The sequence below is a fragment of the Mirounga leonina genome, unplaced genomic scaffold (genome assembly GCF_011800145.1).
Source record: "Mirounga leonina isolate KUSES-001 unplaced genomic scaffold, KU_Mleo_1.0 Mir_114, whole genome shotgun sequence".
Lineage (NCBI taxonomy): Eukaryota > Metazoa > Chordata > Mammalia > Carnivora > Phocidae > Mirounga > Mirounga leonina.
The window spans coordinates 35,554,076-35,626,048 of NW_023270265.1; the positions used below are offsets into that span (position 1 = coordinate 35,554,076).

Here is a 71,973-nt window from a genome sequence, read left to right on the forward strand (position 1 = left end):
GCAGGACTTGAGAGAGTCTATCAATTTAATTTCCCCTGGAAAAATAGTCCTGCTTGGTTGAGCAACAGTCAGCCTTGAAGAGAATGGACACAGATCGAGAGAAGGGTAAGATCCCCCAGCTACACATTTTGAACTGTAAAACAAGTGCACTGAAAAGAAAATAGAGAGCCTGCACTGGGAACCAGACATATTGACTCATCAGTGTGGTATAAAAAAAAAAAGAAAGAAAATTTTGAAAAGTTCCCATTTTCTCCTTTGTCTCATGGTGATTACCCTGCCCAGGGATAGGCAGAAGGATATTCAGACTATAGGAAAATTCTCTCCTTTCCCCTCTCTGTTCTTTTACAGAAATTCAGAAAATGTCCATAATCTACTTTGCTGGGCTTTTCTTCTACCCCTCCTTGCACTGAAGCCCACAATTTAGTCACACTGACTCCCTGAAGTGTTCCCCCAAATTGTGCTGCAGTCTCTGCATGGAGCATCCTTCCCTGCTTCTCACCTGGCCAATACCTCCTCATCCTTTAGGTCCCTGCTCAGACATCACCCCCTCTGGGGAGATTTCCTCTCTGGACTGGATTGGCTCTTCTTCCAGTCTGTTTAGGAGTCCACCACCTCTCAAGACCAAAGGCTCCTAAGGATAGGCAAGGTCAAGTTTGATGCTCTATACCCCAATGCCAAATCCTGCACCTGGATCATAGGAAGTGTTTATTTAGTTCCATTTGTTGAATGAAAGATGTTTTATGAGAGAATGAGTATGTCAGTTGTAAAGGCTTCTCTGAAAACAAACAACGATGACTATGACTTAGCCCTTTGCCTATTGTCTTTTATACAATTCAATTTTATACAAATCAATCAAGTAAGAACTTCCAGGCTGGGACTTGATGCTGTCTGGCAAAGAGAGGGTCCAGTTGGGTTCTACCTGCCTCGAACCAGCACCCATAATGATCTTCCTAGTGCAATCATCTGGCCATGTCTTGCCCCAGGTTAGCATCCTCCCATCACTGCCAACTTATTCATGTCTCAGTGACTTAGTGAAGCATCCAGGTCTCTTTGTAGTTATAACTCAAGTGGTCTTCCCACCCCTATTTTGTGCCTCAGCTTCTCCTTTTTCCCAGAAATGCTTCTTTGACTCTAGTCATAGGTATTAAGCTGTTTACTTTGCTAGAAAGCTCTAATCTTCTCTGCCTAGACAATTCCAATTCTTCCTTTATGAACCAGTGCAAATGTCACTCTCTCTGAGAAGTCTTCGCATATTTCTTCAGAGAGCTCTTCAGTTACTTTTTTGTGCAGCCATAACAGTTTGTCATGTTGACCCCAGTCTAGCTGGGAAGGTAGAAGTTTTAGAAGGGAAACCCTGCACAGTGTAATTAGTGATGCTTTTGCACATTCTGTGCTTTAGCCATTGCAGTACTATTCCTTCCCTACAAATCATTTATGATAGGTCCCCTGTCAATGCTTGTTGAAAAAGAATGACAAGCAAACACAACAGTCTAGACAGTGTTATTCCACAGGGTCTGTTGTTCCTCTAGGAGAAGTGAGGAACATGGCTGCAAGTCAATAAGGTGGCAAGTCTCCTTGTCATCGCTCTGGTTTCTACTTATAAGGCATCTCGTTCAAGAGGTCTTGGTGAGCACCCTTCAGGGTCATCCATTGCCCTGCCTTGTTTCTTTGTGACACATTGTACCATCTGAACTCATCTTCTGTGTGCGATTGTTTACATGGGTGTGCATCCTAATTCTCCCCAGAATGTGGCTCTGTGAAGGCGAGGATTTACTCTTCCTTATTTACTGCTGTGTCGCCAGACATGGAGGCAGTGCATGCTGTGTGTTCCCATATTTACCAATTGGTAAATATTTCTTGGACAACAAAACAAAAAGTCAAGGAGGAACACACTTCAGGAATTATTAGGGCCAGTTAGATAAGCAGCCCCCTCTCTTAGGGAAACTTGTGGGAATCGGGCTCTACACAGGACTTGAAAGTGACTGTAAGTACACACTTGGGCTAACTTTCTACCAAACCAGATGCATCTCAGGGTAAAATCTGAGATGCTTAGACTAGCATCCAACCATCTGACTGATAAGTACATCTGCCATCTAAAAGAGAAGACCACCACCATAACTTGTAGGCTTCTGTAACCTGCAGATATTCCCATTTTTGTGATATTTTTTTCTTTCTCATCAAATTCCCCAAACACATTAACCTTAAACTCCTTAAAATGAAAAATAGGAGTAGGATGGAAAGCAAGGGAAGGAAGAAGGGAAAGAAGGATAGCTATTTAAAACAAATATGGTTGCTCCTTTTCATGACTTTATAGCTGATGTTGCAGGATGGTCAGGTTGGGTGCATTTTACCAAGAATAAGTGTGTAAGCTTCTAGAGAGATAGAGAAAAAAATATTTTTCTTACCTAGCCACCAAAGCCTAGCTCAAATGGGACCTCCTTCACAGCCATTTCTGATTATTGTAGTCTTTGTTTTGCCTTTTTTCTAATCTGAATTCCCTATGGAATTGGCACTGCTAGCTTGATCCCTTAATTGAAGACTGTCTTTCATTAGTACCATTTTTTTTTTCCATGTCTCTGCAGTGGGTTCTTTGCTCACTATAGATAGCTGTGCCTTAGGATCAATATATTTCCATAGCATTAACACCAAGCTGAACTTTCACTTTAGCAGTGATGGTTGACTGATGCCAAAGCACACAGATGGCCCTGACCAGAATACTGTATATATATTATTTCTTGCAACAACTGTCTAGGGGTAGATATTATTTTATAGAAAGGATATTGAGGGTCAAAGAGGTTGAACCATCTGCCCAAAGCCACACGGTTCATAACAGGCAGAACTAGGATTCTACCAGGGTTCATCCGGGCGCCCTTTCTCCTGCACCTGACTTGGAGAACGTGCTTCTGGCAGAAGAATACTCAAAGCCAGGCTTAGTGGCCATTGATGATGGAAATGGAATCTTGTCTCTGAAATGATTTCCATTCTCAGTCCTGTAAATGTGTCACTGCTTCAGGCTGGCTTCCAAGTACTAGCAACAGATGGCGTTCTACCTCCGGGCCCATTAGGGGTCACAAGTAAGGGAACTCTGGGTCCCCGCGATTGTGCCAAAATTCACCGGCGAGGAACAGGACAAGGGCTGTTGTGCTCTGCTGTGTTCTGTCTTGGGACTCAGAGCAGCTGGGGGAGGGAACAGGAAGAGAAGCCTGGCAAGGAGTTTGAAGTTCCTGCCAACGGTAGACCTGATATAGCCCGTCCCTTGAGCTCATCAGATACAGCAGATTATCATCCTGGGGGAAAAAGACGTATGTCCTCCTAATTTTAGGAAAAACTCTTTATTTTTAGATATTTCCATTCAAAAGTCCTTTCTTGGTCAGAAAGATCAGGTTTGAAGGTGTTTATTCTTTTTCAACGAAAAATTGTAAAGAAGAAAATGAATATATTGTATAAAAAAGTCACTTGTACAACAAATGTTACTAATGGTTACCTCTGTTAGATTATTTCTTAAACATAGCTGGGATCATGCTTTATTTATATACAGCTTTGAATCCTGATTTATTAATTTAACATATCAGAAGCTTTCTTCTCCTGTCCTTAAATATTCCTCATGAGCAGAATTTTCATTGACAGCGTCATAATTACTTTATGGACATATCGTAATTTGCTACCATTTGTTTAACATTGGACATCTAAATTTTTTCCAGTGTTGTTTCCCTGAGTGCCTAGTAGTTGTGGTGGTGCTTTTGTTTTTATGGTGGTCCCTGGGAGGTCACCAACTTGCTTATCATCCTAAGGCCATCTTGAATAGCCATCCTAAATTTCCATGTATTTGTCATATAATGATACCATGTGAGCTTGGAAAACTCCCCCAGGAGGTCATTATGGTTGAACAATGGTCCACAAGGACTTTAAACATAGTCTTTGCACACTTATGCTTTCCAGGAAAGAGTTGCCCTCCCCCAACTAAGTTTTCTGAATTAATGCAGTTCTCCAGGGAAGCCTATGGGGAAACAAGATTTCTTATTTAATGATGTGCCATCAGCTCACTTAATGCTGATTTCCACATCACCCCACAGAGGTTTGGACACAATATTCCCTTGCTTTTGTGTGTTTTCCTGTGGAATAATGATGTTAACACCTCCAGGAGAGTTGACATCCAAGCCCGAAGTGGGGACTGTCATTATTTAAAGCATCATGATTATGCAAATATAATCAAACTTTTCTTTCTGACAAAGTTGTTACCATCCTTTTTAATTCATTCAGTGCCTCATTCTTACCACCATCTGAATAGAATAGGCTGGTAAAGTCACTGCAGTCTTTTCAAAAAAATGACATTGAGACAGGGTGTAGAGGCAAGTAGATTTTTAAGGAGACAGCTATGAGATGGGACAGATTCAGTTGACGTGCCCATTGGCCTGGTTCTTTGGCCTTGCTGGTGGCATGCCTCTGTCCCCTCATATTCCTCTGGTCTCCTGGGCCTGCCTTCCATGGAGAAGCACCACATTCTTTGGATCTTCTCTCTACCTTACAATTCCAAATGGAAATTATGGAGCATTCTGAGATTTTAGAGCCAAGAATTGACCTGGGGTGCTTTGGCCTCTCCTTCACCCCCAAAGTCATTGTAAGCAGCAATGACACTCTTGGTAAGAAAGTAACATCACCACCAGCATGGACAAATAAATACTAATTTCTTAGCTTGATGTAATGTATCTTTAGAAGATTCTGCCGTTCCTATTGATCTGTGTCATATGGTGTAAATAAAACGATTGTGCTCGCTGTACAAACACAGCTTCTAGACATCGTTTGCCAACCAGCATGCTGCCACCAAGCCCCTCCTGTGTACAGATTCTGGATTTGCTTAAAGAAGTGGTTTTTAATCGACGTTTGGATTAGGGATCCCTTTGAGACTCTGATGAAAGCTGTGGGTCCTCTGTAAGAAAAACATGCACAGACACCCACATCTATCACACGATTTCATGGAGTCTGGTTAAAGTAAAACAAAATAAAATAAAACAACAAAATCCTTCTAAACAGGCCCAAACCCTCTCTAGAAAAGAAAACCAAGGTCTAGAGAAGTAAGTAGTCCATTTGGGTCCATTTTGCAAGTGTGTGACAGAGCTGGGACTAGAATTTAAGTTAGTAAATATCACATCCTCCGCATTTTAGTGGCTTGTTTTTTTTTTTTAGTGACACGTAGCCAGGGGTTATAGTCAAAATACTGACCCACCACTATAGCTTGCGAACACAGCTGATTTGATGGATCAGTTGGTTCTCGCTGTCACCTGGGGTCTTCGTTCAAAGGTGCATGTTCTCTGAGATGGGATGAGGCCTGGGAACCAGCGAAAAGACTTTAGCCACAGGGGAATTTCTAATTAGGACAGCGGGCTGATGGGGCAGGCGGGGCATGACCCTGCCCAGGGCAGCAGCTTTGTTTCCTGCCCACAGAAGGAGCCAGCTTCCAAGAATGAACGTGAATGAGGCCACCCAGTGCTGACAGCTTGACCATCAACAACTTGAGCTCAGGGACGATTCCCCGAGCAATGTGTAGTTTGAGCTTTGCTGGGAGACAGAGCAATTGATTCTGGCTTCCTGGGCAAGTGCTTCAAATTAGACGACTGAGTGTTGGGTGTGGTTAAACCATAGCATACAGATGGCGCTCTGCAATCTTAACTCTGCATCAGCGATGTGGACAGTGCTACTGGGGGCCAGTTTGTGTGGTTCGCATAATCTCTTTCTCTGCAAGGTGCTTCCCTCTACCCCAAGCAAGATTTCTCTCATCCTCCTCTCCTTCGGGTCAGTGAATATTAACCCTCTAATGGGATGCAGAACTCACCGAATGCAACCCCTGCCCGCACTCCAACCCGGCTGTCCACCCTCCTGCCTCCACTTTATAGTCACAGAAACAGAGTCTCGGGGAGGAAAAGCCTTGAAAGGTTCACGTTTAGTGCGGAAGCTCAGTGTTAACTGCCCCACGCCCGCTGTCATTCACAGTATTACTTATTGGGACTTTAAAACAAAATCTCATCTTCTTTGTCAAATTTTTTTTCTTTAGCAACTTCCTAAAATGTATTCTCTTCTATCGTCCTATATATTTTCTGGTAAAACAGATTATCAAGTCTCAAGTCAGAGCAGATTCCATGGGACAGCAGTCTTGCAGGGAAGTCAAAACTGAGGTGGGAAAGACGTTAGGGTTCGAAGCTGATGGCCAAGAAGGAATTCGTGAGATGTCTTTGCTGCAAAAAGGTGGTTTTGTTAAAGCACAGGGACAGGACCCTTGGGCAGAAAGAGCTGCACTGGGGTCAAGGAGTGGCAATTATATACTTTGAAATTGGGAGGGGGTTAGGGATAGCGTAAGCCTCCCAGGTATTTTAGAAACAAGATTTCCAGGATCCTGAGGGGGCTAGCCATTGTTTAGGAAAAGGTCATTTATTACTGTTTAGTAAACCCTCAGTCATGAGACCCTTCAGATGTATATCGGTGGGTCATACGCTTGGGGGATGTTGGCAACAGGTATCTTGGGTGGGGCGGGTTGAGATAAAGGAAGTTTCCAAAGGAATTTTTTTTAAAGGTTTTATTTATTTGCCAGAGTGAGAGCGAGCACAAGCGGGGGAGAAGCAGGCTCCCCGCTGAGCAAGGAGCCCGATGTCAGGACTCGATCCCAGGACCAAAGGAATTTTTGTATGTTAAAGTAGACTCACAGGATCCTGGGGGTTGGGCAAAGTAGTACCATTGAGGCAGCTGAGTTCCTAGAGGTATGTCACTCTGCCTGTTTCAAGGGCTTGTCAACGGGCTGGAGATAGTAAGGTAATTTAATAATTTTTCTTCAGCCTTTGTTTCCCACATCAAAAACTGACTCCTGCAAACTAGCCTAAAGGGAATTCTCCGGAATCTGTTACGTGCAAGATTGTTTGGGGTTGGAGGTGAACAAAGCTCCTGCGCCGTGGGGTCTCATCTCAGCGATGTTGCAGAGGATCATTCCACGGCCAGAGCCATAATTTGTCCTGTGATACATGCCACTCTGTGGGATTCCAAAGCATTTTATTGTAGCTTTTCATTGCCCTAACCTTTGCAGAATGGCAAAGGAAACAATTCCTGCCCCTTATGGTTTCTCAAAGGAATTATTAGCTTGCAGGGTTTTATTCTCGCTTACCCTCCAAAGAAATCTATTATTGAAACTTTGGAAATGGAGATAAATGAGCCCATCCTCCAATCTGTTTACTGCAATTCCCTTAATTGCTAAATTACCCCATGCTGTTTGTCTTTCTATGATATTTTTGTGCTCCAGCTGAGCTCTGGAATAGGTAAGGTTCTTTGGGTTGTGTCAACAGGATTACCACAAATCCTCTTTCTAATAGCTCTGCATGCATTGGCATACATCAAAGTCCTAGTTTCAGCTGGCTTAGTCTCCATATTCATGAATATCTGCATATAAAGATGAGGGTTTCATTTGCATATGGATTAAAACAGGATGTGGGCTTTCCCACAGTTTCTGTTCCCTGGAGTAGAGGTCTAAATGGGCTACCTTTTCCTTACACTTTCATTCTTACATTTTTACTTATGTTTCAAAACATAGTTTCTCTTTTAATTACATTTCTTCTGATTATGAAAATAGTACGTGCTTGTTGTGAAAATTGGAAAATGCAAAATAAGTATGAAGATATCTTCCACCATCTGACCTTCCAATTGCATTTTGATGTGCCTGCATTATTGCAAGGCTTCTCCCCCAGAATTTGTCAGCATACTGTGTATACAACTTTATCCTTTCCTTTAAACGTAACGTGACAATATTTACATTTTACAATGTCTTCAGGTGTTTTAAGATGGTGTTTATATACTGTTTTTTAAGGACTGCCTAATATGGGGCGCCTGGGTGGCTCAGTCGCTTAAGCAACTGCCTTCGGCTCGGGTCGTGATCTCAGGGTCCTGGGATCGAGCCCCGCATCGAGCCCCGCATCGAGCCCCGCAACGGGCTCCCTGCTCCGCGGGAAGCCTCCTTCTCACTCTCCCACTCCCCTGCTTGTGTTCCCTCTCTCTCTGTTAAATAAATAAAATCTTTAAAAAAAAAAAAAGGACTGCCTAATATTCCGTCATGTGGGTGTGCCATAGTCTTCTAGGGGCTAGTTAGAAGGCTTCCTTTTATTATTTTTATTGTTTTGGCTCCTGTAGGTAATACTGCTTTGAAGATTTTGTGCAGGGCGCCTGGGTGGCTCAGTTGGTTAAGCGACTGCCTTCGGCTCAGGTCATGATCCTGGAGTCCCGGGATCGGGTCCCGCATCGGGCTCCCTGCTCTGCAGGGAGTCTGCTCCTCCCTCTGACCCTCTCCCCTCTCATGTGCTCTCTGTCTCTCATTCTCTCTGTCTCAAATAAATAAAAAAAATAAATAAAATAAATAAATAAAAGATTTTGTGCAGTAAGTGTTGGGTAATTACCTTCAACTACTTTTCAGAAGTGGTAGGATTAGTTCAGAGGGTTCTTTTTAAAATTCTTGTATAAATGACCGGTTTTCTTTCTAAAACGGTGTCCCCAGCATGCTATGAGAATATTTATTACATCCCAACTTCACCGGCTCTGATACCCATCTATATCTCTCTATATACATATACATATATATGTGTACATATCTGATATATATGTACAAATCTTTTATATATATGTACATATCCTACATATCTTCTCATATCTTGCAAACAAGAGTGGTTTCTCATTGTTATGTAAATTTAAACATCTTTGATTACAATGCAGATCAAACTTTTTCCCTATGGTTGTTAACCTATATTTCTTTGTCTATGAACTTTCTCCTCTAGTCATTTCATGGGTTGTAGTTTCGGACCGAAGCTGAGCACCAGGAGAATGCCCTTGTATGAGGCTTGTCTGTACAGAACAGAACTAGAAAGCCACAAGTGCCTTTCTTCATATCAGGTGGACTCTGCCAGTCCTCCTTAGAGATGCATGAGCTTGGGGCATTTCCTTGTATTTAAGTTGATATAAATTTTTCTGCCTAGAACTGTGGGGAACAAGTCTTTTTTTTTATTGTTATGTTAATCACCATATATTACATCATTAGTTTTTGATGTAGTGTTCCATGATTCATTGTTTGCGTGTAACACCCAGTGCTCCATGCAGAACGTGCCCTCTTTAATACCCATCACCAAGCTAACCCATCCTCCCACCCCCCTCCCCTCTAGAACCCTCAGTTTGTTTTTCAGAGTCCATCGTCTCTCATGGTTCGTCTTCCCCTCTGATTCCCCCCCTTCATTCTTCCCCTCCTGCTATCTTCTTCTTTTTTTTTTTCTTAACATATATTGCATTATGTGTTTCAGAGGTACAGATCTGTGATTCAACAGTCTTGCACAATTCACAGCACTCACCAAAGCACATACCCTCCGCAATGTCTATCACCCAGCCACCCCATCCCTCCCACCCCACCCCCCACTCCAGCAACCCTCAGTTTGTTTCCTGAGATTAAGAATTCCTCATATCAGTGAGGTCATATGATACACGTCTCTCTCTGATCGACTTATTTCGCTCAGCATAACACCCTCCAGTTCCATCACATGGTTGCAAATGGCAAGATCTCATTTCTTTGGATGGCTGCATAATATTCCATTGTATATATATACCACATCTTCTTTATCCATTAATCTGTCAATGGACATCTTGGCTCTTTCCACAGTTCAGCTATTGTGGACATTGCTGCTATAAACATCAGGGTGCACGTACCCCTTTGGATCCCCACATTTGTATCTTTGGGGTAAATACCCAGTAGTGCAATTGCTGGATCATATGGTAGCTCTATTTTCAACTTTTTGAGGAACTTCCATACTATTTTCCAGAGTGGTTGCACCAGCTTGCATTCTGTGGGGAGCAAGTCTTAAATGAACCCCTCCAGAAAAGCCAAATGTTGGTTACAACAGTGGGGTCTCATTTGGAATGACTGAAGTCATGTTCTGTCATTAGCCCGTGGGTCATTCTGAGAGGTAGGCAGTCACTGGAGATGGGGTCCACACAGTGGAGGTGGTCCCGAGCAGTTTCCACTCGGCAGATGCCTATAATGAGACGTCTGTGCCTGAGGGTTCGGTTTAATTGGTATCTTCCTCCTCCTCCTCTGCTCCTGACATCTTAAGGCCAATCAATTTGGGACATTTATTTTTTTTAATTTTTTTTAAAGATTTTATTTATTTATTTGACAGAGACACAGCGAAAGAGGGAACACAAGCAGGGGGAGTGGGAGAGGGAGAAGCAGGCTTCCCGCTGAGCAGGGAGCCTGATGCGGGGCTCGATCCCAGGACCCTGGGATCATGACCTGAGCTGAAGGCAGACGCTCAACGACTGAGCCACCCAGGTGCCCCAATTTGGGACATTTAAATGGTGCCTTCTCTGAAGTCTCCTGCTTAGTGTTATCTCCAAGAAATAAAAGCTCCATCTCGCAGGGCTTAGGTAACTGGAAATATTTGACACTTGGCATTTCCCAGCTTCATGGAATGGAATCAAAGAGGGATGAGGGTGAAAAGTGCTGATTGTTCCACAATCGTTGTCACCTCAGTGGAGCAACTCTCTTCCCAGCTGGGTGTGTGTGTGTGTTTCCGGCTGGGTGAATTCAATCATTTTGTAGAGACCCAAAAAAGGGAAATTATTCAATATTAATATCTAGAAAGTTGATGTGATCATTTCACCATTTCATTGCCTTCTGACTTATCCTGAGTTAAAAACAAATGTGCCTTTCTTTTTTTCCTGAAGATTTATTTATTTATTTGAGAGAGAGCGAGCGTGCACCTGAGTGGGGGGAGGGGCAGAGAGCAAGGGAGAGAGAGAGAATCCAGGGCAGACTCTGTGCTGACCACGGAGACGGACACGGGGATTGATCCCCAGGACCTGCGACCATGACCTGAGACAAAACCAAGAGTCGGGCACTCACTGACTGCGCCACCCAGGCGCCCATGAATGTGCCTGCCTTGTTGTATTGATGCTGCCAAGACTCGACCCCGCCATTTGCTGTCTGTGTGGTCAAACCAAGGTCTGAGAGGAGAAGTAACTGGCCTGGCTCGAAAGAAAAGCTGAACTACTGGTCTTTACATTTCTTTTCAATGCGTTTTCCTATACTCCTGGACTCTATGACCCACCCTCGGAAGGAGACATCCTTTGAGTGGGTTTTTCACCTTGGAATCTCATCTGCTTACAGTTTGTCGCCTAGTCCCTTGGGACGTAGGACATTGCATATCTGAGGTAGATGGCTGAGTTGGGGTAAAATCTGCGACTTGAGAGTGTTTTCCTCTTTATGAACCCAACAGGCCTATGCAGCTCCCAGATGTTCTTTATGATTTTCACATGCTAACCATTGTGCTAGCTCAGATGCAGTCACTGTCTCTTTTTGACCCCACCCCACAGCTGTATATTCTGGGGCTCCATAGAGCTTCCATATGATTCTAGTTTAGATTGGTGCTCCACATAAAAAGAAGTTGAGATGGAATTTACCAGCAGGAAGTCCCGGGAAGAGGAGCCCCATAAAGAGCTCAGAAGATGGGGGCAGGTCAAAACCAAAAAGAAAAAAAAAAAAAAAGAATCCATGTGTACTTCCAGCTAGAAGCCACCATGAGTGGGTGGTTTCTTATGGGATTGAGGGTAGATTAAAGCAAACAGCACAGCTGAAAACAAAATACTAAAAAACAAAAAAACCCCCACATCATCCTTTTAAACATGGAATGACTTTGGAAAGCAACATTCATTCATTCATTTAGCAAATTCTCTCTGAGCATCCTCATCTGTCAGCCAGCAATTGTGCCAGACTAAGAACAGAGAGGCAAGATGGTGGCATGTGTTCTGTTTGGGCTTGGCCCGGGAACTACGGATTGAAGATAAGAGCTAAAAGAACAGAATAGGCAGAAGAGACACCTGGGTAATTTGATGGTACAGAGAGAGCAGAATCCCAGGTAGAAGGTACATATATTAGTTTCCTACGGTGTCACAAATTGCTGCCACAAATTACCACAAACTTAGTGGTTTTTTTTATTCTCTTATAGTTTGAGAAGTCAGAAATCCTAAAATGGGTCAGGAGAGCTGCATTCCTTCTGGATGCTTTAGGGAAGAACCAGTTTCCTTGCCTTTCTCAGCTTTTAGAGGCTCTCTGCCTTCCTTGGCACTTGGCCCATCCTCCATCTTCAAAGCCAGCAGCGTCATACCTTCTAATCTCTCTCTGTGTCCCTCAGCTTCCTTCACATTGCTTTCTGTTTTATAAGGACCCTTGTGACTACACTGAGTCGAACTGGATAATCCAGGATAATCTCTCATCTCAGGATCCTTACCTTGATCACATCTGCAAAGTCCCTTTTGCCATATCTGGAACATATTCCCAGGTTCTGCGGATTAGGATGTAGTCATCTTTAGGGCACCATCATTCAGCCTATTGGCTGGGATATTTTGGGACATGAAAGATGATCTTTTAGTTATTTGTCTTTGGGGTAGGGACAGGGAGAGGCAGTGACTCTTCTCATGCCCCATCTTGGTGTCTTTCTCCAGCCCCAAAATAGAACACACATGGTTATTTCCAATAAGATTGCAGAGAGGAGATTTGTATGGGAAGGGATGAAAGACAGGGATGACCACTGATTTATAATTCTTCTCTTTGGAAATGTCTCCAGTCAGGGAAAGCGGAGTTTTCGGCAGGTCCACAATATGCTCCAAGTTAGTGACCTAGCAGAGGAGGGTAGCATGCTGACTGAAGAAAGATGGGCATTTCCTCCACAGGATTACCTTTGGTCTTGCTCTGCCAGGCTTAGGGTACCGGGGTAGGGGAGTCAATCAGGTCTCCTGCCATCAGGTCTGTGAGGTTCCTCCTATCACAAGCACACACACACATACCCATGTGTACACATTCACATTTACACACATACACATGTTGTTGATTTTTTTCTCAGTAACTTTTTTTTAATTAATAGACTATTTTTTAAAGCACTTTTGGGTTTACAAAAAAAAAAAAAAATGAATGGAAAGTACAGAGAGTTCCAACATACTCCCTGATACCCCTTCCCTCAACTTCCCCTCTTATTGACATATGCATTAGTGTGGTATGTTTGTTATAATTAATAAGCCAATATAGATATTATTAACTAAAGTCCATAATTTACATTAGGATTCACTCTTCCTGTTGGACATTCTATGGAATTTTCACAAGTGTATAATGGCATGTATCCACCATTACAGTATCCTTCAGAATAGTTTTATTGCTATAAGAATCCCACATACTTATATCTATCGTTTAAAAATGTCCTTTTCTGTGAATATTAGTAAAATTTTGGATGCTTTTGCACTAATCAATGTGTGGCTTCCCCCAAACCCTGTGGGTGTGCTATAACTTGTTATGATCCCAGGTGGGACTAGCTCATAGTAGAAGCTTTGCCCTGGGGCCAGTGGTATGCCAGAGTCAACCTATCAGGACCTATGAAACTCCATTGTATGCGTCTCTTTCTTTTTTTTTTATTATTATGTTATGTTAATCACCATACATGCCATAATTAGTTTTTGATGTAGTGTTCCATGATTCATTGTGCATAACACCCAGTGCTCCATGCAGAACGTGCCCTCCTTAATACCCACCACCAGGCCAACCCATCCCCTCACCCCCCTTCCCTCTAGAACCCTCAGTTTGTTTTTCAGAGACCATAGTCTCTCATGGTTTGTCTCCCCCCTCCAATTCCCCCCCTTTATTCTTCCCCTCCTGCGATGCATCTCTTTCTAACTGAATTCAGTGAGGTCAAGTAGATAGCTTGAAATCAGCTATGGTGGAAGTGTTGACACTGTGGAAATCAGCAAATGCTACAAATCCGGTCCCCTCCCCTCCACCCCCCACCCTTCACCCCCAAGAGAGCCAGTTATTAAACATTGATCAGCACACCACTCCCTATAGTTCTCCCTTTGCCCCTTTTTCATGTCTGTGGGATGGCAAAACTAAAGCATTTACCTGGGATCCAGAGATGGAAGCCATAGGTTGGGCATGGCTGGGTCACTTTAGTGGCTTATGTCCTTGATAACTTTTCAGGGCCAAGAGCTATCCTGCAAACCCTAGACTGTTCAACTGTGGACTTACACAAGAGAGAGATAAACTTGTATCTTTTTTGAGCTACTGTATTATGGGATCTTTTTGATATAGCAGCTTATCTTATGTTCAATTAATACAACCTCTTTACTTCTTGTGTCTTTACTCTTACTCAACAGTTCCTCACCTAACCCCCACCCCAGATTTAGAATGAGAATATACATCTTAGATGCATCCATTCTTACCCTCTATAATCCATTTTGCAAATAAAAGCCAGAGTGAACCATTATCAGATCATGTCATTCTCTCACTCAAAAACCTTCCAGTGGCTTCTCATTGGACTTAGAATAGAACCCTGACTCTACCATGACCTAGTCCCTTTCTGTTCCACCAGCCTCCTCTTACGTCTTTCTCCCTCTCATTTACCAGGTTCCAGTTATGCTGGTCTGCCTTCTGTCCTTGGAACATGCCCAGATTGCCCACCTGTGGCACCTTTGCACACCTTTGCCCCTGCTAGGACTGATGGCTGACTCCCTATCATTTACTTCTCAGTTCTTGGATGTCTTCCCCTTGCGTTGCTTTTTATTTTCATACCTTGTTTTATTTCTTTATAGTACAATATAATGTTTGTCACACCTGAAAGGATCTCGTTTATTGATTGGGTTACTTGTTTATAATCTGTCTCTCCCCAGCTGGAATGTAACATCCATGAAGTTAGGCAGCCATCTCTGTTTTATTCACTTTTAGGTCCCATGGATGTGCTGATGTACAACCACTGCGGATGCTCTATAAATATTTATCAAGTGATCACATATTTATCTAACAGAGCAATATCAGCCTTGTCTCTGTCCTCAGAGAGCTTACAATCCATCTGCCGGTGCCCTGGAAGCCAGGCTGCCAGCCAGGTTAGAGCAATTGCACATGGCGCACTCTGGGACATGGTCTGCAGGGACAAACTCCACTTTACAAACCAAGAATTAATTACAATACCAAAGCAACCCAATGCATTTATGCAAATTAATTGAGTTTAACTTAATTTTCAACTAGACTGTAGTCCCTTTTTTTCCCCCCTTCGGGGATTTTCCACTTCATAAGGTAAAACAGAAAACATTGTTCAGATTTTCATCAAGAAGTTTGTTAGAAACCAGGGCTGATTCTGCAGTTATTGATGTCAGAGTGGGGAGGGAAAGGAGGACAGTGACTTTTCTGAGCCAGTATCTAGTCCCACTCTGTTGCCTTTTTCCAGATACCTTTCTTGGTATTGCCGAAGAGGTCTTCTTGCTTCCATCAGCCAGAAAGGGGAGCCGATCAGCCAGAATGTGGAACTTGCTGGCAGTTGTGTCTCACAGAAAAGCCCTCTTCCATCCCTTCCATCTCAAACTTCCACTGAAAACTTAGAGGGCTGAACTCTGAGAAGAGTGAAATGTCTTTAGAAATATTCTCACTGTCTCTATTCCTGAGTTACCGCTGGTCTCTGGCCCTGCAGTCTCAGATGCACACGGAAACCCTTCCCTTGTCCTGAATCCATGATGCCTTTTCCATGAGACTGCAGATCCCCCCAAAATGTGCAAAGAAGTTGTTTCTTGCTCTGTTGACTTCTCTCAAGAAAGGGAAACTCTCCCCAGCCCTCTCTCAAGCTGTCACTGAGATCAGTACTGGAGGGGTGGATTTGCCAAATGGCTGTCAGAGCCTACGTCGGGGGCAGTGTCAGCAGGGAGGCTGAAGTGCCTTTGGTGACATGATCTTTTCTCCTGCATAGCCCCTCCTGTTCCCTTTGACTGTTCTGAACCAATGATGCAGATCTCAAGTCAAGTGCCAGGGAACAAGGAAGTTACTCACCAGCTGGTTCTTCCAGTAATTGGTGAGAATGAGCAAGACCTCTCTCTTTTAAGGGCCGTCCTGCACCCGCTATGGAAATGGGGGTGGGTGTATGAAACTTGCTTCAAGGCTAGTCTTCCTCAGGGAGTTGTTTGCCCTGAGCCACACTGGCATCTACATTTTTCTTCTTTATTACCATAAAACAGATCCTCAGCGTAGGCCTGTTTCTCTCGCTGGCAGACCTGTCACAATGGCTCTCGAGAAAAGGAAACAGGCACTGGGAGAGCCCACTGATTAGAAACTTTGAAAGAAGTGCTCTAACTTTGGATATTCATATTTATGATTTATGCTACCATTTGCAATGAAAAACAGTAATGAAATGAAAAATAATAATGCAACAGAGCTTGTATGGGTATTTCTACACTTGCCTCATAAATCCATCCTGCCCCCACTATTCCAAGTCGAGGATGGCAAGTCCTTAGTGCATGGGTTTCACTTCCTCTGCCACAGCAGACATTATTGAATGGTTCCAGCATTCTCTTACTGAGCTGAAATGTAACAGGAGAATCCTTTTGGATACTGTGTTCTCAGCAGCCACTATAATTATCAGAAATGTTATGCACAATGACACTCATTTGCCAGCCCTGTTCTATGTTAATGAGATCTACTGTATGCGTGTGAGTGGCAGGTGCCACTTGGAATGGCCACAAGCGAAATGCTTTCATGTTTTTAATTCCATTCCAGACTCATCTTTTGGCAAAAATAGTTTCCCGCCCAAAGTAAATCAGCTTTCTTCTTTTCTACTGTTATCAGTATTTCTGTTTGGTTTCACTTGAGTGTGGATCAAAGAGAAATCTTGTTGGGACCACCTCTTCCCATTGCCTTTAGAAGTCAAGTCTTGATAAAAAAAATAAGTCCTCCCAGGGGCGCCTGGGTGGTTCAGTTGGTTGAGTGTCCGACTCTTAGTTTTGGCTCAGGTCATGATCTCAGGCTCATTAGATGGGTCCCCACATCAGGCTCTGCGTTCAATGGGGAGTCTGCTTGAGATTCTCTCTCTCCCTTTCCCTCTGCCCCTCGCCCCACTTGCACTCTCTCTCTAAAAATAAATAAATAAATCTTAAAAAAAATAAAAAGAAAGAAATGAGTCCTCCCAAAGACAAGTGCATTGGAGGTTGGGTCTGGTCCTAGCTTCGTAATGAAACTGTAGTGCACGGATCTGTCCTTGAGCTATTTTCTATGATGTTCTCACTGCAGTGTCCCATGACTGATTTTCTTATTTCAGAGAATTGTATGAGTTTTGCAGCAAATTACAAGGAAGGTCTGGTTCCTAAAATCAGCTGAAGGTCAATTAAGATTTCTTGGGGCCCTTTCCTCAGCTACAATGTCATCATTAATGACTCTCCAGTGCAGTGGAGGGCTGACATTTTGTAAGCTAATACTATATTTTGGGAGTGATTAAAATCTTCATCTCGGTCACCTGCCTAACCAACTGCCAGTAGCCACAAAACAAAAGGATTACAGTCAATTCATATCCATTAGGAAAATGACTTGAAACGCTTTTGGTTTAGGCTCAGTGGGGCTTAATCTGATTTCAGGAAGAAAGAAGAGATGTACAATTAAAGAAGAGAGGAAAGGCAGAAAAGAAAATCAAATGAGAATTTTCCTCAAAGCCCAAGGCCTTTTTGGTTTGTTCATTTCCATAAGGATTTATTAAGTACCTGTCTAGTTCTTCCTACTATGGTAGACCCTGAAAGGGAGGAAAGAGAAAACACTAGCAATGCCTGTCCTTGGGATTTGCAGTGTGGTAGGCAAGAAATACTGCATACTGAGAAAATAGCCAGAGAATTAGTGTATTCAAATTAGTATGAATTTTAAAGTATTTTTTAGGTACCTGGCACTGTTGGAGAACAAAAAGAAGAAAAGTGAAAAGTGACAGTTGACATCTACATGGCTGTCACTATGTGCTTTGCATTAAGTTTTACACATATTAGCTAGGCCTTCACAGCAACCCTACATACCACTGTTATTCCCATTCTACAGATGAGGAAACTGAGGCCCATAGACGGGAAGAAACTCACCCGAGATCACACCATCCACAAGAGGAGAAGCTGGGATTTGCACACAGGTCGTCTGGTCCTGGAATCTGAGGTTTTAACCATTATTCTATGTTGCCTCCCAAGGTGATGGAGTATTCCTGACCCTTGAGTCTTTTCAATCTCTCAGGGGAGATGAGGTCTGAGTGTGGGAATAATTAAGCTAGAGGCAGAGGGTGAAACAATGGAGGTAGGGAATAGAGCGATGACTTCAGAAAAGCGGGTGTCCTAAGTGAACTCTGGACATGGATGTGTATATGTGAGGGGAGGCTCTGCACAGAGAGGTAGAGAGGGTTCTGACCCAGGAAAAGAGCAGGAGCAGAGGGGACTGAATGAATGGCTCCAGTTTGCAGTTAAGTGTGTGCAGCCACCCAAGAAGAGAAATCATTAAATCAAAGGCTGTCTTCTCCTAGGGACAGGATGGAGCAAGGATGAGGAATCTGACAGACTAGGTTTAAAGTTTCATTGTGTCATATGCTCCTCAAATGACCTTGAGAAGGTTACTTAACCTCTATCAGCCAGTTTCCCCAAATGCACAATAGGAAGAATGGCTATAGAAGCATTGGGAGAATCTCTCACCTTGTAAAGGAGTTCATTTCTTTCTTTCTTTCTTCAAAAATATTCATTGAGTACCAATTACGTGCCATGTGCTATGCTAGGTGTTGGGACAATGAACAAGAACAATGCTTTCTTAGAGCTTGTGTTCTAACCGGGGAGGCAACATAATAAATAAGCAGACAAGTAATTTTAGATTATGAGAGGGATTTTGATGAGAACACAGGGTTGGGGCCAAGTGGAATTAATGGCTTTTACTGTGCCAAGGACAGTGTTTGTCAAGTAGGAGGCAATCAATACACAGGAGCTTTCAGTCTACATAATATCATATAGTACCTTCTTGAAATTCAACATATGAGAGGAAGACAAGGTGTCTTCACTGCCCACCAGGCATTTCTCCTTTCCCCTCATTTGCAGACCCCCATTTAATCCAAGATTCATCTTCCAGCATAGAGAAGTATCCTAGCCAATCATGGCAATCCTGCTCACTTTGCCAGGGACTGTTGTGGCTGAGATGTGATGGGACTTCAGGGTAGGTTCCTTGCTCTAAAAACAATGAACCAAACCAAAGCACATACAGAAAACAAGCTGTACTCTCTCCTCTGGATACTTGCATGTAAAAGTTGAAAATGCAGTAGTCTTCCTTGGGCCATGAAGGAACTGGACCTGGAGGGCAAGCCAGCATGTTGGGTGTGGCAGAGAAGAAAGGGCAAAGAATATGGGTTCATGATGCTTGTCGGGACCCTGAATTGGCCACCCCATCACACATCCCTTCCTAGGTGAGAAAATGAATGTGTTATTATCTTATTGTTCAAGCTGTTTGGGGTTGGATTTTCTGTTACTGGCAATCATCACTGACTGATAGAGGGATAGCATGGCAACAATGAGAGATCATAGGATCAGGGTTCTTTTTCTTCCTAAGAGTGTTGATAATAGGTGAGGAAGAGAGATTCTGTTACTGATATGTGGCTTTGGAAGATCCACCCCTAGATTTTCCAGAACAATCCTTAAAGTAAAGTAGGGAAGTCCTATCTGTTTCCATGGCTTGCCAGAGTCTCTCCCGAGAACTCTGCTTCTCAAATGTGGGCATGCATGCCCACAGGCGAGGTGTTGGGGGTATAGAAAGCTCAGGGGGTATAGGAACCCCCACAGGCGAGGTGTTGGGGGTATGGGAAGCTCAGGATGGATGTGCCACATCTCCAAGGAACTACCGTTTTCTACCAAAATGTGAAAAGAAACTCTAGAATGCAACTTCATGAGAATGAGACTGTCATTTATGTTCACTGCTTTTCCTCAGGTGCCCAGAACAGTTCCCAGCACAGATCAGGGGCTCAACACATATCTGTGGAATTATTAAGTAAGTGAATTGAAATGAACATGGATATATTTTAGAATTATACAAGTGTGGCATGAATTTTAAAAATCCAAACAGGTAAACATACTGGGAGTGTGCCTTTATGTTTTCTACCGCTAGTGACATTTGCTGAAAATGTTTAAGCAGCTGCCTTTTAGAAATATCAAACTTGACTTTAATTTGAGCCTTATCACATTTCACGAAGACCTTTCCTTAGTGCTCTTTCCTGGTACATGTTTCTATGCAGACAGCCCTGGTTCTCCAGGCCAGCGGTAGCTCCGAATGAGAGGGAACACCCCAGCATTTGCTTCCAGACTCCTTTTCCATGATCCAAATCAGCATCCTCAGTCCAAGATAACTAGAAGGAAATGGGATCTTGAATGGCACAGTTGGGTGGTCTTTGCTAGTGTGCTTTTTCTCACCTGATCTGGTCTCCTTTTGCTTAGAGCATCCCTCTCTATCCTGCAAAGCTTGCCTGAAAACCCATTCAGCTTTCCCCACTTCTCTAGGCCCCAGTGAGTGGACTCTCATATCTCATAATCTGCATAGTATATTATCTTATCTATCAAAGGCACAGTAGATTATCTTATCTGTCAAATGGCAGCACAGGACAAAGCCAGGCAGAGCCCACATCCTGTTTCTCCAACAGGATATGCACTCTATGAGACAGAGGTGAAGCCTTCTGCTGTTTTTTATTTCCTATTGTAATGTCTCTGGGTCAAGCCCTGGTGATGTTCTTAAAGCTTTTTGAGCCTCAGTGTCTCCAGTCATGAAATGCACATCATACTAGTAGCTCTTTCATAAGGTTATCGTAAATTTTAAAGAGATAAGAAGTATAAAGAGTCTGTACAATATCGAGAACCAGTTCACATTCAAAGGTTCCTCTACTGTTATTAATACATGGTAGGTGCTCCATCCTTGTTAGAGGGTTTGTTGAATGATGCACTCTCTGATAGATGAGAACAGACTTAGGCCTCTTGCCTTATCTAGCTGGCAGTGCTCCTGTTGTATTTGAAACATGGTGTTTCTCAGATCCTGTTCTGAAACTGCTATGGAGGAGAAATGTGGTTTTAAGGAACAGAAGTGCAGGGGAAGCTGGGGCAGCCTCTTCTCTCCAGGGGTGCTCATCAGCTCTGGGATTGACAAGGGCCACAGAACAAGAAAGAGACAAAGTGCCGAGTTGCGAGAGGCTGTCGGGGGTGGCAAGGCCCATACCATGAGCAGTGTCCCCTGGGAGGTGGGATTACCAGAGCCCAGGCTCTACTGGAGCCCTCAGAGGGTCGGTCACACAAGGAAGAAGTCTGAGAATCAGCAGCCCTTTGGAGGGAAGTGACTGATCCACTTTGCTTGGTCGTTGTTATTGGCCTCACTGTAAGAGCTCCGCAGTAAGGATCAGTCAGGAGACTCATGCTCAGTATGATCCCCCTGCACCTGCTGAGACACAGACCAAACTACTGAGATACCAACAACCAAAAAATCATGACTGTTCACTGCTCTAGCCAGAGTCCTGGGCTGGTGGCGATCCCCAGGGTATTGCCTGCTGCTGAAAGTTGAGCCTACCTAGAGGACCAGGGTGGTAAATGGACTGTGGGTGATGCTGGGTGATTCTTTAGAGGCCATCGGTGCCACCTCTTCATTGTACAGATGGAGAAACTGAAGCCACGTGGGGAAGGGGCTTGAACAAATCACAGGGCCCACTGACATGAAATTTGGACTTGAGTCTCCATCGTATGCTCTTTCCAACCCACTTCTGCTCTGAAGACAGAAAATGGCCCCTGACAATAAAAGCTGATTTCAAACAACCAACCCAAGAAAAACAGAATGCTTCAGCAAGTCTTTGGCCTGGGTCCAGAGAGATCCTGGACTGTGAGGGGATGGCTGGATTAACTCTTCCTACCCTCCCATCCTGAGCCTTTGGAGCTTTTCTTTTTGTCACCTATGAGGTATGTAAAGTACACATTTGATGCTCTCCTGTGATGTGGTCTTCACAGGAACATGGGCCAGCAAGAGGTTCACACGGCAGGTTTCATTAATGCTATGAATAATGGTAACAGTATGATAGTTCACAAGTGTGCTGACTGCACCAGATGCCGTTCTAGGTCCTTTGCACGTATTAACTCATTTAATCTTCACGACTCCTATCAAATCAGTTTATAAATGAGAAACCAGGGGCATAGGAAGGCTAACTAGCCCAAGATCACCTAGTTTGTAAATGGTAGAAGTGGGATTTGAGTATAGCAAGTCTGGCTCCAGAGCCGTGATGCCTACTGTCCTGGTTGCAATGAATGGCGCTTTAGAACAGGGCTGTACTGTAATATTTTTAAAAGAATCATTGATTACAGATTCTGTCTCCCTATCCTCAGGGGCTAGAGGTGGAATGGGCTCAGAAAGGCAGTATCTTACCCCCGCTCCCAATCTCCCCTGCTTCTGCCATAGTGCTGTGGTCATTCAAACCCTGTCTTCCCTGCCCCCACCCCTTACCCCCTCCCCCCCAGGTAATTGTCTGCTTTAGCACTCTCAGGGGCTCTCCTGCAAAGGCAGACTAGGTCACCACTGGATTGAGTTTTTTTATATTCCCTTAGGGCAACATTTACAGATTCTTGGTTGTGCAGTGAAAAATAGCCATTTGATCTCTCTCAACTCCATATGAATCTTGTGAACTGGTCTCCGGAAGCCACTTGCATGATAGGAAAGGGAGCCCTCTCCTCTCCCCCAGAGGAGGGGTTAGAAGGCAGGAATAATTCATCATGGCCCCCATCCCTGCTGCAACACACACACACACACACACACACACACACCTAGCACACCACTCTGCCAGTGGAGCATTTGTGTTGCTTCTGAATTATGTGCCTTTGATTAATTTCTAAGGAAAAAGATCAGCTTTGCCAGAGCCTATGTTGTGTTTTCTCTAAATCAGGGCAAATAACATTACTTCTGCAAATGTTGCCATTAGAATAGATTTATATTTACCTAGAGAGGCTCCTCCGGAGAGAGATGCAGTGAGAAGTTTATGCTACAGACAGAATAATCTGCCCTGCTGAAATGTGATTTGCTGCAGAGGGCTGTTTGGGGTTTGGATAAATGAGAAAGATAAACATGATGGCTGCTGGTGGTTTTCAGTAACACAATTACCCCTGGGGAATAGATCTCTCTCCCTCTTTCTGTATCTCTCATCTTCTCCGCTTGTGAATGAACCCCAAGCAAAAATTTTCCAAAAGAGAGGATTGATCTGGTAAGGCCATGACAAGTGCCCACATCCACACCCCCACGGTCACACGTGAACACGCACACTCGCACCCAGTGGCTGTTGGACTTGAGCTTGGGCAACCCGCTGCGCAGAGGAACACTTTTTCTTGCCAAGGTCATCTTTCCTCCACCACCAGGTGGAGCATATTGGGCCCTCGAGAAACTACCAATATACTAGCAGGAAGCAATTTGTCCCACAAGATAAAGCTGTGATATTCAGACAAAGCAAAACCAAATTTAGCTATAAAGCCCCGAGGTGCTCAGGGAAGTTTCACTCTCATGGTTTCAGGTGATGGAATAAAAGCGTTCCATGGGTGAACTTGGCTTTGCATTGCTCCTGTGTATTTTGCAACTCAGAGTCAGGACTGGGCAGTGGTCCCAGGAGTTCTAGATTCAGGCTCGGTCCTCCGTCTAACCTGTGTGGAGCTCGCACGCATGTGCTAGGTGGTTCTGGGTCTCCAAGGAGGAATCGGATGTAGTCCCTGCCTCAAGGAGCATCACAGCATGACCCCCAAAGAAACTGAATAGAAGCTCAGAGAATAAAAGGTACCGAGTGAGAGGCCCAGGGAAGCTGCTGTGATGGGAAATGTCATGTCTCCTCTGGCTGGGGAAGGAGGGGAGGACGCTGGTCTAGCCTTTGAGTTGCTGGCAGAAGAGATGGGAGATTTGCACAGAAGATGGGGGAGGGGGGAGGGCATTTCTGGCAAAGGGAACAGCATAAAGGGGTGTGTGGAGGGGATATTGAACAGGCTGCTCTAGGGCATGGGATGCGTGAGGATGTACACGAGAGGTAAGTGGGTGGACGCTGAAGTATCTTTTCTGTGCTGCCTTTCCTCCCTGTCTTCAGCCACTTCTCTTCAGTCAGTGGAGTCACCCCCAGATTTTTTTAAAAAAATTTACTTATTTATTTGTCAGAGAGAGGGAGAGAGCACAAGCAGGGGGAGTGGCAGGCAGAGGGAGAGGGAGAAGCAGAGTCTCTACTGAGCAGGGACCCCCCTGCCTCGAAGCAGTGCTCGATCCCAGGACTCTGGGATCATGACCTGAGCCAAAGGCAGACACTTAACCGACTGAGTCACCCAGGCGCCCCTCACCCCCAGATTGATCAAAAGCCCCCTTTCCAGGTAACAATCACTCTTGTCAAGTAAGGAACATAAGGGCCCTGTGCTCAGGACAGGACACCAAAGTGGAGGGTTCTGGAGGATACCTAGGGGAGGAAACATGTCTTCTACCTCCCTCCCTGCTGCCTTTGCTGAAACTCTTCTTTCTTTCCATCTCCATCAGTTCAAATCCTACTCATTCTCCAAGATGCAACTCAAATGCAAATTTCATGGCAAATTCCTCCTTAATGTTCCCAGCCAGAAGCAACTATTCCTTCTCTGGAACCTTGAAATCTTCTGGGATGTTGATGGGATTCTCCTGTAAACAGTGGAAACCCCCAGATGATTAGCTGTGCCCCAGCTCCCAGTTTGGTATGATCTCTGTGTGTCTATTCCGGTAAAAATTCTTATTATGGATCTTAAGTCAACTGCCAAACCGGGGCTTAATAAAGCATAAAATGTGTAAAACAGAAGATTCGAGTGTCAAACGCTATAGCTCTGACCTTTGAGTCAGCTCACTGAAAATGTGGTCAGCCGAGTGAGAACATGACAGCATTGTCCCAGCTCTTCTGATCAGGGGTCTGGGAAGGGACCCATCTATCCTCAGTCCCCAGGCCCTCCAGGAAGGCATCAAGAACAGGACGTACTACCACCTGGGAAATGGGAAGTGAGACGTCTTCAAGTCTCCTTATTATGAACCAGAAGGCCCAGCATCTGCAACCCATCTGGGTTTTTTCCAACTTGCTCAAAACCTAACTAATTATTTTCCCTCTCCCCCAACCTGGCTTCTTCTCTCTTCTCCACTTTTCAGCTAACACCAAAACTATCCACACAATTGTGCAATTCAAAACTAGAAGAAACCCTTGGCCCCTTCTTTCCCTCACCCACCATTCCCAGTTGACCTTGTGATTTCATGTACACCATTCAAACCCATCTCCTTCTTTCCACCTTTCCCTCCAGCCCCCTAACCAAACCATTGTCACTCCCTCCCTAGATAAGCGCAGTAGCTCCTAACTACCCCCGTGCTGTCTGGCCTCACTCAAGTCCACACATCAGCCAGTTGGATGTCAAATCTACGGCTCATTCTTTCACTCACTGCTGCAAGCTGTCCAGGGGCTCCCTGAGACTCTCAGAGGTGCTGATCCTGCAGTGCTGTAGGTCATGGCAAGGGACTGGAAAACTTCACCTCTCCAGGCTCATCTTCCCTGACTCTCTTTGTCTCTCTGAACTGCAAATGTCCTGGTCTCTCCTCCTGGCATTTGCAGACTGCATTTTTCTCTGCCTGGAATGTGTTCCTAGTTTTCCTTTTAGCTTAGTCCTTGGTTTTCAGCTTGCCATTTCTTCTTGGAGGTCTTCCTTCATCCAACAAACTAGACCATGGTCTTGCCTTATGGAATCCAAATCCTGTGCTTCTTGCTCAGGACTGTTGTCACGGTTTATAATTAGATGATCAGCAATGGCAAAAATAAATCTTTTCAGCCATAAGGTGATCTTTAAGGTACTTACCAGCCTCATCATGCTCTCATTCTAACCTCAGGGTGTGGCACTGAGAATTCTTTCTGGCCTCTTCCTATTTCCCCAATCCAATTGTAGCCAACCCTGGCTCCCAACACACACCTACTGCTGGGGGTGCGGGGCTGTTCTCTTTTCTGGCCCTCTAGCTTCCCATCTTCACCTACCCCATGCAGAATTTCTGAGGCATAATTAAAATCCCAACCTTTCTTTGGTATGTTCTCCTCTTAAATGCTATCAGGCCTCTGCATTAGTTAGGATAGGCTAAGTTGTGCTGCAGTAACAAATTTACCTCAAATTGCAGTGGCTCACACATAATAGAGTGATTTCTCCTCTGTAACACATATCCAGTACAGTTCAGCAGGAGGCTTTTCTCCTCAAAGAAACTCAGGAACATGGGCTGACAAGGGCTTTATAACCTGGACTGTTACTGGGGAAAAAAAGAGCATGTAGAAAGTTCATATGCTGTTCTCAGTCCAGAAGTGATACACGTCCCCTCTGTTCACAACCTCTTTGTCCAAAATGAATCACATGGTTCTGCCTAAATGCAAAGGGGCAAGGCGGTGTGGGCAGCATCTAGGTATTTCAAGAGCAGTAAATGCCTCCACCAAGGCAAGTAAAACATTAGTGCCTACTAAATTCCCAATCAAGGGCTGCTCATAGTAGGCTGCAGTACTGATTGATTTTCTTTCTATTCTGAACACGAACAATATTTTATGCCTGGAGATCTTATTAATTGATTAAAGGCCAGATTTTGGCCCTGCCTTGATATTAGCTCTCTATTATGTTTGTCTTGTTTTCCTTACCAGATGACAAATGCCTTTGAAGCAGGGACCCTTTCTAATATTAACAAATAATTTCCTCTAGCAGCAGGGATAAAGGAAAGAGCTCTGGTATGAGCGGAGCTGTACCTCTGGCAATTTGCATGATGTTAGTCTAATTATTTAACCTCTGAAGACAGAATAGCCTTGAATTTCAGAGCAAGGGTACAGGATCTCCTTTGTTTAAATGCCAACTCCGTCGCCTACTCTATGTGCAATGTTGGGAAACTTAACAGAATCTCTCAAAGCCTCAGCTTTGTCATCTGTACAGTGGAAATAATAAAGTATCTACCTTATAGGGTTGTTGTAAAAATAATGTCTGTGGACCTCTATGCCTGGTGCCTGGCACAGTTTGAGCACCCAATAAATGTTAGCTCTTAGTGGCTGTTCTCTGAACCCTGGTATCCTCAACTATAAAACAGGCATAATGAATTCGCCATGCTTATCCCATAGCATTGTTTGGGTGCCAAATCAAAATAAGCGGAAGTTAGCAGCACATTGTAAATTGCAGTGTCACATACTATTAGGTGTTTCTACTATTATTAGGTAACTCAGGCATAACACTCACAAATCCCTAATACAGGCACCGATGCAGAGCAGGTGACTAGCAGGTATTTTTTGAAATAAATTAAATATAATCATTAAGAACAGGAGGCTTTTATAATTGCTTAGCACCCAGATATTACCCCCTGCCCCACCCATGTATATTCCTCTTTGCATTTCAAGTGGAAAGTGCTCAGCACACTTCTTAGCACATACAGGGATGTCCCTCCTGGTGGCATGGGCATTCTCCAGGCCTGGGAAGCTCCCAAACTTTTGTACCCCTGTCCCAGGGGTAGTTGAACCAGTGGTCCTGCTGTTTGGTTGGTTTTATCAGTATCACTGGAGAGAAACTACAGAGAGTGTCTTTGAAAGGGGAAGTGATCCATTATGTCCCTGGCCCAATTCATTTTTCACTTAAAGACAGGGCAGAGCAAATCATATTTTTCTATGAAGTCTTTATTTTCCTGTCAATAAAAATCTTGTTACCTGCCTGGCTGGGCAGGGTTTAACACTGGCATGCTTATCTGGTCAGTCCTGTCTCCGTTCCTTTATTAACCCTGGTTTGGTGTTGGACAGTTGACATCCAAACACAAGTACAATCAACAGTCCAGAGCCATTATTTTGGTTTGGAGTCTTGTCCTCTCATTTACTTGAAATCTAACATTGTGAGGGACCTAGAAAAGCTTTAGAGGTGGCTGGGGATATTCATAATGGGGAAGGATGTGGGGAAGAGTGTGTTCTCTGGAGTCAGATAACCTAAGTAAGAAGTGTGTCTCCATCGACTTAGGACAATTGTGCACCTCTTTCTGCTCCAGGTTCCCAGTTCCTCCTTTTGTTAAAATAATGAATATAAAGTACAGCACAGTTCCTGGAAAGAAGTAGGCAGAAAATTCTAGCCTTGATAAAAATTACTCAATTCACTGAGGATTAAAAAAGCACCTGCTATGTGCCAGGGGCTGTTTTGAATGCTTGGGATGCGTCAGAGAACAAAGCAAAAACCCCTGTCCTCATGGAGCTTACACAATGAGGACGAAGATGAAGATAATATTGAAGATGAAGATGAAGATGACTCTTACCCACTGGGAGCTTAAAATCTATTAAGGGAAATAAAATGACTTCCCATGTTGCCATGGATTTACCCTGGAATACTTGCAGCCCAATAAATTTCCCCTACTGCACAGTGAGATCATCAAGAGTCCAAAGAAGCCTCCATTCATTTCTGGACCTCTACTTTCTGGTTTTCTGAGTGTATTAATGAGTCTCTTGTATTAACTTTTCAACCTCCTGATAAGGTGTGGTATAACATAGGTGAGAAGGATGGCTCATGGAAGTTCCATTAAACCAGAGAAAATATGCTGGGCATTAGGACAAAGTTCATTTATTTATTCATCCATTCATTCAGAAATATTTCCTAAGCACCTCGGGGGTAGCAGGAACGGTGCCAAACATTGCGGGGCACAGGGATGAATGAAGCATGGTGCCTGGTCATACTTCACCAGAGTCAATGACCCATGAGTGACTATTTCCCTAAGGTCAGTGTGCAGCACCTGATGCCTCCATTTCTAGCCCACATCCCCTTCCTCTACAGTGGGGCCCCTCCCTTAGGGAGGTGGGAGGGGCTACTCCTGATGGAAGCATGGTGGTCAGAAAACAATCCACTGGAACACAGACCAAGGAAAACTGTTCTGTCATCTGCCATCTGACTGGAATAGTATTAGCAATGTCAGTCTCTCTAGAGAAGAACATCTTTATGAATAAATGACCTGTAATTCAGTGAGAAAGATCCCACCCCTGAGTCACTACCATCTATAATAATGCTTTGAGAGTTTGTCGTGAATGACAAGACAATGTCAATATTACAGCAATTCCAGGATCAACTGGTCACCCTGAGATACCGTATCAATATCACAAACCAACTCCTGGTGTCATCTTGTCAAGGTCCTGCTGTGAAAGACAGGATGAGGTCTCTGGGATGGAGATGACCTCCTGAATGATGAGCATGTGAGAAAGAAGGAGGAGGAGGAAGAGAGGAAGAAGAAGAGATGATGGATCTTTACTTTTATAGTGCTGTTTATTCTGTAGGCGGCTCTGTGTGGTCCTCCAGACAACCTAGTAGAGTGGACAGGAAAGGCATGTATCTCTTAGTTTCAGTTTCCTCAACTGTAAAATGAAGCAAGAGACATTATCAAGGTCTCAGAACTGGCAAGTGTCAGAGAGATCTCCAAACTCCAAGCTTAGTGTTTTCCTACCAAACTAACCAGCTCATGCTTGTGAAATGGATTTGACAGATGGTTTCTCTAGAACACTAGTTTCTCAAAAATGTTAAAGATATCATACACTCACATACACACACAGGCATTTCTGTCAAATATGTCAGTGAGCTACTAGAATGAGGAAAGTTAAATGGGTTTATTTACTGCAGGACTTCTCAGTGCCTTTATAGGCTCACATAACAAGTGACTTCCTGAGCTGATTCAAGATAGGGAGAAAGGATACAGTGACTTCCCCAGTAATGGAATTCCTTCTTCATGGATTACCTTATAAGGACTAGTTTTCTAAGAAATGTTTGCAGAAGCCCTGCTTCAATTTGCAATACTTTTTTAGTTCTCTCTAAAAACCTCAGAGAGGCACCTCTGTGAACCAAGGAATACTGGGTAGCCCAGTGATTAGGGCATATTTGTATCTGGCCTGAACAACCATCACATCCAGCCTCTGTTTTTACACAGGACTGTCCTAAGGCCTAATTTCCCCTTAGAGGAGGACTGACCTGGAGGTCAGGAGTCCCGGTACCACCCAGTGGTGTGACCTTAAGCAAGTCAAGTTCTCACTTTGATCCTCAGATTCCTCTTCTGTAAAGGGTGCAAGAGACTCACCAGGACCCTCTGTTAAGATGCAGAATCTAGAGGTCCTTCCCAGAGATTGCAGTTCAGTGGGTTTGGGGTGAGGCCCTGGAAACTGTATTTGTAATTGTTGTACCTGGTAATTTTGGAATGGACTACCTACTACAAAGCATTAAAAACAACCTGTAAATTGTATCACACTTCCAAGTGTATATGCTGAAAATAACACTATGGTGGTAAAATCCATTTACAATCTGCTTAAAAGCTGTTTTGAAATGATGGGTTCTACCCAAAGATACAGATGTAGTGAAAAGAAAGGGAACCCCGATGTTTATAGCAGCAATGTCCACAATAACCAAACTGTGGAAAGAGACGAGATGTCCTTCAACAGATGAATGGATAAAGAAGATGTGGTTCATATACACAATGGAATATTACTCAGCCACCAGAAAGGATGAATACCCACCATTTACATTGACATTGATAGAGCTGGATGGTATTATGCTGAGCGAAGTAAGTCAAGCAGAGAAAGACAATTATCATATGGTTTCACTCATATGTGGAATATAAGAAATAGCACAGAGGATCTTAGGGGAAGGGAGAGAAAACTGAATGGGAAGAAATTAGAAAGGGAGACAAACCATGAGAGACTCTTGATGCTGGGAAACAAACTGAGGGTTGCAGAGGAGGAGGTGGGCGGGGGGCATGGGGTAACTGGGTGATGGTCATTAAGGAGGGCACGTGATATGATGAGCACTGGGTGTAATACACAACTGATGTATCATTGAACATTACATCAGAAACTAATGATGTACTATATGCTGGCTAATTGAATTTAAATTAAAAAGGAAGAAGAAATGATAGGTTCTAGAAGAGAAGTTGGCCCTTTTAGAAAGTTTTTTTCTACTAAACTGAGAGTTACATAATTCCAAGCTCTGTTTGGAGGCAAGCTGCCAAAAGTTTTGGTTGCTGAAAGAACAATCATTTTCCAATTTCACTTCAAACCAGACATGGTTAAGGAACTTTAAAATTAGGGAGATTTACGAGTGAACATAAATTACTTTGGTAGTCAAACGTAAGTTATTAAAAAAAAAAAAAAAACTTCAGAGAAATGAAGTAAGGCTGGGAATATGAGACTACTGAAATCCTTTCCCACAGGGCAAACTGGCAGAGGAAGTCTGCCAATGAAAAGTTCTTGGTGGAGGTTCCGACTCCTGAAAACAAGATGATTCTTCTTCACTGTTTTCACAGCTGCCAGAGGGAGAGGTATAGAAAGAGCCAAGGGGATACAGGTATACTTCCTAGTTTCTTGTGCTTATTTTCAGATACTCGTGCTCATATTGCTCATATGTTCTTTACCTTGCTTTTTCACACAAAACTGTAACACAAGTTCTTACTCACGTTGCTACAAATCCTTGTAACAGAATATATAATGGCTGCATTGTCTCCATGGCACAAATACACTAACTCATTTAACCATTGCCCTCTTGTTGGATGTTTTGGTTGTTTCTCTCTCTCTCTCTCTCTTTTTTTTTTCCACTTGTAGGAAAAAAATATTGTGATAAACTCTGGGTGCCTAAAGAGTCTTCTGTATTTGGAATTATTCTGTTTGGAGAGATTCTTTTTTTTTTTTTTTAGTTTTTTTTTTTTATTCTTATGTTAATCCCCATACATTACATCATTAGTTTTAGATGAAGTGTTCCATGATTCATTGTTTGTGCACAACACCCAGTGCTCCATGCAGAATGTGCCCTCCTCAATACCCACCACCAGGCTAACCCATCCTCCCACCCCCCTCCCCTCTAGAACCCTGTTTGTTTTTCAGAGTCCATCATCTCTCATGGTTCGTCTACCCCTCCAATTTCCCCCGCTTCCTTCTTCTTCTTCTTCTTTTTTTTTTTTCTTAACATATATTGCATTATTTGTTTCAGAGGTACAGATCTGAGATTCAACAGTCTTGCACAATTCACAGCGCTTACCAGAGCACATACCCTCCCCAGTGTCTATCACCCAGTCACCCCATCCCTCCCACCCCACCCCCCACTCCAACAACACTCAGTTTGTTTCCTGCGATTAAGAATTGTTTGGAGAGATTCTAACATAGAGTGAGTTCTAGTACCACAGCATTGTGTGAGCCTCTATTTTTCTTTCTTTGTTTATTTTCTTTATTTCTCAAAATGTTAGGAAGAGGTTTAAAGACAAGCTGGTCTGAATTCACAGCCTGGGAAAGGTATGATTTCAAAATAAGCATTTATGTCAAGGAAAAAAATATCTAAGCAAGCCTATATATAAAATCAGGATGCTACTGACTACTAATTGATATTAAAGTTGAGTTCTGTGTAACTCTTTAAATCGTCTTCTGCACACATAGCATTTTTTTACTCACTTATTATAAAGTATCAGAGATAAGTCACCTGACTATTTAGCCAGAAAGTTAATTTTCTGTAACATTGGTATGTTTCATCATATTGAACTTAACCACGTTAGACATGAAAATACACCAAAGCACGTAATTTCTCCTGTTGCCATTACTACCCATTAGGAGAGTTGTTTAGTTATTATTTGACCATTGTTCAGACTGAAGAACCAAAACACAGTCTGTAGGAGGGACTTGTCTAAGTTCACGAGGCTGAGTAGAGACAACACCAGTGCCTGGAGCTGTGTTTCCTGATTCCCAGACCTGCAGTTAATGGGAACACTTTATCACACTAAAGTAAATCAGTCTTCATTCTTCCATTTATCTCTGTATGCAGTAAGTGGCACAGTGATTGTACCTAAGAGGGGGTCAATATCTAGATGCTAGAAATAAAGAGGTGGAAAAAATGATTCTGTTCTCAAAAGCTACCATTAATAGGGGCGCCTGGGTGGCTCAGTCGTTAAGCGTCTGCCTTCGGCTCAGGTCATGATCCCAGGGTCCTGGGATCGAGCCCTGCGTCGGGCTCCCTGCTCGGCGGGAAGCCTGCTTCTCCTTCTCCCCCTCCCCCTGCTTGTGTTCCTGCTCTCGCTGTGTCTCTCTATGTCAAATAAATAAATAAAATCTTAAAAAAAAAAAAGCTACCATTAATAATGGGAGAATCATAAATGCCAATGGATTACCAACAATTTGATTATGCATAGCCGTTACAGAAGTTAAATGCTGAGGGCATGCAGAAGGCATGTTACTAACAAGTGCGGAAGTCAAGGAAGGCTTTCCCAGGGTAGGGATACCTGAGATCATCCTTAAAGGAAAAATAGGTTTACAAGCCAACGAGGAGGTGTGTGTGTTGGGCAAGGACACTCAAAGTGGAAGGCACAGGAAGGTCATAAACAAAAAGTGTTAAAGGACATGGGCTCTTCTGGGAATGGTGACATAAATTCAGTGCCATTGGGTCCCAAGACTTGGAGGGTGGATAAATGGGAGACAAGGCAGGGGGACTGGATGTGAGAGGGTTTGTGGGTCATTCTGAGAAGCCTGGACTTGGAGCATGAGTTGAAAAGACTCAAGAGTATTTTGCAAGTTATGGTGTGTGTGTGTGTGTGTGTGTGTGTGTGTGTGTGTGTGTGTGAAAGAAAGAGAGTTTTTTGTAGACAACCTTAACTGTGGAAGAGGGAGGGTAATATACTGGAGAGGTTGATACTTATAGCTGGGAGATCCATTTATGAGGCGATTGCAAAGCAGCAGGTGCAAGACCAAGATCTAGTGTAAGCCAGTGATGGCCAGCGTGGTGGGAAGCAGCCAGATGTAAGAGACCCTAACACAGCTGAGTATCTGTTAAATGCAGGGAGTAAGAGAGAATTGGCAACCAAGGATACTTTTAAAATTTTTACTTAGGGAAAGTGAGTGGAAAACTAGAGCTGGAGAATACAAGAAGGAGAAGCAGTTTGAGGGATGGAAGGTAAGAGTGTGAGTTGCCTTAGTGGTGTTGGAAGGGAATCCAAGTGGGGACTCAGCAGCGGGAGATGTGAGCCAGGGAGTTAGGGCAGGAGATGCATTTTGAATTCGGCTCAAATGCAGTTTGTGCGGTTGAGGATGTGGAGTGGGGGATCATCCAGAGATGACAAGAGGAAGAAAAGAAGAAAAGAGAAGCACATCTGGGAAATGCTGACCTTTATTAAAAAGAACTCAGCAAAGGAGACCAGGAAGAGAAAAGGGGCAAGAAAATTAGCAGCAACAAAGGGAGGAGGATTTGTTGTTTCTCTGCCTAAAAAACTTCCTGTGGGAAAGAGGGTGGCTGGATAAGTATCACCCAGCTAGGACTCTGTCGTCCAGCAAACGCTCAACCGGACAGGAGCAGGGACCAGGGTGGTAAGCCCATCATGCCTGGGGAAGCCAGGGTGTGTGCTGGTCCCAGCTTGACATTAAAGACTGAGGTAGACTGTGTGGTCCTCAGGGAAGTGTCTCAGGAAGCTGCTTTGGAACTTGGCCTTTCTCATTTTCTAAAGCAGGTTGGCGGGGAGAGAAAAAAGAAGAAAGAAGAATCACCAAGCTCGCTCACTGGCTCTCTCGTGCTTCATTTTCTTGATCTTACTTATTTCACCAACCCCACAAGGCAGGTGGGGGAGAGAAAGGTATCTTATGGGGGACTCTTTCCTCTGTCCTCATGTTTCCAGGCTTCCATCACAGACCCTTCCAGCCTCTCTTTTACACTCTTACCCCTGGAGGAAGCTTCTTCTTTTTTCCAGTTGGTGGGCTGCCAAGGGTCTGCACAGCCCCTGGCCCCTGTTCCTTCCCAGGTGACTTAAGGTCATAGGGTCCCTGATCCTCTTCTTGTTTTGGAGGTGACCTTATCTTCTGTCTGATGCCCATTATCCTCTTCTTTGTTGCCAAGAGTCACCTTTGGGGAAGGTAAATGGTTATGACTATGTGGTGGTTTTGCCCGAATTTGGTTGTTTTTGGAAAGGGTGAAATATTAGAAATCTTAGGAATTACTGGCTGTGAATCCAGGCTGTATTCTCAAATCCCAACGTGCCAGTTATTAAACTCATGTTGACCCCTCAATTCGACTCATGTCTATTTTTATTTTATTCAGATTCTTATTTGGAAGAGAAGAAAAGCCTTATTTATTGACCTGTTCAAATCCCAACATATGCCCATTTTATACATATGAGGAAATTGAATTCATTCCATTTGTAAATGACAGAGCAGGGATTAAACCAGAGTCTATACCCAGAGATTCAACCCAGGTTCCTTGTTGTATATCCGTTCCTCCACCCTGCCTCTTCAGGTTGAAATTATATTGACAAAAAGACAAAAAGTATGCTAATCATATTACATGACTCCAGTTAACAATGAGTTACGAATTCACTTAAGCCAGCTTTTGATGTCCTGCTTGCTCCCAGGCCGTGAGTTCAGGAAACATTTCCTGGTGTATTCCCATGAGGTATAGTCTAAGATGGTCTCCTCATCGTCCCTGCTGGGAAAGAACTGAATGTTAACACAGCAAACACTCTTCCTTTTCCCAAAGATTCCACTTCTTTGGATGATGCCAATTTTCCTAATGGGGAACAGGGAAAGGGTCCAGTTTCATCACAGGACCATTCAAGCTCTTTCCCAGGGCAGGCTGAACCTTGGGAAAGTTACGGGAATTTCCCTGCAGGTTCTACCCTGCTCTGGGCTGTAGAGAATTCTTGACGGTTTCCTCTCATGCCAACCACGACCCCGGTACCTCCTCGTTCCCCCTACCCCAGCAAGGGCATGCATGTGAGAATGCTTTGCATTTACTATCCCAAGTAGAACTGTATTACTTCATTTGCTCTCACAAGATCTCTACCATTCCATTTTCCCAAATGAGGAAACTGAGTCACAGAGAGGTGATGGAGCAGTGTCCCAGGCTAACTGGACATAGATAGGGATAAGCTAGTGCTAAACATAGGTTTATGTCTCCTGACTTTCGGCCCACTTTATGCTGTAAGAGTGGGTGTATTTAAAAATTGCACCCCAACATATAAAACAGAAACAAGGTGGAAGTGACTTGGAAAGAGTGGAAACTGGGAGCTCCTCATATTCAGCTTCCCTTTTACTTCCTGTGGTAACTCCTGAACCCCACCCCCGTAGCAAACACTGACTCAGATTAGATTCTGATGATATATTTTCTGATTTTAGAGTCTGGATGTTTGGGCCAAGAAAAATGTCTCAAGACTAAGAATTGTGGTGTATTGGAAATGTCTTTGGACCATGTCAGCAGTTCTTGGTTCAAAAGTCTGTCTCCTAGCCTTACTTGAGTTGAGGTGGGATAGTGTGAGAGGTATGAGATTTGGAATCGAAAGACCTGAGGGCAAATCATGGCTCTGCCATTTATTCGATGGGTGCCCTTGACATATCCCTTTATCTCTGAGTCTCAGTTTTCTCATTGATGAAATGTACTTATTCTTCTTCACTTCACGGAGCCACAGAGAAGGTTCGAGATGACATAGGTGAAAGTTTTGTAAAATGTTAATTATTCACATGGAGGTGTTACTTGTTACTGTCATGGCCACTTCTGTCCTTTGAAATGGCTGAGTTGAAGATATTTGCAGATTCCACCTTTCATTCATCTACCTACTTAAACAACTATGTACATCTGTGTGCTAGGTGCTGCTCTAGTTGTCCTTTAGTTTGCGTGATTCAAAGACAATTTGGAAAATAGTGAAAAGCAAACAAAAGCAGATGGAGAAGGATAGTAGGTATAAAGATTCTGTCACTGACCAAAGGAAGGAATCTGCTGGGTTTCCATTACTATTGTCTTTTCAGATATTCAGAAGTCAGGACTACTTCCAACCTCTTTGAGGAGGCAATGAGGCTCACAGTGGAAGTGAGATGATAAATCTGTGATTACTCTGAACTCCTTAAGTATAATGAATATCTAACTTCACCCATGAGTTGTTGTCTGTGAAAGTTAGGTGTTTCTCGAACTGTGAGACAGGTTGAGTTGGGGACCATAATGACTCACAGCTGGTGGCCTGTTGATGCAAGAATGCTGAGACCAGCTTACCTGCTGCAGGGACGTGGTCAGTGATCTCCAAACCTCCTGGGCACAGGTGCTACTTTCCTACTTAGATTGGGGTGAGAGCTCTAGGGGTGGGAATAGGGAGGGGGCATAGGTTGAGCTGCTTGAGCGATACCAGCCAGGGGAAGTCCTACTCATTCTGATACATTTTTGCACTTCGATAAATCTTTAAGAAATAAACACAAGCTAACAACCTCCAGCCAATATGATGTTATCTTTGCATATCTTCATAAGATAATTTGAATATACCTAGGCTAAAGTCTAGTGATAAACCTGCACACTTTATGTACTACTATGAGAACTAGATCAATGTCACATAAATATATTTTTATCATTTTTAAATAAAATGCTATTTAAAATAATACAAATTTAAAATATAAAAATAATAACTTCTAAAATAATAAAAGTAAAATAAATCATGAGTGAAATACCCTATTCCTCCCACGCAACTGGAGTGCAGAAGAAAGGTGTTGACCCGGAATTCTATACGTGATGATCAATGCAACTTTATCATTTTATTTTTAATGACTATATTTCTCTTTGCTCACTTCCAATTTGGAAATGCTTGAAACACAGAACGTTTGATGTGGAGATAAGGGGTAAGGATTTAGTTTGGTTTGAAATCTAAATTGTGGATTCCTTGGCATTTATTTGTTCAAGTGATGATGTATGGCAAAACATGTTGTTTTTCAAACTAAGCTTTTAAGGAACAGAGACCTAAAATATAAATTATCTTATGGAGAATATGTGGTTTAACAATTTTACAAAATAATGAAATAAATTGTTTCTTGATTACTAGGGATTTCCTCATTAGGATGATTAAAAAAAAAAGGAAAGAGAAATCTCAAATCATCTACAGATGTAGGCAGACAGGTAAACTCTGGACTCTCCAATCCTATTTTAGTTTCTTATTATTCAAAGCATGATATAAGGACCAACCCCACCTCCTACCCCCAGTCACCCAGTAGTCTGTTAGAAACGCTGACTCTTAGGCTCCACCCTGGAACTTCTGAACCAGAAGCTGCTGTTAACAAGACACCCAGGTGATTCCTGTGCATATTACAGTTTCTATGGCTCTGGTACCATGAGTTCTCAGGGCTGAAATCTGGGGACAGTCCTAAATTAGACTTCTAGAGCCACAAGGAGAGAGACAGCTGATGTTTCGAGTGGCAGTTTAGTTCCAAAACACAAGGGAGACATATTTCTGTGAGTGACCAACCGTCCTTTGTATAAGTGGGTGCCTCCCGCCCAGGGCTTGGGTGAATCAGAGCATGTGATTTCGTGGACAAAGGACATATATTTAGAAAGAAAGTGATTGCCAAAAGAAAGGAGGATAGGAAGAAATAGTATTACTCATATCTGTTTTTCATTATAAAATAATATTGCTGTTTTGCATGCTTTCTAGATTCCTTAGGGTATTCTCTTGCCACTTGGAGCTTTTTTTTTTTTTTTTTTTTTACATATTTAGAAGCTATTTAATAGAAACGTTACTGCATGGGAACAAAAATATTTTTCTCACAAAATGTTCCCATTCAATAAGTTGCCACTTATTTGTGTTCCATATGGTGCTTCATAAACTAACAGGGTCTGTAGGCAATGCAGTTGGCATAGCAGCAGAGGGGGAGATGTATGTTTCAAGCAGCTATATCAATCCATGTCCAAGGATTTTTTTTGTTTTGTTTTAGACAAGAGATAACCGATGCTTAATTAAAACAAAACATAACAAAACATGTACTGTTAAAGAGGAGTTCAAGCTATATCTCTAAAAAAAGACTGCCGAGAAAGTAAATTCATTCGTTTATTTCATTCATTCATCAAATATTTACTGATCTTTTACTGGGTTACAGAGATGAAAGAAACATTGTCCATGGCACTAAGAAATGTCCCCTCTAGTGGAACAAGTAGAAAGAAGGCCCCACAGGGTGATGAAAGTTTTCAGAGATTAGGTGTGGGCTCCCTGGGAGTCTATGTAGGGGTTCTTAGTGAACGGGATAGGTGGGGCAGGAGCTGAGGGAAGTCTTCCCAGAAAATGTGACCCCTAAATGGAAACCTTTAAAAAGCAAGCCATAAAGCTACTCCTTCATCTTCAGGTCTCTGCTCTGTGTCAGTGAAGTCCTCACTGACCATCTGTATCAAGGGCAATTAACAGTCATCCCAAACCACAGCCTTTCCTATCCTTTTACTCTGCTTCGTTTGCTCCATTGCATTTATTACCATCCATGGTAGCCAGCCTCCAAGACAGCCCCGAAGATCTCTGCATCTGTGGTATTCTTGCCCTTGTGTACTCTCCTCCCACTTTTTATCAGGGTCAGGGACAATAGAATATGACAGAATTAGTGGCATGCCACTTCCAAGATTAGACTATAAAAGATACCATGGCTTCCATCTTAATCACTCTCTCTTTCTCTTGGATCACTCACTCTGGGGAAGCTAGTCCCCAAGTTGTAAGCAGCTCTCTGGAGAGGTCCACATGGTGATGATCATGGTAGGAAAATAAGGAAGCAGATCTGCCCGAGTCAGGCAAATCTTCAGATGAGACCACAACCCACCTGATAACTTGACCACAACCTCAAGACAGACCCTAAGCCAGAACCGTGCAACTACTCTGCTTCCAGAATTCTGACTCTCAGAAGCTGTGAGGTAATAAATCTTTGTTGTTTTAAGGTCCAAAATTTGAAGTAATTTGCTACACAGTAATACATTACTAATATGCCATCTGGTACATTAGAGGTTTACTTATTTATTTACTTATTGTCTCTCTTCCCGAGCAGGATGTGACCTCCATGAGGATAATACCTTTGCTTTGTTCACTGCGATACCCCTAGTGCCTAGAACACTACCTAGATCACAGTCAGTGCTCAATATGTATTTGTTGAATAACTGACTGAAGCCTGCTGACACTCAATCTAATGATTTGAATGAGTATTTGAGAAGGACTAGCTTTATTTCTTTTATGATCTAACCTGTTGGGTATTTTGTAAGTGATGAACCCCAAATTTAATAGAAAGAACCCAACCAGGCTCACCAGAGGACAAAAGCAGAGGCATGAAAGCTGTCATTTTCATTCAGCCACACCTCACAGGATAACAGATATCAAAGCCCATAGCAGCACACTGCTGTTGCGACTGGCCATCAGCACAAAGAGCTGCTGCTCCCAGGGATATATGGTCCCTGAAATCGTGAGCCCAAACAAACTCCTTGGAAATCAAAGTCCAACCCTCTGCTCTTATTGCCTTATCTTGGGTCCTGTAGGGCCAGTGAGGGCTGGAGTTTTTCAAAGCTGGGAGAACACATGGACCAAATCTAAGCCATAACTGTGGGAACCCAAAGGCCAAGAGTCCAAAGGTACACATGGAGACCAAAGAAGCAGGCTGATTATGGGCAGGCTGACCTAACTGGGAACTGGGGCAAAACAAAAGCAAACCAGGAATGCCTGAGCAGAGTCCGAAGTCATAACTTTCCATAGTCGGTGGTTCTCAACACTGCTCTCCCCATAGAATCACCTAAGGGACCAAACCGTGTTGGTTTTTCATTTTTATTTCTTACTTCAAACCTACCCTTCTTTGTTCCACTTAGAGATGCAAGGGCTGGGATTCTGCCAAGGGCATTTCTCCTTAACCAGATCTGCCAATAGGGGGCACTACAGGAGACTGAGAGGATGGAATACAGGGAAGGGAGTTTGTTCCCTCCTGTTTGCTCTCTGTTCCTACCAGTGTCACCCTGGCCTTGGCAGTTGGTTCCAGTAGCAACAGCTGGTTCAGTTTCCAGTTTTTGGCAATCCCAGAACCATTTGTATCTGAGATAAAATCTCCAGAAGGCCAGTGTCTCCTCCTCCAAAGTCTGGTCCCATCCACCACCATAGGATCCTTCTTCTGAGCTCAGGGCCCAGCAACAGCTGACTGCATACCCAGGCCAACCCCCTCCCCCACTCCCTGCCCAGAGGTCAGGGTCTCTGCTCTGCTAGGCAACCCCCCAACACTCTGTTTTAATACCACTGACTTCATTCCTTTGTTTGCCCCACCCTTACAAATAGAAGCTGCTTCCTGCATTCCTCAATGACTAGTTAACTTGTTAAAAATTACTTTAATTAAATTCTTTGTTTCTGGTTTTTCATCCTGACAAGACCCTGACTGTAAGTGCATTAAAAATATGCAGATGTCTGTATTCAGAACATTGCATCCCAAAGCAACGGAATACACATTCTTCTCTAGTGCCCATGGAACATTCTCCAGAATAGATCACATCCTAGGTTATAAATCAGGTCTCAACCGGTATCAAAAGATTGGGATCATTCCCTGCCTATTTTCAGAACACAATGCTTTGAAACTAGAACTCAATCACAAGAGGAAAGTCAGAAAGAACTCAAATACATGGAGGCTAAAGAGCATCCTACTGAAGAATGAATGGGTCAACCAGGAAATTAAAGAAGAATTAAAAAAATTCATGGAAACCAATGAAAATGAAAACACAACTATTCAAAATCTTTGGGATGCAGCAAAGGCAGTCCTAAGAGGAAAGTATATAGCAATACAAGCCTTTCTCAAGAAACAAGAAAGGTCTCAAGTACACAACCTAACCCTACACCTAAAGGAGGTGGAGAAAGAACAGCAAATAAAGCCTAAACCCAGCAGGAGAAGAGAAATCATAAAGATCAGAGCAGAAATCAATGAAATAGAAACTAAAAGAACAGTAGAACAGATCAACGAAACTAGGAGCTGGTTCTTTGAAAGAATTAACAAGATTGATAAACCCTTGGCCAGACTTATCAAAAAGAGAAATGACCCCAATCAACAAAATCATGAATGAAAGAGGAGAGATCACAACCAACACCAAAGAAATACAAACAATTATAAGAACATGTTATGAGCAACTCTATGCCAGCAAATTAGATAACCTGGAAGAAATGGATGCATTCCTAGAGATGTATCAACTACCAAAACTGAACCAGGAAGAAATAGAAAACCTGCACAGACCTATAACCACTAAGGAAATTGAAGCAGTCATCAAAAATCTCCCAAAAAACAAAAGCCCAGGGCCAGATGGCTTCCCAGGGGAATTCTACCAAACATTTAAAGAAGAATTAATACCCATTCTTCTGAAACTATTCCAAAAAATAGAAACGGAAGGAAAACTTCCAAACTCATTTTATGAGGCCAGCATTACCTAGATCCCAAAACCAGACAAAGACCCCATCAAAAAGAATTACAGACCAATATCCCTGATGAACATGGATGCAAAAATTCTCACCAAAATACTAGCCAATAGGATCCAACAGTACATTAAAAGGATTATTCACCACGACCAAGTGGGATTTATCCCTGGGCTGCAAGGTTGGTTCAACATCCGCAAATCAATCAACATGATACAATACATTAACAAAAGAAAGAACAAGAATCATATGATCCTCTCAATAGATGCAGAAAAAGCATTTGACAAAGTACAGCATCCTTTCTTGATCAAAACTCTTCAGAGTATAGGCATAGAGGGTACATACCTCAATATCATAAAAGCCATCTATGAAAAACCTACAGCGAATATCACTGTCAATGGGGAAAAACTGAGAGCTTTCCCCCTAAGGTCAGGAATGCGGCGGGGATGTCCACTATCACCACTGCTATTCAACATAGTATTGGAAGTCCTAGCCACAGCAGTCAGACAAAAAGGAATCAAAGGCATCCAAATCGGCAAAGAAGAAGTCAAACTCTCACTCTTTGCAGATGATATGATACTTTATGTGGAAAACCCCAAAGACTCCACCCCAAAACTGCTAGAACTCATACAGGAATTCAGTCAAGTGGCAGGATATAAAATCAATGCACAGAAGTCAGTGGCATTCCTATACACCAACAACAAGACAGAAGAAAGAGAAATTAAGGAGTCGATCCCATTTACAATTGCACCCAAAACCATAAGATACCTGGGAATAAATCTAACCAAAGAGACAAAGGATCTGTACTCAGAAAACTATAAAATACTCATGAAAGAAATTGAGGAAGACACAAAGAAATGGAAAAACGTTCCATGCTCATGGATTGGAAGAACAAATATTGTGAAGATGTCAATGCTACCTAGAGCATTCTACACATTCAATGCAATCCCCATCAAAATACCATCCACTTTTTTCAAAGAAATGGAACAAATAATCCTAAAATTTGTATGGAACCAGAAAAGACCCCACATAGCCAGAGGAATGTTGAAAAAGAAAAGCAAAGCTGGCGGCATCACAATTCCGGACTTCCAGCTCTATTACAAAGCTGTCATCATCAAGACAGCATGGTACTGGCACAAAAACAGGCACATAGATCAATGGAACAGAATAGAGAGCCCAGAAATGGACCCTCAACTCTATGGTCAACTAATCTTCGACAAAGCAGGAAAGAATGTCCAATGGAAAAAAGACAGTCTCTTCAACAAATGGTGTTGGGAAAATTGGATAGCCACATGCAGAAGAATGAAACTGGACCATTTCCTTACACCACACACAAAAATAGACTCCAAATGGTTGAAAGACCTCGATGTGAGACAGGAGTCCATCAAAATCCTAAAGAAGAACACAGGCAGCAACCTCTTCGACCTCAGCCGCAGCAACTTCTTCCTAGAAACATCGCCAAAGGCAAGGGAAGCAAGGGCAAAAATGAACTATTGGGACTTCATTAAGATAAAAAGCTTTTGCAAAGCAAAGGACACAGTCAACAAAACCAAAAGACAACCAACAGAATGGGAGAAGATATTTGCAAATGACATATCAGATAAAGGACTGGTATCCAAAATCTATAAAGAACTCATCAAACTCAACACCCAAAGAACAAAGAATCCAATCAAGAAATGGGCAGAAGACATGAACAGACATTTTCCCAAAGAAGACATCCAATTGGCCAACAGACACATGAAAAAGTGCTCAATATCGCTCGGCATCAGGGAAATCCAAATCAAAACCTCAATGAGATACCACCTCACACCAGTCAGAATGGCTAAAATTAACAAGTCAGGAAACGACAGATGTTGGTGGGGATGCGGAGAAAGGGGAACCCTCCTACACTGTTGGTGGGAATGCAAGCTGGTGCAGCCACTCTGGAAAACAGTATGGAGGTTCCTCAAAAAGTTGAAAATAGAGCTACCATATGATCCAGCAATTGCACTACTGGGTATTTACACCAAAGATACAAAAGTAGGGATCCAAAAGGGTACGTGCACCCCGATGTTTATAGCAGCATTGTCCACAATAGCCAAACTGTGGAAAGAGCCAAGATGTCCATCGACAGATGAATGGATAAAGAAGATGTGGTATATATATACAATGGAATATTATGCAGCCATCAAAAGGAATGAGATCTTGCCATTTGCAATGACGTGGATGGAACTGGAGGGTATTATGTTGAGCGAAATAAGTCAAACAGAGAAAGACATGTATCATATGATCTCACTGATATGAGGAATTCTTAATCGCAGGAAACAAACTGAGGGTTGCTGGAGTGGGGGTTGGGGTGGGAGGGATGGGGTGACTGGGTGATAGACACTGGGGAGGGTATGTGCTCTGGTAAGCGCTGTGAATTGTGCAAGACTGTTGAATCTCAGATCTGTACCTCTGAAACAAATAATGCAATATATGTTAAGAAAAAAAAAAAGAAGAAGAAGACGAAGAAGGTAGCAGGAGGGGAAGAATGAAGGGGGGAAATCAGAGGGGTAGATGAGCCATGAGAGATGATGGACTCTGAAAAACAAACTGAGGGTTCTAGAGGGGAGGGGGGTGGGAGGATGGGTTAGCCTGGTGATGGGTATTGAGGAGGGCACATTCTGCATGGAGCACTGGGTGTTATGCACAAACAATGAATCATGGAACACTACATCTAAAACTAATGATGCAATGTATGGGGATAATATAAGAATAAAAAAAAATTAAAAAAAAAAAAAAGGAATGAACTATGGATACTTGCAGCAAGTGGGTATATGAGGCTAAGTGGAAGAAGCCAGACTGAAAAGCCTACCTATCATATGATTCCATTTATTTGACATTCTGGAAAAGAAAAAACCATAGGGACAAAGAACAAATCAGTGCTCATCAGGGCCTAAGGGAAGGAAGGGGGTTGTGACTCCAAAGTGGCAGCATGGAGAAGCTTGTTTGTCTGGTAGCACCCTATCTTGATTATGTTGGTGATTACATAACCCTAAGCATTTGTCAAGGCTCTTAGTACTGTATACCCCCCCCCCCAAAAAAAATGCAGATGTCTGGATTCTCCCATAACCAAATGTTAATTACTTGGTCTGCTGTGATCAGAAACAGGGCTTTCTGAATGTCCATAGGTGATTTTCATGTACAGTCGGGGTAGAGAATCAGTATAGAAGAGTGTTCCTGTTTATCTCTATGGTATGGTCCAACTGACTTAGAGAGGGTGAGATATATCTAAAAAGGACCCTCAACTACTCCTTCAGCTGCATGTACTTGGCATTTAGCAGAAACCACCTTCTTTTGAATGTGAGCAAGCTCACTCATCCACTGAAATGTAAGGATTCTTTTGGCCATTCACACTTGCAACTCTTTTGCAAATGGTACCAACCATTTGGGCTGGATATACCCTTCTGCTTCCATATTTAGAATGTCCCAAGACTTTTAAAATCCCCTCTGGATATCCCATTTTGCGTGGGAACAACTGAGGCAGGAAATTACTAAATGGATGTTTCCATGTCACCAAAAGCAAAATAAGGGACAGCTCTTGGGTATTTGCAAAGATCTTTGGGGGAAAAAAGCTCGCAACTGCATTCAAAGAACATCCATCTTACACAGGTTCTTTGTGTGCAAATTCAACTCCCCAGCTCCTGGTTTTCATTAAATATTTCATGTGTGTGGGGGGAATATTGTCAACATTACTAATGGGGTTTCTGTTTAATTTCTTGATATAATTTATCATCAAATAAACCCCGAGAAAGGAGTTCTGACCAAGTGGATGAGACCTCACAGAGAAGGATAGGTTGTTTTTGTAAAGGGAATGATTTCAATTTCCAACAAGCAAGAGCCTGAGAATGTGTGAACCTGTTGACTTGGCAGGAAACATTATGGAATGCAGTTAAATGGATGTTCCCAGCACAAAGGCTCGCTGTTTCAGGTTTCTGCATAATATAACTCCTTAAATCAGTCAGGGAGAGGCACATCATGAAAATTGCCAGCTTCCCTTTGAATGGACTCTTCTCTGCCTGGCTGTCTTGCACCAGACCATGGAATTATGCTGATCTGAGGTGGCGTACATCTCAACAGATAGGATGCATAGATCCCACTTACTCCCCCTCTCAAATAAACCACATAACAGTGTGGTTTAGAATAAAAGGCAATGAAAGGGAATAAGCAGACTCACAGGAAATTGGTAAAATGACAAAAGATGCGTGCACACACACACTCTAAATCATGCCACACGACAATTTATTTGCCTGCTTCTGTTCTCATCTCTCAGAGGAAAGCCTAGATCCAGCACTTCTTCTACCTGTTATTTCTCTAAGAAAATGAGATTTGAGGCATGATAAACGATAAAAGAAGTGTGTTTAGGGAAACTGCTTACGGCCTTCCAAGTATTTCTAGTTTCTGCTATAGAAAGAAACATGGGGAAAATTCTAAGAAGTAAAGAAAAAAAAAATCCTGAAGTGGATTTTGGACAGAACATTTTTTTTTTCCATCTTCAAAATGCCTTCTTTGTTTTGTTTATTGTTTGGGATAAGTAGCCACAAGGGGCGGGGGAGGGTGAGGTTGCAGATTTTTAGAGATAGGAAGAGTGAATGGACAAATTGTTGGTTTGAACTACTTCTTTGGTGTTGTCAATATGAAGTTAATCAGGAAAGTTTCCACCACGTTCTACTATTTGGAAACCATCAGTGACTCTCCAGCATCCACAGGTAAACTCCTTGAATTTGGATCCCACCACAATTTTCTACCAATCTCCTTTTTTTGTTTTTATCATCTGGAACTGTGCAGTGAAAATGCTGCATTTTAGCCAAGGATGTGTGTCTTGCCTGTGTCGGAGCACTCTGTTTCGTATCTCAGCCCCACATGTATTAGCAAACATGCAATCTTGGATACGTTCCCCTGCCTTCTGACCTTCGATTCCTGCAAACTGAGGGTGATTATAGGCTGGATCTCATAAGGTCATTGTAAGGAATGTGTACAGGGTGAGCAGAAGTCCCAGTTTGTCCAGGACTGAGAGGCACCCTAGTATATGCAGGATTTTTAGTGCCAGAGCAGGAAAATCCCACACAAACTGGGATGAGTTGGTCACTCTATATGACATATAGGAAATAAAACTTTTTTTTTTTTTTTTTTTGTAAAAATCATTGTAGGTTTATTGAGATTGAAATAAAGTGCGAGGCTACCGGAACAGGAGTATGTGTGTGTTTTTTTTTTTTAAAGATTTATTTATTTACTTAAGTTATCTCTATGTCCAACATGGGGCTTGAACTCAGAACCCCAAGATCAAGAGTTGCATGCTCCCCCCACTGAGCCAGCCAGGCACCCCTGGGGTAAGTTCTTAAATGGTCTCAAAATACCTATAAACACTGATTTCTGAACAAATTATAGCTTCTTACATATGTAAGGGATTTGGTATGCAGATTTTCTGATCTCCAACTATAAATGACTCTTCTACCAGAAAAGATAATAGACCCAGAACATAACAAGTCTGTGTGACAACATAATGGTGAGGGGGAAAAGCCTCTCGGTTAAAATCCAACTCCTGTCATTCTTCTGGCATCAAGTAAGAGAAAGGAAAATAAACTTTTTTGTTTGTGAAGACAGAAAAACATACCCGAAACTACTATAATATAGTAACCGGAAACTTATTACTACTCAGAGTTCAGAACAAAAATCAACAGCCAAACATGCCCTTCAGAGGCACAATAAAATCTTTTACATGTTGTCCTGATTAAAATGGAGTCTGGAAACAAAGCATGAAACATCTCTACTATATTAAAAATCAAGAACAAATAAACTGAAGGCAGATTCCCTCTGAATGTACTAAGTCATTCTACAGACTTCAGAGGAAACATTTCAAGAAATACGAACTGAAGTTCCATGGTTTATCTTATCTACTAGTAGAGAAATTCAAAGCGCACATTTTATCGATGTACTTTAGGAGATGTAGCACCCCGTGTCCTTCTGAGGTTTGATATCTGGTTCTTTCACAGGTTTCACCACTTCTTCTGGTTTGGGTTTGGGACTGTCATCCTTGGGTCTTTTGGTGAGATCAAATGCGGCCAGCGTGTCTGGTGTCCAGTGCACACTTGTAGGAGGAAATTCAAAAGGTAGAGGCTCTACGAGACCATAATTTGCTTTGAGTTCCAGTTGTGGAGCTTCTGTTGGAATTTTTTGAAAGTAAATAAATCCATTTTCTCTCTGACATTTCTCTAGGGTATTCTTCACAAGATTCCCAAGTTTCCTAAAGAATAAGTGTCCTGAAGTTTTGACCGTTGGTCCGGGTCCTTTGGTTTCTCCATATTCTTTGCACAATGCTTCTGCCTTTGCATAAAATTTTTCTGCTTCTTGGAGAGACCTGATTGCTTCACCACATTTATCACTAGCCAACAAAGTCTGACCATGATAATAGTAAGCATAAGCTGTGTAGAAACACATTTTCAAGTGAAGATATTTTCTCCATTTAGCAGAATACGCAGCCTCCAAACTGGATAAAGTATGATCAGCTTTTTGATAGAAGTTGGCAGTTTCATAGGCCAGTGCAGCCATTAGTCCAGGAGCATGTTTCAGTTCAATTGCTCGAGCAATTGTTACTTCTTGAGCTTCAGCCTGACACTGGACAACAGAAGCTTCTAGTAGTCGCGCCTCTAAATCCCTCCCCTTTTCTGCAGGTGTAATAAGCTTTGGGATATGACTCTCCTTTAAATGTTTAAAAATCCCCGCTGCAGTTTTTAGGCTTCGATGGACTTCTTTTGCTTCATCTTCTGTTATGTTTTCTTTTCCAGCCAGTCTTGAAGCGTATTTGGTATACCATAAAGCTACATTAAAGCCCATGGAAATTAATTCAAAAACAGCATCCTGCTGGGCACTTGGAACCTGTCCTTGTAACGTATCAGTCCATTTGAAATTTTGAATCTATCATAACTTGCTTTCTTGGGTAGATTCATCCAGTGAATTTATGAAACCTTGTAAAAGTGAAAAATAGGAATCTGATGCATTCTTCATCATTTCTGGATTACAGCGCAAATCAGTGAAGAGTTCAAGCAGTCGTGCTCTGGATGATCTCAAGTCACTGCAAATTTCTGAAGCAGCAGCAGGGCCAGCGGCTACACCATAGTAGTTAAAAGCGACAGGAGCTGTGGCTTTTACCGGGTCCCTATGAAACCAGTGTGTCATTTTCTCCAGCTGTTTCCTATAAACAAAAAAGGAAACTGGGAGCCGCCCCCGAGTTTGGAGTGCCCACTTCCTGTTTAGCACCCAACCCGGAAATAAAACTTTTAGCACTATGCTTGGCACATAATAAATATGATAATTATCATTTTATATAGTTCACTTCCTCTTTCCTAAACATGCCTTGCATTTCCTGCCACCCCATTGCCCATACGTCCCTGACCCAACTGGATACCAGTGAAGGTGGGCTCCATCTTACTCAGACTTAGAAGACTTCTGCAGCTCTTGAAAGAGTGCCTGTCACGTGGTCAGGGGGGACCTGTACATGTTTGTTGGAATATTAACTAATGTCCATTTTTCACCTTAGGAAGAAGTTCACATCCGTAACTCTACCAAATGTGCAGAGAAAAACCCTTGCCCTGGAGGTATTTGCAGCCAAGGAAGCATACTTATGCCATAGTAGCAAGATCTAGCGCTAAAGTGTCAAATAAGACACTTATAGTTGCTGTGTATTTACCTACACAATTACTACTGAATGGTTTCAATGTTTCCTCGACGATCACACCTAAAGGGCCATATCATTTAGAGGAATCAGGCTTTCTTTTTAGTTCCTTGTAAAATTGCTCAAAGATTTTTGTTGGCATCACCAGAAGAAATTCGGACACTGCAGGGTCATGCTTTTGCATTCAGTGGAATGTTTTAGAATGTTCTTTTTGGAAGAGATTGTATTTCGCTATTTCCTTTGTGTAAATAAAACACTTAATTACCAACACAAAGAAACCATTCTCCGAGAACTAAATGGCTTATTAACAAAAGATTTGAAATGGACTTGAGTTTCACAAGGGAACAGAAGAAATTGAAGACATGTATCTTTAAACAGTAATTACACAGTTGAAAATAATATACTGAACATAATTTTGCAGGTTTAATTTACTTGTTATTGGAGGAAAGACAGAAGATTAATTCTATAAATTTAAAAGTGTCTGGATTTTTTTTTTTTTTTCAAAATTTAACTTAAAATATGAGACTTCAACTATGGAAGTTGTATTGCCTCTCCCACAGTACAATGGGCCATTGTTCGAAGAGGTAAGTCCACCTTCAGAGTGACAGTCTCAGAAAAGCTTATGAGCAGACAGTCCTTCTATTTTGCATATGTTTTTCCATCCATTACAGTTGGAACCACATGGAATGCTGATTATTCAATTTTCAGAATCATGCTTATTGTATTTTCCATCTCATTCCAGAGTTCATTGAATCTGAGACCCAACCATAATATACAGAAGCAGTTGCTATTGTTTTCTCCCATTAATGCAAGTATATGTTATTCTCCTCATTCCAGTTCTTAAAATAACATTTTCATTAATAGGATCTTTAACTCTGAATCCAGAATGACTGACAGGCTCTGAATGCAACAGAGAGAGATGGCAGTTCACTCTGACAGGACTAAGGGAGGAAGAGTTTAAGATAAAGAGTAGCTTCTGACCCACCAGGACAAGACAACTGGGTCAAACGGGCTACAAGAATTCTTTAATACCAAGCCCTTCCTCAAAGGAGATACGGAGCCACAGCCTCTCTGGGTCTTAGAATCCTGATTAAAGCATCTGCAGTATTCATCAGGCACAGAAGGTCTAAGCAACGAGGGCCTTCTGTGATCTGGAAGGATCCCCCCACACCATCCTCATCTTTTCACTCATGCTCTATTTCAGAATAAAGAGGTCAAACAGCGACAAATCAAGTAAGACAAAACAAAAACCAAAAATTTCACATATTAAAGAAAAAGAAAAAATTTGCCGTATATACTCCGATTTGATAGACATTTAGTAAAACTGACATGTTTTTCATGTAATATATGGCAAAATTGATTTTTTGACTGATGGCATAAAGGTGTTATGAAATAGTGGTTAAGAATATGGGCTTTACAGTTGGACAAATCTGGTTTTAAAACAGGTCCTGTCACTAATTAGCTTGGTGATCTTGGGCATGTCCCATCAACACACTGGCCCACCAGCTCAGAGTCCTCATCTCTGATGTGGGGTAGCGGTCCTAGTGGGGGAGCTGCTTGGTGCTTAGAGCCCCTATGACCCAAGACTCTGTGACACTCATGTCCCTGGGATTGCACAGTGCTCCACACTTTGATGAAACAGGCTCAGCTCTAGAAGTTATTTGTCAGCCACAACCATCAAAGGTGGTGGTGAAGACAGGTGTTAAAATTCCTGTTTCGTGGACAAGGAGATTAGGATATATAGAATAGCTAATTCATAGCGAATGTTGACCATATGCCAGGCACTGTCCCACAATTTTATATGTATTCTCTCACCAAATTCTCCTAGTGACTGGTTGGAGGTGGGGGGGGGGGGGTCCCATCATTATCCTCATTTTTTTACAGATAAGAAAACTGAGATTTAGAGGTTAGGTAAGTTGTCCTAAGTTCCAGAGCGGGTGGGGAACAGTGTTGCCTCTTCCTGTATTAGCAGTAATAAAAAGCTTTCAGTAAACCTGAACTTCCACTTTCTACATATCTAGTTGAGCAGTTCCGTTGTACTCCAGAATAAGGAGTACCGAGGAGCAAAAAGCACGAGGCATGCCAGGAAGGACATTTTTAATCCAGAGCTGGGCTGAAAGGCAAATGGGCACCAGGTCTTCTGAGCGCGGACATTCTAGTCCTTGACTTAGAAGCAGGTGCCAGCGATGACATCTAGGACATCAGGGCCACTCTGTTCTTGGGAGACCCCGTGAGGCCCCAGGGCTCGAGTTAGAATTTCTTTTTTTTTTTTTTAAGATTATTTATTTATTTATTTGAGAGAGAGAGACACAGCGAGAGAGGGAACACAAGCAGGGGGAGCGGGAGAGGGAGAAGCAGGCTTCCCGCCGAGCAGGGAGCCCGACGCGGGGCTCGATCCCAGGACCCCGGGATCATGACGTGAGCCGAAGGCAGATGCTTAACGACCGAGCCACCCAGGCGCCCCATCGAGTTCGAATTTCTTGATGGTAAAGAGTGACTGCCCCCAAGAGAAGTCCCTGCCCATTCTGCCAGAGGCCAGGAGCTGTGAGGACAGCACTTTGTCAAACAAGAGGGAAAGCTTCCTAAGGATTGAGCAGACTGCTGATCCTTAGGACTCAGCCATGGGTCAAGGGCAGAGCCAAGAAAAGGGGACAGACAGGCAACCTTGCCTTGAACAGGGAACAGGAAGGACCACTGGACACACATAGGAAAGGCAAGGGAACTCTGTCCGTCCTCCTACCCAGGCAGGGCGGCCGAGCACAGTGGTCCAGTTGGTGTGTGTGCTGGCTGGGAGGGCATTAGGGGCTGAACTTGAGTCTTGTCTGGCCCTGTCCATGGGCTGTAGAAACTTTATTGTAATCCCCACCAGAGGGAGGCCTCTGTGACTCACGTACTAGGTCTGTGCTGCACCCGGCGCTGCCTGGTCTAGTCCTAGCCCTGCTACCCTCTATGTGGTTCTGACCAAGTCTCCAATCCTTTTGAGCTGGAGTTCTCCCACTGGTAATACAAGGAGCATATCCTGGGTGATATCTGAGAGCTTCTCATCCTAAAAGAGGATGACTTTTTTTTTTTCCTTTTTGGAAGTCTCTCTCTGAATAGTTTCAACTTCATCCTTATAAGTATTTGGAGAATTTAAATGATTCTACAATCTGGATATTGCCTTCATAATGAGCTCCAGGATGAACAAAGGAGTAGACTCTATCTAAACTGATAGCACGTTTCTGCCATCACTTTTAAAAAAACCATTATTTTAAAAAGAACTTTTGGCTTTAAAAACCAATTTCAAATGAAAGTAATTAATTATCTTTAATCCAACTAATTCTATACAACTATTATTTTCATTTTTGCCTCCTCTTCCAGTTTGTATTCGTCTACCTAGTTAGGCTGATATACTTGCAATCCCGACGTTCGTATAATTCAGTAATTTTTCTCTCATTTGATACTTTAGCTTAAACATTTTCCATGTATCCAAGTCTTTCTAATTATCATTTCAATGAATGCATTATCTTTCATCAGAGTCCACACACCATAATTTACTTAGCAATTTCCAGAATGCTACACATTACACATTACACATACAGCTTGCTTCCAATTTCTTCTTGCTAGTATTGATAATGTTGTTAATTAACACTCTATGCGTATAGCTTTTTTTCCCTGATGAGTTATTGACTAGTAAAGGGGGAAAAAAAGCCTTCGCGTATTTTGAAACTAACTGCTGGAATCTGTAAAGCCATATTTACATCATCAAAGTACGGTTGTGCACAATCTGCAGATCCTCTCCTGTTGCCAGGAAGAGAGGAAGGCCTGAGATACAGTTCTTACAAGCTGTCCCTTTTGAAGGGACCATGAAAACTGTTCAACGGCTCATGGGCAAGCCCATTTATGTTACCGTCCCTGTCTTTCTTTTTCTTCTTTTAAAAATTATGTTACAGGAGCATGAGGCCAAAGTAGCTCAGTTTTATGTAGATCGTTAGGTTCTGCTAATGCCCAGTGCAGGAAGCGAGGCAGTGGGACCTTCCTCCACTCCCCATCAGGCCTTAGACACCGGTGTTTTCCTACAACCTATCACAGTGCCGCTTGATTAACTACCCGTTCAATTTAAAACTCAATTTCAAAGCCAAGAGAGAGCCATTTCTGTTTAAATGCAGTACATCAGACACAGCACATTTGACACTTTGAATCAGAAAGGGCTATGAACAATTTCAACTATGCTCAGAAACACCATTTTTAACACTGTGGCAAACATTGTCAATTTCAGGCACGGGGTAGACATTCTGGTGCCGAAGTCCCTAAAGTCTCTATTGTCTCAAACTAGAAGTCAAAAAGAGCTGAGTGATGTTCGTTTTATGGGAGACCAGAGTTATTACTAAAGGCAAAAAATTCAGATTAAATTAAATCAAAGCCACTCCTGCACTAATGCTCTAGAAGGAAAGACCTGAAGTCTGAAGCTATTTACCAAAGGCAGCGTCAGGCTTGGGCAGCTGAGCAAGCATAGCCTGAATATGTCTCAAGAAGCGAAATTTAGGTCATTTTTGTTCATTGTGTTCTGTGGAGTCACAGACCTCAGAAAAACACGCTAATAAAACATCACGCTCAGCTTAATAGTCTCCCCTCATTCGGCACCATAATGATAAATGAAATGCCATTAGCATAAGGCAAGTCCATTTCTTGTAGTCTGTGGAGCCCAGGACGGTGACAGAATTGGAATGCAGAGAATTGATTGTTCACAGTTCAAAGGAAAAATATAATGTGTCTCCTAACCCCATGCTGAAGCCTGGATCGAAGTCTAAGCTCCGAGAAGGATCAGGGTCCCCAGACGGCAAACACAGAGTGCTCAGACCTAGGGATGTGGATGGGAATGCCGCTTGGAAAGATTTGTTAAAGTTTCATTTGAGAAAGACCAGAAGAGCAGGAAGCTGGGTGCTTCCAAGGGCCCCTCTCCCTGTCCTGTCCCAAGTTTCCTCTTGCTCAGTCATAAAAACACCTTTGTGTTAAGTTCCTGCCATGGGCCATGTACGCTGCCAATCCCTGGGAATACAGATAGAAATAACACAGACAAGATCCTGTTCTCGTGGCGTGTACGTTCTAGGGAGGAAGACATTACGATAAGTAACATAAAAATGACACTTTCATAGTACTTTCCACTGCCTGGAATTACCTAACAGGGTAACAGTTGGGAGGGTTGTTAGACTGAGTGAATAAAAAAACAGGACACTCAGTTAAATTTGAATTTCAGAAAGACAACGAATAAATTTTTTCAGGATATGTATGCCCCAAATATTGCATGGGATATACTTGTACTAAAAATGATTCATTATTTGTCTGCAATCAGATTTCACTGAGCATCCTGTATCTTATCTGACAAACCAAGGAACGGGTAGTGAGTCAGCGCAACATCAAATAGGATCGGTAGGGAAGGCCTCTCTTCCAAGACCTTTTCAAGTTGGGAGCAACCTGCCTTTTAAATGTCTAAGTGATAACAAATAGCAACCACACATGCAGACCTTGCCTGTGGCAGGCACTGTTCTAGGTAGTTTACATATATTAACGTACTGAATCTTCCCAACACTGTTGGACAGATAAGAAACCTCAGGCTCAGGCCGAGTAAGTGACTCACCCAGGGTCATCCAGCAAGTCGCGGTGAAGTATCAGCCAGCGTGGCCCCAGAGTTGTGATTGTCTTCACTACTGCCTGTCACATAGCCCCCCAGGCATTTCATTTTACCGAAATCAAGGAGGTTCCTCAAGACATGCAGGTTCCTCATTCCAACTGGCGGAGGAGGACATCATCTTTCTTCTCCCCTCTCAGTACACACAGCCTGCTCCCAATGCTGACACCTAGGGGGTTATTTCACAGTTTACCAGTACCTTTATTTGCAGTCACTTTTATAGGCATTCTTATTGAAACACCATCTAAGCCCCACAAGTTAAATTTTACTAGGTTTCCTAATTTTACAGATGAAGAAACTGAGGCTTGCAGAAGTGAAGTCACCCACGTGATCGTGATCCTGCGTGATCGGTAACAAACAACAGAACCAAGACTTGGCCTCAAAGCTCTAAGAACATCCTCCTGGCATCTAGCCACGTCTAGCAGGTGCTCAGTTAATGTGAGTTGAATCGAGCTGAGTACAGCGTGCCGGCAGTGTGAGCGCCGGACAATTAGCATTTTTGATTGTAATGTAAGTGCCTGACATCAAGCTTTTGATTGCCGAAGCATCCATTTCAAAAGCATCCATTACTTCCCCAGCTACTCAATACCGAGCTAGGCTGCCCCACCCATGAAGTTCCCCTTTTAGAAGGGCCTGGGTGGCCAACATAATGAACACATAGACGGCTTGCTTTCCCCTTCCAGTGGTTTAATTCCTGCTCTTCTGTTTAAAGTCACTAGTAAAACGTGAAATCATGCAACCCGAGGCACCTTCCCTTGACCCCAGTAAAGGGGTCAGCCTTGCTGTGTGGCCCCAGGTGTGACGAGTACCCTCTTGCACTTGTGAGTAATAAACCTATCTTTTCAAAGTTCCCTGATGGTTATTGCTGAGGTATGTTCTGCAATCATAATAAGAACCATGCGGGCCATCCAGCCAGAACACTGGTTCTGGTTGGGAAAATGTCTGTGGGGGCTCCCCTTGGGCGAGTGCCCCCAGGCATTTCTAGTTGACAACATCACTATCAGTAGGCTGAGACCCACACAAAACAGTGCTTCCACAGCCCTTTACGGGGTATCCCCTTTGCAGATGGGCTTAATATCTCCCCTGAATAGGGTTTTGGTCCCCTCAAAGACCAGTTGTTCAAATGGCTTCACAAACTCATATGCATATGGCCCAGAGCTATGAACGCTCAGGCCTCCCAAAGAAGTTCAATTATGTTAGTCAGGGCAGGCGTGGTACTGTTAATTAGTTTCATATCAATGTGAATAACGTAATCCTCTGCCCTTTCTTAACCAAATGACTTTAGGGCCATGAAATACGGTGCCAAGAAAATCACCCAAATGTGAGGCTGGATTTCTGTCCATCATAAGCCTAATTTCTATGGTGATGAGATTCGTCATGCCCATGGCCCTTGCCTATTTGCCTCCAGAGATGTCAGCCTTGGTCTTGTAGAATGGGTTAGTTCTGTGATCATTGAGGAAGATGTATTTGATTTGGTGTCACCTTTAGGGTAAACCCTCTTCAGCAGCAGAGCCTCTTTCAATGCTTCCATATTGGAATGAGGCAGGGGGTGGATTTCTTTCCCTCAGGGACCATAGGGTGTGATTTCAAGAGCTGGATTTTGGATAAGTGAAGAGTTTGAGGGAAGTTGGCAGAATGGTTGGGGCAGAGCACGGGGCATGGGGGCTTTTAGTACTAAGGAGTGGAGGAGGTGAGCTGAGTGATGAAAAGGCATAGATGGAAAGATGGAGATGGAAACCCCAAGGTCCCCATCTCTGCCTGCCCTGCCCCCATCATTATATCCTGTGAGTTGAATTGCAGAATGGAATCCATTAGTATAAGAACCACAATAATAATTACTTTCCCTTGCACAGGTCCTATTCCACTGACCATCAGAATGGTCTCCTCAAAAGGTCTGGGGTAAGCAGGGCTGGGGTGCTGACCCCCAATCATATGAGAGGAGGATTCTGAGACAGTAAGTTATGAGACTTGCCCAAGGCCCTTCAGCAAGCAAATCAAACAGTGCTCAAAAGGTGAGTGTTCTGACTCCCAGTCCAGTGCTGTTCATTTCTACTTTAAAAGGTGAGTATGCATATGAAACACGTGCCAAATATCTCCAGTCACACACTCACTCCTGTTCCACAGAACTACTGGGCACTCCCCCAGGCATGCCCTTTCCCCCTTTATGAGTTCTCTGTGCAAACGGCACCATGCTCCCACCCCAACTCTTTGCCCCTTTATTGCTCATAGTCCTATCTTGAATTTTGAAGGTATCATGGTGCCTCTTTTCCAGAAAGCTTGGCCAACCAGCCCCAGGGTAGCAATCTTGGTTGATTCTTTCTCAAGGAGAGAAACTTTCCACCCATGTTCTCATCTGCAGAGTAGTAGACACCTTTTTTCTACAGGAATAATGGGCAGAAATGCCAGATGCTTGATGAGTGGTAGGCATCTCTTGATAAAAGGTGAAGGATGTTGGCAGGGTCTTCCTTGAATGAGTGTTTTCTATTGATTCAGAAGAGTCATTGGGGCTGAAAACACAAACATCTGGGTGTGAGCCACAAGCCAGCAAAAAAAAAAAACCCAAAAAGAGGCAGAGGCTTATGTTCAGGCATTTATCATAAATCTGAAATGTTGTTAGCTGCTGGGGGCAGAGGCAGGGAAAGAGGAATAAAACAGAAGACAGTGAGTGTGGAAAAGCACCAACTTTAGAGTAGCAAAGGTCCAGGCACGGATCGAGGCTCTGGGGCACACTGGCTGTGTCACACAAACCACTTGACCTCTCTCAGGTGGACTTATCCTCATTTTACAGGTAACTGTTATGAAGAATCATTCATTCAACAAATATATTGAGTGTCTACTATGTGTCAGACTCTGCTCCATGAGACGGGATACAAAAAGAAATAACCTTTTGTAGGGAGCTTACATTCTAGGCAGGAGAGAGACAATCTAAAGAGATAAACAGGAGATTATCAGACATTGATGGGATACAAAATTTAAAAGGCTGATGTGGTAGAGAATGGCTGGGAGGAGACTGGTGAGAAAGCCTCTCTGAGAGTCAACATTCAGGATGTTTCCATCCATGTGGAGAACTGTGGAGGAGGTTCTTAGGCAAGTCAGCAGCTAAGACAAAGACCCTGGGGTTGCAGAAGTCATGAGAGGCGTGGAGGAGCGGGGTGCTGGGGCACGAGGTTGGAGCAAGGGGTTTGGACTTGATTCTAAGTGTGATGGGAGCCATTGGAGAGTCTTGACTGGGGCTGTAACCTGATCTGATTTGTGTTTTTAAAAAAGATCTCTCTGGCCCCTCTGTAGAGAACAGATCATAAGGAATAGAAACAGGGAGGCTGAGTAAGAGGTGATTTGGACAGATGTGGTTGTGAACAAGGAAAGAAATGGATGGATCTGGGATCCCATTTTGAAGGTCATGTGATGGATTAGATGTGATGGTTGTGGGCAGAGAAACCAAGGATGGAATCTGAGTTGGGAGTTGCTGGTGCCATGTGTTGAGGAGGACATAAAATACAATGTGTAAAGCAGTCCTGAGAGTGTCTAATGTAATAGGTGCCTCAGTAAATATTCAGGGGAATGCACTGGCTAGGCAGCTAAGTACTGGACACAGGAAGGAGACCATACATACTCGAGGAAAAAACTGCCCAGGAGCCACGAGAATAAATGTTGAGATGCCTCCTCGAGCTGCCTGAATGAATTACTGTAGCCAGACTTGATTCCCTTATGTACTGGACATTGGGCGAAATTCTTTCATTTACTTAATGAATTAGCCAATTAATTAATTAACTTAGGTAATCTCAATGTGCAATGTGGGGCTTGAATTCATGACCCAGAGATCAAGAGTCACCTACTTTTCTGGCTGAGCCAGCCAGGCATCCTGATTGGGTGAAATTCTGTGGAGAATTAGGAAATGCCCTGATCAGTGGGAAGCAGGAGAGGGGAGGAGGCTTCTAGAGCTAAGGGTCCAGCAGGAAATAGCCATGCACATAAGTAATGTCAGATGGAGGTATTCCCTCTGCAAAACAGACCATCCCTGCACAAACATGGCCAACTCCAGTCCAGTGGCTATAGAAAAACTCTTGAGCTCCAAACAGGGAGAGAGCAGTCACGTGACCCTGACCCACAGTTCCAGGTCCCCCTCTTATCCGAGCCTGCTTTGAAGTGTAGCAGAATCTCCAGTGGGGACAGATTGTAAACAGAGGGCTGGACTAATCTGGAGAGAATGACTCTCCAGGCCCAGCTCTGCTTCGTGCTGGGCAAAGTACTAGATGTTGACATCTTTTCTCATGTTCAGTCTTCACCACAACACTGTGAGATGAATGTGATTATCCCCATTTTACTGATAAACAAACAGCCTCAAAGAGGTCACCTCATTTACCTAAGGTCACACAGCTTGAGTGCCCAGTTTCCCTCTCATGGAGCTTCTAGCAGATTATCCTGTTTTATTCCTTACTGAATCCCCACTGTCCTGCACGCAGCGGGAGCTTCGTAAACATTTGTCGAATGGATTAAAAGTGTTTCCAAAGCTTGTATTTAATCACGAAGCCACACTATTCCCCTTGAAGTGTCGACTAAAGAAGCTGCTTTCACCTCAAGTTTCTTTACGTGGTGATGGGACAAAATCTGCTCCCTGGAAGTCCACCTCCTGAGGCTTCGAAATGTCTGGGAAGACAGACTGCCCTGGGGCTCACTCTTGGTGGCCGGAACCATCTCTGCCTCACCGGTGAGTCACTGGGGGGTGACAGTGAGGAGGTCCTATGAGAAAGACAGGTAGGGCTCACTAGCTCCCAGAGCTCACCAGGGGATTGGCACCTGCAGCCTTGGTGTTTATATTTGGATTACATTTGATGGCACGCTGAATTGGTGACTAATTACGGGATGCCCAAATAAGGCACGTTAATTATAGCTTTTTTAATTCCAAGGAGAGCTCTGCTCGGAAAACAGAGGAATGAGTGGGGTACAGATCTGCTTGCTGTGATCCCTCACACGGCTTTGAACACGGATTACCAGGAAAGCCAGTGGCTTATTCCATGAGCTCCAGACAGGGCACTGTTTTGTTAGTGCTTGAGAAGCTTCCCGAGGAAAGGGCCACTCGCAATCTTTGCAGCCTGGTGACTAAAGCTGGTGGCCTGGCCAGCTTTGGGGACGGCAGTGGGTGTGCCGAGAGGCTGACCCTGGCTTGAGTTCACCTCCCTACTCCTTTCTGGAAACAGCTCTCCAGCTGTGATGAGCATTGCTGGAGGTTTTGCTCGGGCAGCTTGAAAAGGCAGACTCGCCGATTGTGCTGTTTTTCTGTCGGAAATCATTTACTGATCTCTGCCACCTCTTGAGCTGCACAAATCCGATTCAGAGCTTTTTGAATGGGCTTCTGATGGGGCCTTCCGAGTTTTACAGATCCTTTTAGACAGGTTGTCTATGTAATGGGACTCCTCCTATCCCCTGCTGCTAGGCCACAGATGTTCTCAGGAAAACTGGGAAAACTGGGTCAGTTTAGGGAGTAAAGTTTAAATGTTGGTAAATACCTTATTGAAATCACTTTTAACTCTTTCTACAAGATAGATTTGGGGCAGTCATGAATATTAGCCACCCTCTTTTTTTTCCCCCTCCTATCGTGGCCTTAAGACCAGGAATATTAATTTTAGATTTCCATTGAAGACAATGACTCTTTCCATAGTCCTGGTTTCTTCTTGTCCTCTGTCTTTTTAAATGCAACTTTCCTCCAAAGCGGAATTGTTTGGAGTTCCCTTGGGATTTTTCCACCTGTCACTATAACTGTAATACCAATGATGAGAAAACCGTACCCACAATGGCAGACAGTTTCATTCAAGTGATCTCACTCACTCCTTATGGCCAACTCCGAAAGGTAGACGAGGTAGCTACGGACACTCTTATTTTATAGCTGAGCTCAAGGAGATGAAATCATGGCCACGTTATCAGTCAAAACAAGGGTCTGCATTATCTGATGCCATCCTCAGATTCTTTCCTATCATGCCTGTCAACAAGCCTTGTTTTGACAATAGCACGTTGTTTCCCAGTAGTGCCTGTATACCTCAAGCCAATGCGCAGAGAGCGCCTCCAGCTGATTCGTGATGTTTCATTTCCGAATATGTATATTGCCTTAGAACTTAGACTGATTTAAGTGAACACATATCTATCAAACACCCATGGTGGCATTGAGCACATAAAGAGATCATTGAGAGAGTGAACCCCCACCCCGCCCGCCGCCCCCTGGCCATGGTTTTGGATTCTAGACACACCCAATTCAAACCACAAGGGATGTTGAACAAGGTACATAAACATTCGAAACCTCAAGATGAAAGGAGATGATAGGATGTGGCCAGCCCCTGGAGAGTGCTGAATTTATGGGAGCCATGCTTTGTGCACATCATCATCTCTTTAATCCTTACAAGACCCCTTAGGAAGTAGGTACTATTCTTATCCCCATTTTATAGATTGGTAAACTGAGGTGATTGGCCAATGGTTACACAACTGTATTTTGCCCTCAGGTCTGTCTGGCTCCACACATAGCTGGTGCTCTTTATCCCTGTCATGAGCTACCTTCCATGATTAAGACACAGAAGTCCTGAAGCTGCTCATTGTCGGCATATGATAGCAGGGCATGAGCTTTGATTAGGGACGGGGATCTCCATCATTTAGACTCAACCCTGCCACATACCAGTTGAGAATAAAGGGAGAAGAAAAGAAACAATATTTGCCTCATCCATGTGCTCTTATTTACCAAGTGCCTGCAGATGCTTCTATCGTGATTAAAGCACAAATTCACTTGAAAGAAGGCCTGAATTGAGTTCATGATGTGTTTTCTCAAGGAATACACTCTGAAATCCCAACTATCTTTTGAGGGAGTGGTTGGAAATTTTGGCATTAAAAGGCTGGACCTGTCACGAAGAAAGACTGAGAACCACTGCTCAGGATGATGCTTCTCCAGTTGAACTGTCTAGCTAGAGAGCACTTACCTTTTGAGGGAATCACAGATGCCTTTGAGAATCTGATGAACTATATAGTTGTTCTCTTCACACACGAAAGCCTATTCGCATGCACCCACACACCTACAACTTGGTATACAATTTCAGTACACAGATATCCCTCTGCCACCACTCACAGTCCATGTTCAGCCTGGAAATTGGAGTCTGGAAACCTGGGGTTGAATCTGAGTCATCAACTCCTCGTCTGAGGTTCAGCATCCTTCTCTGGGAGTCTGGGAAGGAGCAAGGATAAAATGAGATGACCCCACGGAGAGCCTGATGCCCCTTACCTGCTCAGTATGCACTAGCCCAGCACCTGGGTGGCCAGAGCCAGGAGAACAACCAAGTAACTAAGCAAAAAGGCCACCACCAAGCGGAGGTAGACTCCCATCCCCAAATAAGCTACCACTCCCCGAGGAAGTGCAATTTAACTGCACATTTTATAGGCTTTTTCATTAGGCTCAATAACATATACTTTGTGGTGCTCTCCAGTGAGTGTGGGGAGGACTATTGGGGCGACTTGTAAATGTTAATGACTCCTCAGACCAGCTTCCTTCCGGCTAATTGCTGGTGGGAATTTATGAGCCAGCAGCCTCCCCACCTGCCCCTCCCCGTCAGAGCTGAAGCTGCTGCAGTGATCCCAGCCCTTCTTGGTTCTGCTCATTTTCCACCGAGGCAGGGAGACTGCCCACCCGCCTCACACACTACACCTTGATTTAGAGCTGAGTAGGGCTCTCTGGATGGGAAAGGTTGGGAAAAGATCTCTTACTCCATGGAGTCTGAGGGCTTTAATGCCTTGCTATTCAAACCGTGGCATTGAACCAGTAGACTAGAGCAGGGGGGCTTATGAGAAATGCAGACTCTCAGGTCTCACTCCAGACTTAGAATCTGTGCTCTAACAAGATCTCCGGGGGTAATTCCTGCGTGCGTGAGAGCTTGGGAAGCAGCAGGGTGCAATGCTCTCATAGTGGAATTCGCCCCCATGCCCACATGGGTGCTTGGAGAACTTCAAATGCCCCATGGGGAAGATGTGACTCTAAGAATAATGCAGTAGGAATAATGAGTACCAACAAGTTTCCCCTATTAATGCTTCACAATCCACCAAGTGCTTGGGTGGATGCAGGGCTCACTCCCTAAGTGCTTTCAATATACTCCATCCTCTTTGCTAAAATCCATCCAACCTCTACTTTCCTGGATGACATCTGTTTTAAGAAGAAAACAGTTGTGAGGGTGAGTCCTGGCTCTGCCATGCCCCCAAGCCATAACCTTATGTAAGTTTCTTATCTCTCAAGTCTCCGATTCTCATCTATAAAATGGGAATGATAATTACCTTCTAGAAGCTATTGTTACGATGAAATGGGATTCTGCATATAGGACACTTGGCTCCACACCTGGCCTCTGGGGAATCCTCTGTAAATGGCAGTCCCACAGTTTTGTTTCTTTTATGGCTGCCGTCAGCGTAAATTCCCACTGACCCAGCTCTGCAGGGGCAAAAGCGGACGCTGTCTTCTGACTGTCCAGCACGTGGTAAAAAGTGTGCGATGAATGCTTGATCTGCACAACAGCCAACAAGGTGAGCCAGATAATATTTTCCCCATGATCTGACTTAATAATCTCAAGAACCCCGGGACATAGATTTTATTTCTCCCAGTTTGGAGATGATGACTCCGAGGCTCTGTATCAGTAGGAAATTCGCTCATGGTCACACGGTGACTAGGTACTGATCTGAGTCTACTTCTCCGCCTGCCTGATGCAATGCTCTCTTTGTTTCATTGCACTGCTTCCTTTTAGGTTCATTTTTTTCTTAAATCTGTAGGGCTCGGGGATACTTGAAAATGTGTCATAGGTGGGAAAGAGGAGATTCTTAATGTTTTGTTTATTGACCACCAAGTAGCAGCTAACAAAAGGAAAAGAATTTTTTATCATCTACCCTAAGTCCAGCTGGCTGTTCTGTGAACCCATCTGTCCAGAATATTGTTTCCCAAATTCAAGTCTTGGACCCACCGCTTGCACCATTTTGTGCATGTCTGAATACCACCCATGCTATTTGATTTCTGCTTTCTATATCAGCTCACTTTTTTTTTTTACTTAAACAAATGTTTTCAAATGAAACCATATCACTGCCATCAGTGGAAATCTCGCATCACCTTCCAATAATAGAAAATAGCAATAAAAATAAATACAATGCAAGCAAAATGATGTCCTTTAATTCTAAGTGGACGCTGTTGTCTGCAGAAGGCTCTGTGCCTGAAGCCTTTTTCTTCCTTCAAAGTGAGATTAACAAGTGTTGGTTAGTTCCAGGATGGCCTTGACATCCAAGCTTTCTTTCTGACATAATCAGAAGGATTGGGAAACAAAGAGAAGAAAGCCATGAAAAACAAATGCACATATCACCATGGGATTCAGTGCTGTTTAATGCTCTTAAGGAATCGATACAATCATTTCCAAAGCCGCCAGGAATTCCATTCCCTGGGAAACAACATTCTAGCACATGCTATGCCATCAGATACTATTGTTACACGATAGTGTATATTGTTAGCAGATAGCATCTAATGGCACCAAGACAGGTGTGTCTTGATTCCCCAGCCAGTCTGTCTGGTGCACAGTTCATAGGACATGGACTCTGGAGCAAAAGGCCTGGGGTTTGTATTCCAGCTTGGACTCTTAATAACCACTGACTTCAGAGAAGTTACTGTACCTCTTCTACCTGAGCTTTCTCATCTGTAAAAAGAGGATACTGACTATCTCAAAAAGGTGTTGTGAGGATTCAAGGCATAGTGAAACACTTAAAACAGGGCTTGGCACATGATAAGTGCCACGTAAGTAAATACTAGCCTTGCTGCTGGGGCTGTTTAGATGTGCTCAGGCCAGAGTAGGACAAGAAAGTCCTGGCCTATGTGATGCACGGCAGAACTCTTCATCTGTCTGGGGATACTGTGGAGGATTCCGCCCTTCTGAGTCTCCAGGCTAAACAATCTCCACACTGTAGTCTCCTTCAAAAGGAAGGTGCTGGGAGGACAGGACTCCAAAGGATGGGGACATTTCTCTGGAGGGAGGTGGCACGCGCTTGGCTCCTGCTGCATATCAGGCACTTGGGCGCGCCGTCTGTATACTCTCTCCCATAGACCTATAGTTGGTGCCATCCTCCACGTATTTCCTGTTCCCTGACTTCTGTGAGAAATTAGACATATCCACGTGCATGTGACTTCCTGTGGCCAGGGAAATGTAGAGGTGATGGGTGCCATGGCCGGCAGAAGCTTTCATAGCTAGTGGGTAAGTCACCACATTCCCCTTTTCCTATTTCAATAACCGTGAAAATATGGAGTTCCTAAGTAAGTAGAACATGAGCAAGAGTGGCCAGCCAACACATGCTGGAAAGTGTGGCAGAGAGGAAAATCAACTTGTTGTTTTAAGCCACTGAAATTTTGTTTAACACTCCAGCAAAGCCTGCCCGTATCCGGCTAAAACGAACTCCTAGATGTTGACACATACTTGAACTCTTGCACCTCGCAAGAATTTGCTGTTCTTGGAGTCCACGCTAGAGCCTGGGTCGGGGTTGTAGTTGAGGTGGGAATATAGTACTTATAAGCACTCTCACTTTTTACCTCTCTCTCGCTTCCTCGCTCCTGATCAGTATCTAGTAAAGAAGGGGAGGAAACTTGCACTCAGGACTCTTCCTCAGCTGGTATGTTCTTGCAGAAACTTGAGCAACTGTTTCCACTCTGGGTCTGTTTCTTGCTGAATCTCTGATTCTTGCAGAGTCTTGGGGAAAGAAGGAACCCCATAAAGTCATTGTCTTAGGTTGGTCCCTGTTTGCTGGCTGTATCTCCTTTACCTCATCGCCTGAATCATTCCAGAGACAGGAAACTTACCAGCCTCATCATGAATGGACATAGAGCTGGGCTATGAGAGGTAACAGTCCCTATGCTACTAGATTTAGGGTTTGACTTACCTGAAAGGTGAATGATTTTGAAGATCTTTATTTTGAGGATGGCCGTATGGTTGATCATCCTAACCAGGACATGTGTAAGAATGAAAGCTGGTGCTAGTAACAATTATCGGAACAATAGGTTTAAAACAGAACTATCGTGGGCAAACCAGGAGGTACTGTTGCTCGGCTTCTATGATCCTGTGGCCACCAACAAATGGTAAAATTAAATTCCATGGGTAGGACTGCATCCCAGCTTTGGTCACTAACCCTGACTTTTGGTCTACTCCCTCCCCAAAACTGTTGACAGCCAATCTTCTCCAGGTGATTTCCCATTCTTTTAACCAACTCTCTTGTGAGCATGTGAGTCCCAAAGCCATTTCAGAGGGGAAGGATGTACATATGGCTATAATTTGAAGAAATTTCCTCTATAGGTGCTTCATATTCCTAACTACTATCTTGATCAAATGCATATTTAATGCCTTTTGATGGAGACACAGATGCAAACTGCTGAACCCTTCCTGGAACTTCAGAGTGCTGCCAGGTCCCAGTGCAGTTCTGTGACAGCCTGTGGAATGCCTGAAGCTACGCTCACTCGGTGCCCTCACAAGACCCGGACTCTCAGAAGCTTACTCACAAGGTAATAGAAGGAGAGGCAGGGCTTATTAAGTTTCCTTCTGCAGGCTGTTTGATTGCAATTCTGCCCTGGGTACAGGCTCATTTACATAGCTGATTTGTAGCTTTCATTTGAACATTACAGTTACTTCACATAAACCAATACCCTAGTCCCTCTTTGGATTTTTATTTTGACAATCCACTCAATACCACATGAAACCCAATGAGACCAGGAGCCGCTAATATGAGAAGATTTACATTCCCCCTTTCCACCGGGACAGAGGAATATAAAAAGTGAAGAATGGAAAATGAACAAACTGCTAAGTTTCAGAAATGTTTGATTTCTACTTGAGGGCAGACTGACGATTATACGCAGTGCAGGCACATTCAGCTTCAGGAATCTTTGATCACTGAGGTTTGTTTTTATATGATTGTTTCTCTAAGGGGCACTTTCCCTTAAAGTTGCCTCTTCTTGTTCTTTCCTTTGTTCTTTGCAAAACATAAAGATTTACTGAATGCATACTATATGCCAAGCACTGAGCTACTTAATTAGATTATAGTATTACAAAGGCAAGTTTGTGTTGGTCATCAGGAAAATTATACTCTTGACAGATATTACATATTTCAAGAAAGATATTATACATCCCATTAATTAACTATGTATTCTAAGCATCTGCTTTTCCCATTCCTTCAGGATGAGCAGCCCCTGTATATAGTGAGTGTGTGAGTGTGTGAGTGTGTGTGTGTGTGTGTGTATCATATAGTAACCACAGGGAGCTTTTGATCTTATGTCATCTGTTCTTTGTTGGGCACTTTGAAGTTCTTTTTTAATATCAGATATGCTGCTGGGTTTCTCCCAGTCCTGCTGTGACTCAGTGTAGAGTTCTTCTTTGGAGCTCTAGAGCAAAGACCCATGCATAAGAGGCTGTGCCCTCCCAATATGGAGCAGGGACCAAAGTATCCTTCCACTTGGTTGTGGAATCTTTTCAGTCTTCCTGTTTATGTTGATGTGGATTTTTTACTGAAGATTTTAGATCATAAAAAATAAGTATGATGGGTATTTAGATGGCTTATAGCAGATCAATATTCTCACCAAGAATGGTCGGGAAGGTTGGATGAAATTTGAAAATATACTTGAAAGCACAGGGGAGATCCTAAGCTTACCAGAACTTGAGGGGCCCAGATGCAGTAATGTGAATCTGACATAGTTAATCCCTTGAGGCATTTGCCACTTTTTTTTTTTTTTAAGCAGGAGAGAGACAGCTACAGAGAAACAGAGCCGAATGTAGCTGAAAAGTCAAGTGGCGCTTCCAGCAGCCTCACACTACGAATGAGATTAAAAAAAAATTGAAGTTCAATACCTCAAAGGATGAAGGATCCTGGAAGTTACTCAAGGCCTTCACGTAGGATCCTTCAAGAACTACAAAATAAGAGTAAGTAGCATTGAGTCGAAGCTAGACAAACTTTATGATGTCTAAAACTGAGCCTCAAAAAAGTGACTCTCCTCCCTGGAGTGAGGTATTATGCCCCTACTCTAGCTACCTGCCAACAACTAAAATCCAAAGCACCTACAACACTTAATGCTGGGGATGATGTGCTTCCTCTGTAACTCAAAGAGGTCTACCAGATACTGTGCTTCTTTGGGGTAGGGGATGCAAGATGCAGCCATTTGTCTTTTGCTTCGGGGGGATATCCTAGTATCCTGACCACAAGATCCCTAGAAACCTTTCTGAAATGAAAGATCCATGAAATCCAAAGGGTTTCTCTCGGATCCCCTTTAGCAGGGTATCTTACCAAGGTGCCACTTCTTGTTTATACTGCTCATTCGATGGCATCAGTGTAATGGATCAATGTGACAAATTTGTACGATATCCACAAGGTCTAGATCTCTAGATCTTAAAGGACTATAATTGGGCTATATTATTATAGAGGGAAAAAGAATTAATACAGGCCTAGGGCAAAACTGTAAGTGGATGTCATTATCTATGCTTCCTTGCAGGAGATAAGAACCTCCTTTAAGCTGCCAAATAGATCCTCTGGCTCTTTCACTCAGCCTTTAGCTGTTTGTTGACCATCTTTAGTTTCTCTTTATCCCTCTGTGGACATCAGTACAACTTACCAGTGTCCAGCCAACTCTGCTATCCTTGTAGGCTCGGTTTCTCCATTATCTTCAAAGTACCTGAATGATCGTACTGGTAGGGATGTTTCCCTCCATTAACACGTCTTCTCAGGTTGCTTCAGTGATTCTTAGCTATTGGGCCACCACCTTGTGGCTGAAACTATTCAGGTCTCATGTCCCACTCATTACCAGCTAGGTAGTGAATGTGCTCATCCTCAAGCTTTCTCAGACCACTTCCAATACCCTGGGTCCATTCAGGTCTTCTGAGAAGCAGATACTAAGATAGGATCAGATGTGCAAGAGATTTGAGGGAGGAAAAACTATGAAGGATAAAGAGGGAAGGGGCAGCGGAGGACAGGAAAAACCTTTGTGGCTGACCTCTAAGAAAAGAGAGGGAAGAAGGGGAGGACTTAGACAAAAGAATACAGACCATGCAGTTCTGAGGAATATTTGGCCAGACCAATGAGGACTCCCTGAGCAAGGCTGCCCGTTAGAAGAGTCCTTACCTAAGGTCACTCAGCCATTCATTTTGGAGTTGAGATTCAAGCCTATGGTCTCCAAAGTTCATGCTGTTTCCATCCTATCATAGTTGCTATAAGTTCTCAACTGCTGGTTAGAATTGGCAGTCCCTTGACATTTGGGGCTTCTCTCTTTGGGACTGAATTCAGGTTTATCTTTACCTTTTCTCAAGTTCACTACTGTTCATCAAATCTTGGATCTGGAGGGTTTCCAGGCTCTCAGCCTTTTTTTTTTTTTTTTAGTTCTCCTGGCTTCCTATGGATAGGATTCTCTAGAAAACTTGGACAAAGAAGGTTGCAAACATGAAAGGATGGCTTAACCCCATGTGAGTGGGTAAGGACCTCATTGACTCTGAGGCAAGGAAATAATATGGAACCTGAGTTTTATATTCTCTATCCGGAGACACATGCACTTTCCTGTATGCATCTCCACCCATTCTTTACTCAATGAAGTTAGGCTCTGGCCACATTCTGAGTGAGGGTAGGTGATGTATAGATTCTAAACCTCTAAGTATCCCTCTGGGATGGTGGCAATGTTTTCTAAATCACAAAATGGTTACAGATGCAGAAATTGAGGAGGAAATCAGATAGGTTAAGTAACTTGCCAAATTCACTCAGCTACTAAATGGTGGTTCTCAAACCTAGGACAAATGGAACAATCATCAATAAAGTGAGACCCTGGCCCTGAGTGTCCTAAGCCAACCTCCTTCACATTCACCACACGCTCTGTGGAAGGTGATCTTGTAGAGAGGAAAGGGCATAAGCTTTGGAGTTAGGCAGGCTTGGTTTATAAATGACTGTCAATTTCCAAATGTATGTCCTCAGGCAAGTTAAGTGCTCAGCCCTGAATGTCCTCATCTGTAAAACAGTTAATTATACCTAATTTATAAGATCCATAAGATACTTAAATTTGTACATGCAAAAGTAGCTGGGTATAGGAAAACACATGGTAGGGGCTTAAAAAATACTCATTCCCACCTTTGGAAGATATTATTATGATGGACAGAATCACTTCCTCAGTCTCCCAGGGCAGCAAGAAGCTGATCAGCAGAGGCCTTCCCTGACCGCACTGAGAAACTGAGGCCTCACTGTGCATCAGCTTCGAGGTTGCCATTTGGAAAGCAGTTGTACCAATAGTAATTAATTTCCTTAGTCCTGGCTTTCCTGTTAATTATTCTGAAAACACACTCACATTCTGTCAACAAGACTGCTTTCAAAATTGTAGCCATTTTTCATCCTTAATAAAGTCTCTCTCCTATCTCTCTTCTGTTTCACAATGGAAAACATCTCAATACTAGGAATTTAAAGAATATGGGAAAATAGGAAGTATAGAGCTCCTTTCTCCACTCCCCTAAAAGAGAAGCTAACCTCTCCTTTATCCACTGGATGCAGGGACTTCCCATTCTCTGCCTCGCTCAGTCTTCACACCAGGGCTCCATGTCCGTGACTGTGAGGTTGTGATTCTCACTTCAGGCAAGAGGAAACCGACGCTAAGGAAGGTGGCTAAGGTCACATGGTAGCTGCTCTCAGAGTTGATATTTGAACCCAATCTGTCTAATATGAAAATCCGTGCATGTGTTAGATACGTGCCATTTCAGCCTAAAACTACACACACAAACACACACTCCATACCACACCACTCATGCACATGGATGCACACACAGTTTACTGCCTCCTATTTCTGGTTTGTTATAGAGAGAAGAAAGTACCTCCCTTCTCTGTCAGCTTCTGTTCTCCATACCTAAAACCATTATTTCCCACTGATCCCAGTAAATGCTAAGGAAATAGTAGCTGCGAATTATGCTTCTTTCTTTGTCGAAAAGGAAGGTGTTGGGGCGCCTGGGTGGCTCAGTTGGTTAAGCGACTGCCTTCGGCTCAGGTCATGATCCTGGAGTCCCGGGATCGAGTCCCGCGTCGGGCTCCCTGCTCAGCAGGGAGTCTGCTTCTCCCTCTGACCCTCCCCCCTCTCATGCTCTATCTCATTCTCGCTCTCAAATAAATAAATAAAATCTTTAAAAAAAAAAAAAAAGGAAGGTGTTGCGTTAAATACCATCTAAAGGGTTCTCCTCAGTGGACCTAGCTCAAAAAGAGTGATGATAGTATTTCATACGGTGATTAGAAGAATCAAAACTCTCTGTGTGGGGGGACTACATCATTTACTTTCTCTGGATCCACATAGCACTGAGCCCTTATGAATTAATGAAATAAAAGACAGTAAATCAGGGATCATTCTGGTGTTGAAGAAAGGTCTTTGTAGAAGATTAGGTTATCCTGGGGACACATCTCAGCAGCACCGCTGATTTGCCATGTGACTTGGAAAAGTCACTTACCTCCCCTAAGTCGCCGTTTTCTCATCTCTAGAATCAGAGGTTGAGCAGGAAGGATAATTCTCTAGGTCTCTTAGTCTCTGTGCTTATGGTATTCAGCCATGTTTGGGGACTAGCA

The 71,973-nt window shown here is 43.3% G+C and overlaps 1 protein-coding gene across 1 annotated transcript; it reads right to left on the bottom strand.

Moving 5' to 3' along the window:
- Nucleotides 1-47,668: 47,668 nt before the first annotated feature.
- On the bottom strand, nt 47,669-49,272 carry LOC118020900 (BRO1 domain-containing protein BROX-like). The gene is given in 1 exon segment (XM_035020797.1): nt 47,669-49,272. A coding segment is annotated over 1 exon segment (1,239 nt). The 5' UTR covers nt 49,217-49,272; the 3' UTR covers nt 47,669-47,977.
- Nucleotides 49,273-71,973: the final 22,701 nt, after the last annotated feature.